The following is a 72,089-nucleotide window of genomic DNA, read 5'->3' on the forward strand; positions in this document are numbered from 1 at the left end:
AACCCTCTTATGTGTAATGGTAAAAAAAATCTTTTCCAATTGCTCCTGAGAGCTGAGACCCTAAATCACAATTCCACAGGCACATTATGGCCCCGCTCGTACATGAAGAGGAGCGTGGCTCGGATCCTCAATCCAACAAGCTCATCAACTTTCTTTGGTGAGTCCAAGAGTGACAATGGAGGTCCAGAGGACAGTGTGGGAAGCCTCTACAAGAATCAGAGGCGTCCCTCTTCTTTGGTAAGTATGATGTTTTTTGATCCAAGGTTTGCCTCAGGAACACTTTGAAGAGGCAATCTGCTGAGGATGGAAGTGCCACTATCGATACTGGGAATGTTATACAAGGACAAGTTACATTTGTGAAACACTGATGTTACCCCTTCTGAAGTCATTGTCTTTATGCCTAATAAGTTTTGGATGCACTCAATGTTTACCCAGTAGTTGTGGATTCTGATGACTCGGGCAAGAGACCTTCCACAGTTGTTTCCATAGTCTTGAATTTTTTTATTAGTTAGCAAGTGGTTTCAAACTGCTTTAAGGATAATAAGAAAAGTAATTTATCTATAAGAATTTGGATTTCTTTTCATGTTTTGCTAAGAATAGTTTCATGTAATCTTCAAACTAGTGAGCGAATAAGGGAGCTAGTTAATTAGTGGAAATAAAAAAAACAAAAAACATATGTGTGGCATCTATTGCTCTTTCCACCAGTTCTATCTGTTAGAACATTCAAAACATTTCTTTAATTTAAAATCTGTTCTTTAAGTTAATTAAACTTATAATTTAACAACTCCACAATTATGGTTTATTAAAAGAAACAGCTTTATATGCAGACGAGACCCCTTCTGAAATCAGAGAAGTAGTTCCCAGGAATTAGGTGTTTCTTTAACCTCCCTGGTGGTATGATTCCTTCTGACTTTAGAGTCTAAAAGCTGTACATTTTTTTCATGTGCTTTTAGACCTTAAAATCATGAAAAAAAAGTCATACCAGCAGAGAGTCTGCAGTAGCCCCAGCACTTACTCACTTCCCTGTACTCCAGTGCTGCAGTTTTCCCTCTGTCCTCTGGGTGGCGCTGTAACCCTAAAGTGAGATTGCCGGATGTCATTATGACGACAGACGGTGATCTCACCAGCGGGAAGCAGAGCCATGGAGGAGCGGAAGAAGAATGGTGACCGATGTTGGGATCCCCCGGGAGGTGAGTTGCAATGTCCGCTGGGCGTATAGAGCCTCCGGCGGCTACCCCGAGTGTAGGTCGGAGCTACCGCTCTGAGCTGCCATTTTCCACCCTGACCGTAGCTCATGGTTACCGCTAAGGAGGTTAATATTAAATCAATTGATAGCTTCAGTGACCTTCTTAAGTCAAGAGACCTGTCAATATGTCACGCACTTTCACTTAATTTTCACAATGACAAGTATCTTTCAAATAGACTGCTCAATCTTATAAATACTATACAAAAAAATATTGCTGCTCTCTTGCTACTTTTCCATCTGTTCAAATAACTCATAGGATTTATTTACCTTCCTAGTGCCCCAAAGTCAGAGCTCACATGTTCTGCACAGGAATGTCCACGCTTAAAAAAGGCTGTCTCCTATGTATTGCATTACCATCTCTCTAGATTAGCTACATCTTGTAATTATCATTAGCAAGCAAAGTTAACTTAATACTTTTAATAGTATGATACTGTGCTAAATATATAATGTCTTTGTCATAGGTAAAATTTTCAATTTTTTTTGCAATAATAGTCCGTTAAGTTTGAACGTCAGGAAGGTAATATTTCTCAAGAAGCAGTTTTACCTTAAGTGGAAGTCTAGGAATAAACAGGAAAGGGGTCAGGAGAATGACAGCCAACTAACATCGAAACTGCTGACGAGTCAAAGCCCTCAAACCAACTATGTATTAGAATGATGGTGTTGATACCAAATCTTCTGGCACTGAATCTGAATGTATATCTTCAGGTCTACTTTAAGATCCAAAAATTCAGACACGACTAAAAAGTGCATAAACAGAACTTTAAGATCCAGCAGTCCGCCATTGAACATTCCCAATACCTATGCAGATATGGCCAAGTAAAGCTAGAATAAAATAGTGCAGAAACTATAGTGGTTTGTTGCTACTCTTTCTTTCAGGGCCTAACTCACAAATGCTAAATACAGAACTCAGAGCAGGTAACCAATGATGACCTATTTTAACAAAACATAACTGAACATTTTGCATTGAACAAAGTGGACAGTTCAAAGGCCTCATACATGTATACATACCAGTATAATAAAAAAGTTAGGAAAGTGTATTTTTTTTTTGCTCCCAGTAAGATTATTTGGCAAGTACAGTAAACTGTCAAGTTAATCAAAAAGAAAGATGATGAGAATCTGCTCAACTGCAGCTGAAATGTAGGCCACAAAGAGTTAATCAATCAGCAGGAGAGGGAGGAGGTGGGCGAGTGAGGTGATCTATGTCCAAATTGATAAACTAGCTGGCCCTCCATCCCAGCTACTCCCTGACTACCTCACATGGGTAAAGATGGGATAGAGGGAGGAGTTTGGATGACTCACAGACTTATCTTTGTATCAGCCAAGAAGCGGCCATCTTTGGAACAGGAAGACAGCTTTGTAAACCCAACCAGCAAAGTAATAAAAAAATAAATAATAATAAAAGATTGGCCTTTATTTGTCTTTGGCAGGATTTTCATTGTTATAGTCAGTGGCGTAGCAATAGTGGGTGCAGAGGTTGCAGCCGCATCAGGGGCCTCGGGCCAAAGGGGCCATCCCTCAACCACAGTGTTAGCTCTTTATTGGTCCTGTGCTGATAATACTCATTTCTATAGATGCTTTGAATAGTGGTCATCATTAACAAACTGTTTCCCATCCCCATCTTGCACCTCTGACACTGTGGTTGTCCTTGGTGCACCATATCAAATAGAGTGCTTGGGGGGCCCCAATGTAAAAATTGCACTGGGGCCCACAGCATCTTAGCTATCCACTGGTTATAGTACCTCACTATGGTGGTGTTCAACTTAAAAAAAGGGTATTACTTTTTTGGTCCCTGTAATGTACCCCACAAAAAAACTAGGTACATATATGGGGGTAACAGTTTATTCAAAAGATGTAACCAAACCATTTGGGGGAGAATTTCTACAATACTCCATTCCATGTTTGAGAAATATACAAAAACTGACACATATGATAGGGAAAATATTTATTAGTTTATTTTGGCATACATGTCATCATATTCTACAGACACAAAAACATACATATGACCAAAATATTCAATGCATGCCTGGATGGATACCTAATAAGGTCTTGTTTACTGAACTGTCATTTTCAGAAGTGATATACTACTATTATTATTATTATTATTATTTAGTGCCACTATCTTCTGCATAGCACAAAACTATACCACCTTTTCTGCCCCATGCAATGTACCCCACACATAAATAACCTGCACATATGCACATATTTAACTTATCCGCATGAAGAAACAAAAAGAAGAATCTGTTTTTGAAGGTTTTAATGCTACAATTTAAGATATTTAGGTATTGTGTTGCGCATGTCAGAAATATGCATGTTTATCAGTTAATTTTTGTATAATCAGGGACGGATCTAGACCAAGTTGCACCTGGGGCAAGGTCAGATTTTGGCGCCTAAAGGTCAGGTTTTGGCGCCTAAACTGCCATTCATTTTGCCGCCTTTTTAAGAATTCAACAAACTGCGCCTGGGGCAAGAGACCCGCTTGCCCTCCCCCCCCCCCCCTAGATCCGTCCCTGAGTATAATGTAAGGAAGTTCATGCTTCAGTATAATCAAGTAGACCAAATACTGACAGAAACATTTAACCTCAAGCACAGGCATTGCAGAACTGTAAACATTGGTGAGTTTACTATGTTGGTGCGGAGGTGGTTAAGTTCTTTACTGCTCTTCATCCTTGGAGATCCTTAATACATCAGGCCTTTTAAGGCAATAGGAAGATTTAAAGTATTCTAATTGTTGGTGTGCCAATGATGTGAGACCCAGAAAAGACTTAAGCACCTTATCTAAATCCAACAGAAATAACGTTACTGGCTTATAAGCTTGTCAATGTTTGATTACACACATGAACTAAATAAGTATAATCCAACTAGATTACAAGCAGTTGCAGATATAGGTTTTAAACATTTACTTTTAGATGAAGATGAGATGAATTTATACATGCAACAAAGCAGGGATGTGTGGATGTAAGACGCTGGTGAAGACCAGAGTCATTTAAAGTGGTTGGATAGTGTAATGGTTAAGGACTCTGCCTCTGACATAGGAGACCTGGGTTTGAATCTCAGCTGTTCCTGTTCAGTAAGCCAGCACCTATTCAGTAACTAAGAAGTCCTCGGGTAGCCTAGCACCGCTACTGCCTACCAAGCACTCAAATGCTTTAAGCCAATCAGGAGAAAAGTGCAATATAAATGTTATTTGTCTTGTCTACAGATGTCATTACCAAAGTGACAACTACTGAAATGTAATGGGGATCTGGCAAATGTGGTGAAGCTAGCAAAATGCAAGGGTAACCAGAGGAAAGACTGAGGTCATGTGGTTTAAGAGACTTTGGAACGTGACCTTAGAGAGGGGCAAATGGACTGAAGTCCAAGAATAGCAGGTAAGGAGACAAAGCTCACATCTGTTTCTACAACCTCCAAAACCACCAATGTGCAAATGATGACTGGGTGATGGGAGTGATGACATTAAAGCATAAAAAAAACACTAGCTAGAAGTCATAATGCCAGTATTAGCCAAAGATGGGGTTAATTAATTCATGGCCTTAAATGTACCAGCGGTGCAGAAAAAGCATTTAATTAAAATATATCCCTGAAAATCAAAGCCAAATAGGCTGCTTTTCTTTTATTCGCAGCACACTCAGCTGGCAGACAATGAGCAGCTATATACAACATTAAATACATACTTCACAATTAGCTGGCAATGAAGGATTCTGAAGATCTAGCCAAAATGGAATAATATATTTCTGTGATTGGCAGCCCTTTTCAAGACACTTAAGCAGGCGCTGTGAAAGCAGACAGGAAGGAAGAAATAGGTTGATTTAAATCATTTGTGGTGCTGATTAACCTTCTCAAAGATTTGGAATACATTATAAAGCACACTAAACTGACACTCGCTGCCATCAGTGGGCAAAGCAACTGCTCTATTGCCATGGCTACAGTCCTCACATTGGCAGGCATCTTTTTTTCTCTAGACAGTGAAAAACAATGTCATATCAGGATAAGCAGCTTGATATGAAATATATCCAACTGCAGCCTTAAAGGTTTGGGAGTACACGGCTTATAGATAAATGCACACAAAGGGCTTCCAGAAGCTGATAACAACATAGGGCCAATCAATGCAGAGGACAAACCTATATACATCAGTTTGGAGGAATTATGATACATGGGCCATTCCCCTATTACAAAACGGTCATATGCACTTTGTTAGGTCTTCTCTGTGTTCATAGAGGTATCATTGAGAAATTGGCAATAGAAAGCTGTGCTTGTAAAGATTACACATTAGCCCATGATTTACTAAGGCTCTCAGGCTGTAGAACATAAGTAAACTTGGATTTATTACAACTTTTCTGTAATCAGCATTACCCTGGTGGTGCCTAACACTAAAACCCCCTGATGGTGCCTAACCCTAAGACTCCCTGCTGGTGCCTAGCCCTACCCTAAAATCCTCCTTCCAGACCCCTAACCCTAAAACCACCTTCCTGATATCTAACCCTAATCCCCCCCCCCCTCCCCCCCAAAAAAAAGTGATACATTGCTCGTTCAAAACTATATTGTATGACATTGTTATTCTCAAAATGAATTTCAAAATTATATTTATCAATACACTCATTTTGAAAATGAAAAATTTTTGTTGGCGAGCCCCGTGCCCGCTACTTAGCGGGCGCCTAAATTTCATCAATTTATTGTAGCATTTCTAAAGTGCAAACGTGCAACATCTTACAAAATAAGGTGTGGGTGGTGGTGGGTGCTGGGCACAGGATGCCTGACGCATCCTGTGCATTTGAGTGCAAAATGTCTAAAAACTGTTTGGCAGTAGATTAGGACAAATTGGCAGGCAAAAGGCTAATCAGTACATTATCCAGCGATTGCTACCAATGCAGACCTCATGAAAATTGAAGAAAAACAAGCAAGTTGATACTTACCTCCTTCATTTTTCTGTCCCGGTGCAACTCCATGTCGGCATACTCCCTGGGTTAGCTCCACCAACCTAACCCCTATAGGACCTCAAAAGTATATATTGAAAAAAAAGACCTACCTGAGGCTTTCTAGTAACTAGAACTCAAACACATAGAACTTAAAGGGTTGGTCGTATGTTGTTGTGGAGTCGCGCCAGGAAAAGGAAAATAATGTAGGTAAGTATCAATTTTCCCGTGCACTGGTGTCTCCATGTCATCATCCTTGAGCATTAAAGCTGGATAAAACTCAAAATTAATACTTAAATGAAAAAGTACCCTTAAAAATATATTATATATAATCTGTTTTACACTGTAATAAAGCATAATTCCAGCCTTACATCTCTTTGAATCTCAAACCTTTTATGAAATTAAAGTGTAAAATTCAGTAACATATTCAGATGCCTCTGTGTGTTTATTAGTGTCTGTTATAAAGTTTATATTACACAGCTGTAGCCTCTAAATGCACAAACCTTGGGAAGTGTATTGCCAAAGAATAGGTTCTGGCTCCAGCTATGATAATAATCCTGGTCTCCAATGTCAAAAGTGGTTTCTTTAACCAGTACACTATCCAGCCACTACTCCTATGTAGCACAGACGGGGTGGTGTTGGTCTATGGGTGGATGAAGGTGAGGGTGTGTGTCAGTGACATCATAAGCAATCGCCATCCAGGTCCACAGCATTGAACTAGCTTTAACCATTTCAGGACCACAGTGCTAAACCCCCCTAAAGACCAGGCTATTCCTTTCAAAATAGGACACTGCAGGTTTAAGGCCAAGCTGTATGGCTGCACAACACAGCACACTAGTGATTCCCCCTCCCCCTTTTCTCCCCACCAAGAGAGCTCTCTGTTGGTGGGGTCTGATTATATCTTCCCCCCCCCCCTGTGTTTATTTATATTTTAATAAATATTTTTAAGTAAAAATAGATATTTTTGTATTATTTTTTCCCCTCCCTCTCCGCACTCAGCCAATCATGGCGATCGGCTGTCATAGGCTTCAGTCTATGAGAGCCGATCACTTTCTGATAGCAGCATTGTACTTAGTAAAAAGAAGGTGATCGCCGCTGGGAGACTGAAGGTGGGGCGGAGCTCCGCCTCCCAAGCAGGAGATGCATGCGCAGCCTGTGCGCGATCTCCTGCAGTAGCCGGCCCCAGGACTTGACGCCTATTGGCGTTAGGTGGTCATGGAGTTCCCTCTGCGATCACGCTCATTGGCATGGCGCGGTCTTGAGGTAGTTAATTATATGTATAGGGATAGGGATGTTTAACCACATAAGGACCGCCCCCAGCCGATGGGCGGCGGCAAAGTCCGGGCCCAAACGACCGCAATACGCCCATCGGCGGGGGCGGCTGCGGGAGTGGCTATGCGGCGATCGCGTCATTCGTGACGCGATCAGCCGCCGGGGACTCGCTCCGCCCACCGCTCGTAGTAACCCGCCGGCCGTTCGGAAGCGCCGGCGGGTTACTAGCACCCGGATCGCCGCTGCACATATGTATAATAGGCTTTGTAATGTATACAAAGCCTATTATACTGGCTGCCTCCTGCCCTGGTGGTCCCAATGTCCGAGGGACCACCAGGGCAGGCTGCAGCCACCCTAGTCTGCACCCAAGCACACTGATTTCCCCCCCCCCTGCCCCCTGATCGCCCACAGCACCCTTCAGACCCCCCTGCCCACCCCCCAGACCACTGTTTGCACCCAGTCACCCCCCTAATCACCCATCAATCACTCCCTGTCACTATCTGTCAACGCTATTTTTTTTTATCCCCCCCCTGCCCACTGCCCCCTCCTGATCACCCCCCCACCCCTCAGATTCTCCCCAGACCCCCCCCCCCAGACCCCCCCCGTGTACTGTATGCATCTATCCCCCTGATCACCTGTCAATCACCCGTCAATCACCCGTCAATCACCCGTCAATCACCCCCTGTCACTGCTACCCATCAATCAGCCCCTAACCTGCCCCTTGCGGGCAATCTGATCACCCACCCACACCAATAGATCGCCCGCAGATCCGACATCAGATCACCTCCCAAGTGCAGTGTTTACATCTCTTCTCTCCTCTAAACACCCACTAATCACCCATCAATCACCCCCTATCACCACCTGTCACTGTTACCCATCAGATTAGACCCTAATCTACCCCTTGCGGGCACCCAATCACCCGCCCACATGCTCAGATTGCCCTCAGACCCCCCCTTATCAATTCGCCAGTGCAATATTTACATCTGTTATTCCCTGTAATAACCCACTGATCACCTGTCAATCACCTATCAATCACCCCCTGTCACTGCCACCCATCAATCACCCCCTGTCACTGCCACCAATCAATCAGCCCCTAACCTGCCCCTTGCGGGCAATCTGATCACCCACCCACACCAATAGATCGCCCGCAGATCCGACATCAGATCACCTCCCAAGTGCAGTGTTTACATCTCTTCTCTCCTCTAAACACCCACTAATTACCCATCAATCACCCCCTATCCCCACCTGTCACTGTTACCCATCAGATTAGACCCTAATCTGCCCCTTGCGGGCACCCAATCACCCGCCCACACGCTCAGATTGCCCTCAGACCCCCCCTTATCAATTCGCCAGTGCAATATTTACATCTGTTATTCCCTGTAATAACCCACTGATCACCTGTCAATCACCTATCAATCACCCCCTGTCACTGCCACCCATCAATCACCCCCTGTCACTGCCACCCATCAATCAGCCCCTAACCTGCCCCTTGCGGGCAATCTGATCACCCACCCACACCAATAGATCGCCCGCAGATCCGACATCAGATCACCTCCCAAGTGCAGTGTTTACATCTCTTCTCTCCTCTAAACACCCACTAATTACCCATCAATCACCCCCTATCACCACCTGTCACTGTTACCCATCAGATTAGACCCTAATCTGCCCCTTGCGGGCACCCAATCACTTGCCCACATGCTCAGATTGCCCTCAGACCCCCCCCTTATCAATTCGCCAGTGCAATATTTACATCTGTTATTCCCTGTAATAACCCACTGATCACCTGTCAATCACCTATCAATCACCCCCTGTCACTGCCACCCATCAATCACCCCCTGTCACTGCCACCCATCAATCAGCCCCTAACCTGCCCCTTGCGGGCAATCTGATCACCCACCCACACCAATAGATCGCCCGCAGATTCGACATCAGATCACCTCCCAAGTGCAGTGTTTACATCTCTTCTCTCCTCTAAACACCCACTAATTACCCATCAATCACCCCCTATCACCACCTGTCACGGTTACCCATCAGATTAGACCCTAATCTGCCCCTTGCGGGCACCCAATCACCCGCCCACACCTCAGAACATCCTCAGACCCCAGCCCTGATAACCTCGCTAGTGCATTGCTTGCATCTATTTCCCCCCTCTAATCACACCTTGAGACACCCATCAATCACCTCCTGTCACCCCCTAGCACACCTACCCATCAGATCAGGCCCTAATTTGCCCTGTGTGGGCTCCTGATCACTCGGCCAAACCCTCAGATCCCCCTCAGACCCCCTTCCGATCACCTCCCCAGTCCATTGATTGCATCTATTTTCCCCTCTAACCACCCCCTGAGACACCCATCAATCACCTCCTGTCACCCCCCTAGCACTCCTATCCATCAGATCAGGCCCAAAACATCCTGTCATCTAAGAGGCCACCCTGCTTATGACCGGTTCCACAAAATTTGCCCCCTCATAGACCACCTGTCATCAAAAGTTGCAGATGCTTATACCCCTGAACAGTCATTTTGAGAAATTTGGTTTCCAGACTACTCACAGTTTTGGGCCCGTAAAATGCCAGGGCAGTATAGGAACCCCACAAGTGACCCCATTTTAGAAAGAAGACACCCCAAGGTATTCTGTTAGGTGTATGATGAGTTCATAGAAGATTTTATTTTTTGTCAAAAGTTAGCGGAAATTGGACTTTTATTGGTTTTTTCACAAAGTGTCATTTTTCACTAACTTGTGACAAAAAATAAAATCTTCTATGAACTCACCATACCCCTAACGGAATACCTTGGGGTGTCTTCTTTCTAAAATGGGGTCACTTGTGGGGTTCCTATACTGCCCTGGCATTTTAGGGGCCCTAAACCGTGAGGAGTAGCCTAGAAAACAAATGCCTCAAAATGACCTGTGAATAGGACGTTGGGCCCCTTAGCGCACCTAGGCTGCAAAAAAGTGTCACACATGTGGTATCGCCATACTCAGGAGAAGTAGTATAATGTGTTTTGTGGTGTATTTTTACACATACCCATGCTGGGTGGGAGAAATCTCTCTGTAAATGGACAATTGTGTGTAAAAAAAAAATCAAAAATGTGTCATTTACAGAGATATTTCTCCCACCCAGCATGGTTATATGTAAAAATACACCACAAAACACATTATACTACTTCTTCTGAGTACGGCGATACCACATGTGTGACACTTTTTTGCAGCCAAACTGTGCTAAGGGGCCCAAAGTCCAATGAGTACCTTTAGGATTTCACAGGTCATTTTGAGACATTTGGGTTCAAGACTACTCCTCACGGTTTAGGGCCCCTAAAATGCCAGGGCAGTATAGGAACCCCACAAGTGACCCCATTTTAGAAAGAAGACACCCCAAGGTATTCTGTTAGGTGTATGATGAGTTCATAGAAGATTTTATTTTTTGTCACAAGTTAGCGGAAATTGATATGTATTGGTTTTTTTTTTTCACAAAGTGTCATTTTCCGCTAACTTGTGACAAAAGAAAAATTCTTCTATGAACTCACCATACTCCTAACAGAATAGCTTGGGGTGTCTTCTTTCTAAAATGGGGTCACTTGTGGGGTTCCTATACTGCCCTGGCATTTTAGGGGCCCTAAACCGTGAGCAGAAGTCTAGAATCCAAATGCCTCAAAATGACCTGTGAATAGGACGTTAGGCCCCTTAGCGCACCTAGGTTGCAAAAAAGTGTCACACATGTGGTATCGCCGTACTCAGAAGAAGTAGTATATTGTGTTTTGGGGTGTATTTTTACACATACCCATGCTGGGTGGGAGAAATCTCTCTGTAAATGGACAATTGTGTGTAAAAAAAATCAAACAATTGTCATTTACAGAGATATTTCTCCCACCCAGCATGGGTATGTGTAAAAATACACCCCAAAACACATTATACTACTTCTCCTGAGTACGGCGGTACCACATGTGTGGCACTTTTTTGCACCCTAAGTGCGCTAAGAGGCCCAAAGTCCAATGAGTACCTTTAGGATTTCACAGGTCATTTTGCGACATTTGGTTTCAAGACTACTCCTCACGGTTTAGGGCCCCTAAAATGCCAGGGCAGTATAGGAACCCCACAAATGACCCCATTTTAGAAAGAAGACACCCAAAGGTATTCCGTTAGGAGTATGGTGAGTTCATAGAAGATTTTATTTTTTGTCACAAGTTAGCGGAAAATGACACTTTGTGAAAAAAAATAATTAAAATCAATTTCCGCTAACTTGTGACAAAAAAAAAAAATCTTCTATGAACTCACCATCCTCCTTACGGAATACCTTGGGGTGTCTTCTTTCTAAAATGGGGTAATTTGTGGGGTTCCTATACTGTCCTGGCATTTTAGGGGCCCTAAACCGTGAGTAGTCTTGAAACGAAATTTCAAAATGACCTGTGAAATCCTAAAGGTACTCATTGAACTTTGGGCCCCTTAGCGCAGTTAGGGTGCAAAAAAGTGCCACACATGTGGTATCGCCATACTCAGGAGAAGTAGTATAATGTGTTTTGGGGTGTATTTTTCCACATACCCATGCTGAGTGGGAGAAATATCTCTATAAATAGACAATTGTGTGTAAAAAAAATAAAACAATTGTCATTTATGGAGATATTTCTCCCACCCAGCATGGTTATGTGTAAAAATACACCCCAAAACACATTATACTACTTCTCCTGAGTACGGCAATACCACATGTGTGGCACTTTTTTGCAGCCTAACTGCGCTAAGGGGCCAAAAGTCCAATGAGCATCTTTAGGCTTTACAGGGGTGCTTACAATTAGGCACCCCCCAAAATGCCAGGACAGTAAACACACCCCACAAATGACCCCATTTTGGAAAGTAGACACTTCAAGGTATTCAGAGAGGAGCATAGTGAGTCCGTGGCAGATTTCATTTTTTTTTGTCGCAAGTTAGAAGAAATGGAAACTTTTTTTTCTTCTTTTTTTTTGTCAGAAAGTGTCATATTCCGCTAACTTGTGACAAAAAATAAAATCTTCTATGAACTCACCATGCCTCTCACTGAATACTTTGGGATGTCTTCTTTCCAAAATGGGGTCATTTGGGGGGTATTTGTACTATCCTGGAATTTTAGCCCCTCATGAAACCTGACAGGTGCGCAGAAAAGTCAGAGATGCTTGAAAATGGGAAAATTCACTTTTGGCACCATAGTTTGTAAACGCTATAACTTTTACCCAATCCAATAAATATACACTGAATGTTTTTTTTTTTTATCAAAGACATGTAGCAGAATAACTTTCACGCTCAAATGTATAGGAAATTTTACTTTATTTGAAAAATGTCAGCACAGCAAGTTAAAAAAGTCATTTTTTTGCCAAAATTCATGTCTTTTTTGATGAATATAATAAAAACTAAAACTCGCAGCAGCAATCAAATAGCAGCAAAAGAAAGCTGTATTAGTGACAAGAAAAGGAGGTAAAATTCATTTACCGTATTTCGCGCCGTATAAGACGCTCCGGAATATAAGACGCACCTAGGTTTAGGGAGCAAAAAACAAGGGAAAAAAATATATATACTAAACCTGGTGCGTCCATGTTCCAGGAGCGTCTTGTAAATGTTCTCCCTTAATTGGTGTCCTCCTGTGTCCCCTTCTGTCCCCAGTGTGTGTACTACTGTCCCCAGTATGTCACTAGTGGGTATCCTGCTGTCCCCAGGTGTCCCCTGCTGCTACCAGTATGTCCCTAATGTGTGTCCTGCTGTCCCCAGTATGTCCCCTGCTGCTCCCAGTATGTCCCTAATGTGTGTCCTGCTGTCCCCAGTATGTCCCCTGCTGCTCCCAGTATGTCCCTAATGTGTGTCCTGTTGTTCCCAGTATGTCCCCTGCTGCTCCCAGTATGTCCCTAACGTGTGTCCTGCTGTACCCAGTATGTCCCCAGCTGCTCCCAGTATGTCCCTAATGTGTGTCCTGCTGTCCCCAGTATGTCCCCTGCTGCTCCCAATATGTCCCTAATGTGTGTCTGCTGTCCCCAGTATGTCCCCTGCTGCTCCCTGTATGTCCCTAATGTGTGTCCTGCTGTTCCCAGTATGTCCCCTGCTGCTCCCAGTATGTCCTTAATGTGTCCCGAAGGTGTGTCCTGCTGTCCCCTGTATGTGTGCCTCTGGTACGTACCCTGCTGTCCCGTGTGTCCTGTTGTCCCAAGTATATCCCCTGTATGTCCCCTGCTGTCCTCCGTACGTTCCCAAGTGTCCCTGTTCTCCCTGGGTGGTCCACAACTGCCGTTGCGTATGACCGCAAACACCCGCCGCCGCTTGTGCCTATGTCCCCCCTGTGTGGTCCGCAACTGCCTGCTTGTGCCCCCGCTTGAGTCGACGCTATCCCCCCAGTGTAAATAGCTAGACCGCGCTCATCTTACCTAAGTCAGTGCCTTCTGCGGGGATCGGAGACCTGTCTTCACACACGCGGCTCCCCCTAGTGAAGGCTTCTGCAATTACTAGAGTGGAAGTGCGGAAGTGAAGACAGGTCTCCGATCCCCGCAGAAGGCACTGACTTAGGTAAGATGAGCGCGGTCTAGCCATTTACACCGGGGGGAAAGCGTAGACTCAAGCGGGGGCACAAGCGGGCAGTTGCGGACCACACAGGAGGAACGTATGCACAAGCAGCGGCGGCGGTGTTTGCGGTCATACGCAACAGTTTGTTGGCAGAACGCGGACCACACGGGGGAGCCATGGACACACGCAGGACAGAGCAGCACATAAGGGGCAGTGCAGGGAATTCCCGACGTGGCGGCGGGTCGCGGTTCCTATCGGCGGGCGTTCGTAAGTCGGGGATTCCCTGCCTTTGCCGTATAAGACGCAGGGACTTTTTCTCCCCATTTTGGGGGGAGAAAAAGTGCGTCTTATACGGCGGAAAATACGGTAGGTGGTAGGTTGTATGACCGAGCAATAAACCGTGAAAGCTGCAGTGGTCTGAATGGAGAAAAAGGCTCTGGTCCTTAAGGGGCGAAAAGACTGTGGTCCTTAAGTGGTTAAGGATAGAGATAAACCTATTGTTTTCCAACTAAGTGGAGTTCTGAAGTGGAACTGGCCAGCTATACAAATAGCACAGAAATCATAAAAATTAATTTTCGATCAAAAAGTCTATTTTTAAGGTAACTACAATTCTTTATTTCAAGCTATAAAACATACACAAATGCCACAAAAAATCATGTCAGTTAATGGTAATAGTGTTAGCATTCCAACACTTCGGGCCATGCGTCAGCATGCTAACTGGTTGGAAAGCATAACAACCAAACACAAACATCTTGAATGGGAGCCTTTTAAACCTACCTGTATAGTACAGCCAGAGGTCTCACACATTATGTTGTACTGGAAAATAAGCTTGGGATCAAAAACAGATACTCACCTTAAGAGAGGGAAGCCTCAGAATCCTATTGAGTCTTCCCTCACAACTCAGATGCCCCCGTCACTGAGCACAGCTCCCCTGCATACGCAGTAACACGGAGCCCCATGTGTGAGCGGGCTTGTCTGGCCACAATAGAGTGAAAACAGCTGAGCATTGTCACTAATTTTTTTATTGGGGGGGGGGGGGGGGGGGGCGTCCTCAGCAACAGCAGACATTAGAATAGAGAGGGAAGCTTTACTAGGATCCTAAGGCTTCCCTCTCCTTTACATTTTAATGCAAATGTTAAATAAGATCGCCTCCATCTTTTCAGGGTTGCTAAATTGGAACTACAGTGACCACATACTGAAATGCTTATGCTGTACTCCCTGTACATAAAAATATACAGTCACGTTAAAAACGCAGTTTGTGTCTTATGATTAACCACTTGCCGACCGCACGCTTATACCGTGCGTCGGCAAAGTGGCAGCTGCAGGACCAGCGACGCAGTATTGCGTCGCCAGCTGCAGGCTGATTAATCAGGAAGCAGCCGCTCATGCGAGCGGCTGCTTCCTGTCAATTCACGGCGGTGGGCTCCGTGAATAGCCTGCGGGCCGCCGATGGCGGCTCGCAGGCTAAATGTAAACACAAGCGGAAATAATCCGCTTTGTTTACATTGTACGGCGCTGCTGCGCAGCAGCGCCGTAAGGCAGATCGGCGATCCCCGGCCAATCAGCGGCCGGGGATCGCCGCCATGTGACAGAAGACAGCCTGTCACTGGCTGCACAGGACGGATAGCGTCCTGTGCAGCCCGGATCTCCAGGGGGGGCCAGGTAGGAGAGGGAGGGGGAGGATTTCGCCGCGGAGGGGGGCATTGAGGTGCCCCCCCCGCAACACCCGGCAGGCAGGAGCGATCAGACCCCCCCCAGCACATCATCCCCCTAGTGGGGAAAAAAGGGGGGCGATCTGGTCACTCTGCCTGCACGCTGATCTGTGCTGGGGGCTGCAGAGCCCACCCAGCACAGATCAGCTGAAACAGCGCTGGTCCTTAAGGGGGGGTAAAGGGTGGGTCCTCAAGTGGTTAAAAAAAACAAAAAACTTCACTGTGTCATGGGCTGTGCCCACATTATTTTATGTACAGGAAGCTGAATTACTTAGATGCTGGACAGGGTATTCAGTATATGGGATTCTCTCCCAGCAAGCAGCAAATAAGAAGCTTCCTGTAACCTGCAGCCTGCAGACAATTAAAATAAAGCTTTTTATATTTAAATATGAAATGCTATATTTTATGCTGCAGGGAGTGCAGGGAATTCACTTCTGACATATTCATTTTAAACACTGTATACGCAAAGACTTTAGTTCAGGTTTAAAAACTACAGAAAAGGAACCAGACTGACAAAAAAATCAGAATGAAGGTTACTGGAGAGAACATTTCTAACAGTATATCAAAGGAGAATGTCATGAAGTGTTATTGAATTGGGTTTTAAAAAGGAATACATTTTGCAGTTTACGACTATTACAGGTTTTTGTCCTTCAAAAAAGTAACCAGAAGAAGCAAAAGTTCTATCATCGTAAAGCTTTGTTGGGGGATATGTTATTTATTGCATGCAGTGTTGTCTTTAAATATTGTTTCCACTATTGCACTTTAATTAGCAATTATTTATTAAGCAGCACTTTTGCTACTGAACCTGGATTCTGCTGCAGGGGCTCTTATAATTAAAGTGGATCTGACCCACAATAATAATATGGTAGCACTTTAGACTATGGTGGGAATAAATTGTGAGCTCCTTTGTGGACAGTGACTGATCTGTCAGGTTTTTACAATCTACTGTAAGTGGCAACATAGGAAATATATATTTTATTGTTAATTTTACATTGGAACAAGTGTTCATTTAATACGTATGCATACACATGCATTCTACATTTTAAAACTGTTTGCGATTTCTCTGCGTTTAATACAGAGAAAGATCGGGTGAACACTTCTTCATGCCTGGGGGTTCAGATTTTGATCATTTTGATACATAGTACAAAACACATGAGCATGAGTTACTACCTATCTTTCATGAGGAAAAATCTTTCTTTACATCACCTTGTTTGCCTAGATCAGGCACAGGATTCTCTCACTGGAAAACAATACTGAGAGTCAAACTGGGTGTTCTGCAGAAGTTGCAGAGTGCCCAGCTCTGTCTGGGTTACTGTTTCTACATGCAGCATTAACCACTTCACCAGAAGACCAGAGCAATTTTTACCTTTCAGCGTGCTGCCCTTTCATTCGCCAATAACTTTATCACTACTAATCACAACAAAATTATCTATATCTTGCAACCACTTAAGCCCTCCTGCCGCCTGCCGTTAGCCCCCCGATCAATGAATGGGAATATACTTCCCATTCATCGATCTAAGTCCCCCGCAGAAAAACGTGGTCTTTCTGAGTAAAAAAAGTTTCCCGTCCTCATTCATGTTCTTGGATGCGAGATCAGTTGCTTCCAGGACTTTTTGACTGTGGCCATCTTGTGGCCAAATAGTAAAACTACACCCACATCCATTTTTTTATTAAATAAATACATTATTTTACATTTAAAATTAGCTGTTTACCTCCCACACCAAAAATAACCCAAATAAAAATTTTAATAAAAAAAAAAATTACAATTAATAAAAAAAAGCATAAATAGTTACCTAAGGGTCTGAACTTTTTGAATATGCATGTCAAGAGAGTATATTAATATAATTTTTTAAATTATAAGCTTGTAAATCATGATGGACGCAAATTGAAAAATGCACCTTTAATTCCAAATAAAATATCGGCACCATGAATTGTGATAAGGACATAATTCAACCGGTGTAATAACCAGGACAAATTGGCAAATAAAATACATGAGTTTTAATTACGGTAGCATGTATTAATTTCAAACTACTGTATAATGGCCAAAAACTAAGAAATAATGATTTTTTTCAATTTATTTCTTAATATTCCCATTAAAATGGATTTAGAATAAAATAACTCTTAGCAAAATGTACCTCCCAAAGAAAGCCTAATTGGTGACAGAAAACAAGATATAGATCAATTCATTATGATAAGTGGTGATAAAGTTATTGGCGAATGAATGGGAGGTGAAAGTTGCTCGGATGCATAAAGTGTAGGCTGAAGTGGTTAATGGGAATAATAAAAAAAATGGAAAAAAAATCATTATTTCTTAGTTTTTGGACATTATAGTTTTAAAATAATACATGCTCCTGTAATTAAAGTCCCCCTATTTTATTTGCCCATTTGTCCCTGTTATTACTATGTTTAAAATATTTCCCTCGCACAATGTATGCCAACAATATTTTACATGGAAATAAAGGTGCGTTTTTTCCGTTTTGAGTCTATCACTAATCACAAGCCCCTATTTGCAAAACTAACAGGAATATACCCTCATGACGTTTGTGTAAAAAAAAAAAAGGCTAAAAGCAGTGGCACAGTGTCAGGCATGCCGCTAAGGAGGACAGCTGTTACTTCTCTCCCCCCCCCCTCTCCAGCCAGCTTAAGTTAGCAATCTATGGCTGCAAACACTAAAAGTATCTATCTATAGATACTATAGGATAGGTGCCCCCCAGGTCCTGACCCCCTCTCCCTCCCCCCTGCAGAAATCCCCAGCGCAATTACTCACCAAGCCTCTCACCCATGGCGATCACAGCAGCTCTGATCGCTGCATCCCTGCCACACACAGCCTTCACTGTACAGACCGTCTGACGTCATGACGTTGATGACATCATGACGTCAGCTTCCTATGCTCTATTCAGTGAAGACCGGGGCTGTGTGCGGTGGGGATGCAGTGATCGGAGTTGCTGTGATCGCTGCGGGCGAAAGGCTTGGTGAGTAATTGCGCTGGGGATTTCTGCAGGGCGGGAGGCTGGGCGGCACTTATCCTATAGTATCTATAGATAAATACTTTTAGTGTTTACAGCTATACAGTAGACTGCTAACTTAGTCTGGGGACACCTATAGCTTGCTAACCTATACCTGGCTACCTATATTGGTGGCACTTATACTTGCTATACCTGGATTCCTTTATTGGTGGCTCTGGGTCGAATCTGCCCATCATCGCTAAATGTATGGCTACCTTTACATTTGTATTAGTGCCAGGGGCGGTTCAAGTAACAATTGGGCCTGGGGGCCCCCCAACAGATACCCCCTGACCAAAAAGCATCATTAGAGGCCCTTTGTTGCAGCCAAAATTCCCTCATGGGCCCCTGAGCTGGCTGCTGACCCTCCCCCAATCACCTCCCAACTTAACTGTGCTCCCTAGGACCTCTGCAGTGTCTATGTCAGTGTAGTGTCTCACCTGACCGCCAGCACAGATGAGACGCTACTCTGCCAAAGACTCTCCAGAGGCCCTGGGGAGCAACAGTTAAAGAGAAACTCCAACCAAGAATTGAACTTTATTTTAATCAGTAGCTGATACCCCCTTTTACATGAGAAATAGAATGATTTTCACAAACAGACCATCAGGGGGCGCTGTGTGACTGATTTTGTGCTGAAACCACTCCCACTAGAGGCTCTGAATACCGCGGTACTCCTGGCAAACTGCCACACTGTAACAATGTTCACAGACAGGAAATGGCTGTTTAGAGCTGTCTAACAGCCAGAACAGTTAGAAACAGCTACATAACATGCCCACAGTAACAATGTCACCATGTAATACATGTCAGAATGTGAATCTGGGAGAGGAAAGATTTTACAATGAGCAAACACTGACTAAATCATTTATACATAATTATGGTAAAAATGAAGCACTTTTTTTATTACATTATTTTCAGTGGAGTTCATCTTTAAGATGGGGAGGGACACCTTGGGAGCACCCTACAGGCTCTGCGGCCCTGGGGCAATTTCCCATTTTTTCCTATGGTAGCTCCGGCCCTGATTATTGCAGGATTGAGCTGCAGCTCGGAAATGTACATGATAAGAGATTTTGGGGAGTAATATTGAAATTTAGTTTTGAATTGATTTTGTGTTTTCAAGCTTTTATTATACTCGAAATGTATACTAGACCCTTGCTTGACACATTTTGGTAAGTCACAGGAAAAAAAGATTATGAAAATTAATTGGATCACTTTTTGCACAGAAATCTAGCAGAAACTGAACGCCAGGAAGGTTAATGTTATATGTATGTATTTTTATTCAAAAAGTGTATGTAATTTTAACCTCTTGCCGACCGCGTCACGCCGGTAGGCGTGGCAGCGGCGGCAGCCCCAGGACCGCCTAACGCCAATTGGCGTAAAGTCCTGGGGCTCTGTTTTGAATGAGATCGCGCGCACGCTGCGCGCGCATCTCATTCTCGGAGGGCGGAGCTCCGCCCCCTCTTCAGTCTCCGAGCGGCTATTGCCGCTCGGGAGACTGACCCGTACAGCGCTGCGATCGGCAGCAGCTCTGTACTGGGGACAGCCATGTGACACGGCTGTCCCCCTGGGACACTGGAGAGCGATCGGCTCTCATAGGCAGAAGCCTATGACAGCCGATCGCCACAATTGGCTGGCTGTGGGGAAGGAGGGAGGGAGGGAGGGAATATATTTAAAAGAACACGCTTTTTTTTTTTAAAAAAGAGAAACAAAAATATTTGCAACCAAAAAAATAAACAATCTGGGGGCGATCAGACCCCACCAACAGAGAGCTCTGTTGGTGGGGAGAAAAGGGGGGGGAAATCACGTGTGTGCTGTGTTGTGCGGATCTGCAGCTTAGCCTTAAAGCTGCAGTGGCACATTTTGCTTAAAATGGCCTGGTCACTAGGGGGGTTTAGCACTGCAGTCCTCAAGAGGTTAATATTTGGCCACAACCACAAGTTATCTTCCTTCAAACAAGTTTTGGATCTCAAGGAAGCCCTACTTTAGCAGGGGGAGTTGGACATTATTTTGCAGAATACATGGTTCTTAAAGCGTGCAGTTGTTAATTGAGACAACCTTGTTGTTTAGTCCCCATTCCATGCTTCTTCCTATTATACTAGTACATGTTAGTGGTTCTTGCTATAGACCCCAAAATGAGAGAGCTCCCCTTTAACAGTACATCTTATTACACTACCCATTATTATGGTGCTACTGATTATACTGCCTCCCTATTCTATTGCTTTTTATTATTTGCGCCTTATTATTCTGACCTTCAATTTAGAGCTTCTTTACACCGACCTCAACATGGGCAGGTGTTATTGCACAGAATAAGGAGGGGAAATGTGCAACATTGCTTGCATTTTTTAAAGTGTAGCTGAAGGTAAAAAAGAGCTCTTGGGGGTGGTTACCTCAGAAGAAGGAAGCCTCTGGACCCTAAAGAGGCTTCCCGTGTCCTCCTCAGTAGAGGAGAACCAGACCTGGCCCCCCTGAAAGTCCGCTTATCGTCGGCGCTTGCAGGTGCCCTTGGGCTTTGGTGGAAATAGCCAAGCCCAATCAGGTTCATTCTGCTGCGCGGGTGCCTAGCACCTGCGTAGTACAGCAAACCCAATCGTCCTTGGCTATTTATGCCGGAGCGCAAGTGGTAGGCCGCTAGAGCACCTGCATGCAGCCAATGCGCACACTGGCCATTTGTTTTGTGTGTTTTTATTTTTTTTCAGGGGCTGCCTTGAGAGTGTGATGTTTATAGTGGAAGGAATGGCAAGGGACAGTGTTAGACCTCTTGTGATGACGGCAGAGCGGGCACATATGTGTGTAGGAGATATAAAGAGTCTAATATTAAATGGCTGGGAGCAGACTTCTGCTCCTGGTTGTAAGGGTGACGGGCACAGCGGAGATGTGATCATCATCATCCCAAGTAAGTGGCAGCGCTGTACAGAGAGACATGCTTGCTCCCAGTCTCTACTGTTCCTGTCACCATCCTGGTTATTCCAAAAGTGTCTTTTTTCTCTTTAATGATGTCTGTTAAAATAAAAATCAGTTGAAATGTCTGAGCTTCACATCTCATCTTTAACATGTTCTACTAAGTACCTAAGTACCTTCCTAAACACTGTTTTTATTGGTGCATGATATCATCTCACCTTGCTGGCCAGACCTGCAAAATCTGGGGGTTGTCATTTTTTTGTAGACTGCCTTATCTGCAGAGCTGAATTCTGGGTAATATATGATAGATCTTCTAAACACTAAATGGCTATCTTTTCCCCTAATTCCCTCCTTATAGGGCAACATTAGTGGGCACTGCATTCCCTGTCGCAGCAGGAATGCAACGGAACAACGGAGCTGCATTGAGTTGTTTGTTTGAGGGTCTCTTTACTCATATTTGGGGAGAAAACACAGGCCCACTGACTTTGGTTTGCACTTCTACTTGGATGTTTTTTTGGCACCGCCCACTCCCTATTGTGCCTACTATTGTGCCTACTGCAGATTGTGGCCACACCTACTTTCATTGTGGCGCGAGTTGTGTGCCACTAAATTCCTTTTGACAGTGTGCGTCATAGGTCTGGAAGCACAAACCCTAAAAACAGCCCTGCTGCTATGGCACTACTGTTTTCTTGCAACTGTTCAAATATTAGTTTATTTTCTAATGTTATTGCTTTATATTTTCTTGAAAAATGTTATGAATATAATTTTTACCCAGGAATCCATAGTCTCTTGAATCGGGGTCAGGTTAGAGGAAAAGTCAGTTAACTTAGCAGTATGTTTTTGGTTTGGGAGAAAAAATTCCATGAAGATAGTGTTCTGTCTGACAAGTGCTGGCCACAGTGGTGATCATGGTCATTATCCATCTACTGAGGCTCTAGACAGCACTCTTTTTGCTGTAAAGCTACAGTGTCAACCAGTAAGCAGAGAAAAAGTCTATAAAGGTAATGTATCTCAGCTGTAGTAAGGAGAAAATAACTAAAGCAGATATTTCCTACAGTGAGATTTTAATCATGCTTTAAGCCGTTTTGTTTAAACAAAAGCCATCCGGCGTGTAGCATGTGTATAATCATGCCATTAATCATGGGGGATATGTGTATATGTACAATAGGAATGCCTGGCAGTTGTGTATTATGAATTGCCGACAGAGTAATACTGTATCCATGGAAATGTGTACAGAAGGAAGAGTGTTGTAATGACAAGAAATAGTTCCATGAATGAGGATTTGGGTGTGTGCGCAGGGCTAAAGTCTATGCAAGGAGCTCCCCCTAGTGTTATATAATAGTAACTGAAAACAAAAAAATATTCATCCTGCAAAATACAATTTTGTGTGCTAAAGTTATTGTATAGGTCTAGGATGATACAGATGCCCAGATCTTACAAACATTGAGGCTGCTGCTGATGATGTTTCAGATCTTTGCCAGCAACAGAGATGGTGATTTGCTTATTCACTGCTCAGAATTCTAGGGTTAGATATCTCATGTATGACAAAAAAAATAACAAAAAGCAACAAATAATCATGAGAGCAACAATATAATAATAATAATAATAATCAGGCCTGGATTTACCATAAGACACTGTAGGCACGTGCCTACAGGCGCATGATGATGGAAAGGCGGCTCACTCCTCTCTCTTAAAAGCCTCCTTCCCTATGTAGAGTCCCAAGTGGAGCATAAATAAGAGGTTACTCATCCTTCTCTCAGCACTCTACTGATAAGATCTCCCTACAGTTGGGGGGCCCCTGTAGCTTCCTAATACCTGTAGCTACTTAGTATTACCGGTAGGTACACTCAATATTAAGAGGCACCAGTGGCTACTTACATGGGGCAGGGAAAGTAAGGAAGAATTGACAGCGGGCCAGCCAGCACATTTGCGGTGCAATTTGGTGGGGGATTGTAGGTTCGTGGAGGGTGAATTCTAGGTTGCCAGGATATCTGTGCCTATAGGCTCCTATTACGTAAATCCGGGCCTGATAATAATAATCATAATCATAATAATGAAGCTGAGCTATACTGTATGTGCATAGACTTCTAGGTACCGCTCTCAAAAAGGAAACCTGACCTAAAAGGTTATACAAAAGGCTATGTGTGTCTAATGCCAGACCATTTCCTATAAGTGTGAAAAAAAAGTCTAACAAGGGTGCCATGGTAAGGTGGGTGCTGGGGAAAGCTGCTAGTAGAATATCGGTATAATAACTGATCTATTGCTTTTGGGCAATGGCAATACGATAGTAGAATATCAGAAATGTGTACCAATATTTTACTATTGCTAAACCTAACATTATTCTCACTTAGAACATTCTCTATCAATGCCCCACTCTGAGGGTCCATTTTCACTTGGAAGCGCAAGGTGATTTTACCGCGATTAACGCAGTAAACTCACTGTACACTCTTGCAATTTTTAAACAATCACAAATAGCGCTTTTTAGCAGCAGCCGGTGCTCCAGTGAGGACAAGCGCACCGGGCAGAGCCAGCTGTGGTCACCTGAACAGGGGAGAGCCTGTATAATAGCTCTTTGTTTTAAAGGCAATTCAGGTGAGTGCAAAAGCTTTTTATATTGATTAAAAGTATATGGATTTACTCTATGAGGAGTGTTTTATTGTGTTTGAAATACATGAAACGTATCTGTAATGGTACATAGCAAAGAAATGAACAGCGCTACTTAAAAACAGATGAGTGCTTACCTGCAAAAAAGTGCACACCCCACTCATGGGATTCAAATACACAATGAGCATACACATGACCTGTCTACCACTTGGAGGATGTTAGTTTCACTAACAATTTGCAATTTGTTAGGTACTTGTCCCTCCCACTGTCGAAGAAGTCTTTCCTCCATGGGAGGGGACCTAACACTAACTAAATTCTACCTATGCATATGCATAGCCTGGGCGCGCTACCAGTAAAATTGAGAATTGCGCAAAAAAAGTGGGATCAGCGCATCACCATCTGTAATGGTGTTGAAGTGACACACTGGATATCTGCTAGAGTATTGGTGTGAGACACAGTGGCAGCACATGGTATGCTGATCTAAGATCAAAGAGCCTGGGTTGGAGTGGTACTGGTCACTTCTATCGGAGGTGACCTGAGAATATACCCAAGGTGCTTTTGGACCCTGGTTCTATCTGGTGAGTGTCTTGTGATCGGGTGAGTGGAGGCTTTCCTGTCGGGAACCCTAGAGGGAATGGTTAGGACATCTGTGAAGGCTGGCATGTTCCTTTTGAAATATTACCTGCCTAGATACTGTGTTGAACCTCTGTTATTAATATGATAATACTTCAGTAACCCAGAGATAGTATGCAGTCCAGATTACTTCATTTGCTACATATTAATTTTTGTTCTAGGTCTGTGTGTCAAAATGATTGAATAGTTGCGTACAAGGCAGCTTGGTAATATTCAGTGCTTATTGTGAGGCATGTCAGTGAAAGGAACTAACAGTGATACCAGACATGGAATTGCAGCAGCAAACAGTAGGGTTCAAATATTCCCCCTTTTCTCAAGGTAGGGTAGACTGGGCATAGGTATGGAATAGTTACAAATGGTTGTTGGGGGATTTGCGCACATTATATTTTATTTTGTTGGGCGCTACCAGAATCTAATACCCCTGGCATCCACCCCTTTGAGGGGCCCTAGGATCTCGTTTGGTTTTACCGCTGGAATTCTCACTTGTATTCACAATTGATTTATTGGAAAGCTACTGCCACCTCAACCTGGGACATTGCCAAGGTGGAGTTTGGCCAATCTTCCCACCAGTGTACATGGTGGTTGCCTCAGCATTGACATGCTTCTTGTAAATACATTTCACATGCATATCCCATTTTATTCAAGTGTGTCACACTACACTGGCTCCTGGTCCCACTACACCTCTACTTTATAAGTGGACAGACTGTGACTAGAAGTATACTGACTAACTGGAGTAAGTGGAATCTTTGGTAGATTTTTTTGAGGGGGTTGTGTGTTTGTGTGTTGAGCTGAAAACAAAGTACAAGAAGCAGGCAGCACAAAGGATTGATGATGGACAATTAAAATGTGTGTGAGTGTGTGTGAGGGATAGCTGTAAAACGGGCAGAGACCACCAGCAGTGTTGTGCTCAATGTCTGGTGTAATATATATGACCCTTGCCATTAAGGTATAACAATCCCTAGCACTGACAGAGGAAAGCAAGACAGTTAAAGTGTTCAGCTAGTCTGAGATTTATGAAGAGGGCATTACAAATATTGGCACCCTATTAACATGCAATGAAGCAGCACATTGCTAGTGATACATGACATCTCTGTATAAAAGCCTATGCCCGTACCCACTATGCGATTTCTACAATGATTTATCCAATGATTTTTAACATGGGTACAGTCACGCGCTTATGCAAATGACATATGGCGATAGCGTGGCAATAACGACTAGCATGGCGGATTGGATCTTTAAGATCCCTGACAACTCCTGCGCAAAGTACTGCGATCACTTGAACTCTCACTTGCACCCATTGTGTGCCATCGCGTTTACCTGCCTGCAGAAAGATGGATCGGGGAACTCTCGTCATTGGGGGACTTTGCTGGAATGGATCTTCCTGGACCACTTCCAGAGTAAAATGAGCCATAAATTACTTTTCTCCTATGTTGCTGTCGCTTACAGTAAGTAGTAGAAATCTGACAGGTTTTGGACGAGTTCATCTTTTCATGGGGGATTCTCAGCATGGCCTTTATTCTTTATAAAGATACTCCCTGAAAAGGATTTATACAGTACAAAGATGCTGGCCAGCCTCTCTGCTTGCTGCACACTCTTTTCACAGTTGGACAGAGCAACTGCCATTCACTAAATGCTTTTGAAAATAAAGAAAACTATGAGAATCCTCCATGAGGAGATGGCCTAGTCCAAAACCTATAAGTTCTGTCAGATTTTTACTACCTACTGTAAGTGACAGCTACATAGAAGAAAAGTAATTTATGACCCATTTTACTCTGGAAGAAATGTACTTTTTATTTGTACATGTCTATACTGTACGTCTCTAGGCCCTAGAGATGTACAGTATATAGACATGTACAAATAAAAAGTACATTTTTTCCAGAGTAAAATGGGTCATAAATTACTTTTCTGTGGCCCACAGGAGAGCTTCAGACTGGCAGCCCTTGTCACCTTTAATCAACTCCCTGTGGCCAAATTACAGCAGTTTCTCTAAAAATGATTGAGCAGTAACTTCTGTAATGCTCTAATTCTAAGGTGTAGGAGGTGCCAACAGATAACAAGGGAAGTACTTACCCTCGTAAAATGAAACAAGTAAAAGGTCAGTAACCTTTTATTAAGCAACAACTTATTTTGTGTCCCCCCCTACTTTCCAGGTATTAGTGTCATTAGATGGTTTTCTATCTGGAGGGTATGCTAAAGATTCTAACTGAAGCTCTAAAAAGTGCTCACACATGCTCTAAGAAGAACATCTATATTGGTAGTGATACCTGAGGAAACGGATGAGACCCACCAAGTACGCAGTTTGGTGCTTTAGTAAAAGGTTACTGCCAATTACGACCCTTTTCTTGTTTCATATTACAGGGGTAAGTAAGCACTTCCTTCTTGAAGTCCCCAAACTAAATGTGTTCACTGCCTATCTGTTGGCACATTCTACACCCTAGAATTACATAGTTTCAGTGTTACTGAACCAAATGTTTCTTAGGTAAAGGCTGATTCCTGGTGGTTGTGATCCAACCGCCGAGGTTCTGTAATGAAAGGGACCAGGAGCCCGATAGTGCAGTATCGTTAGGAAAAGTGGGCAAGAGTAGAGTAATAAATTATACTCACAAAGGTAGGTTGTACTTCTGCAACCACCGACAAAGCCTACGGGAAATTCACAGTTACTGTTCTATATCCCAGAGCTGCTAGGCAGGTGCTGGTAGGTCCCTGCCCTTTGGCAGTTGGACACATGGGGCTTGATTCACTAAAGCGTGAGAAGTGTTAGCACGCCAGTGAAAAGCCACTTTGCACGTGCTAACATGCTTTGCATGTGCTTACATGCGTGTCAGAGTTTGCGTGCGGAAAGTCAGTGCAGATCACGTGAGCGCAATGTAAAACATTGATTATTACTGTATATTCTTCATTATGCGGCGCGCGTAAAACTTTGCGTGCGCTGCTTTACAGTACCGCACATTTTAATGTAACCACCATTCATAATTACATGAACATACTCTATTTTACTGTGCGAGCGAAGCTCCATTGATTTCAAGGCTTTGCACGTGCAATCTAAGGTGCTAAGTTGTTTGCACATGCAAAGTTGTTGCTGTTCGCGTGCTAAGTTTTAGCGCTCGAATGGTGTTACGCGCTACGCCCGCTAAAACTTGGCACACGAACAGCAACAACTTTGCACGTGCAAACTACTAAGCACCCTAGTGTGCACGTGCAAAGCATTTAGGCGTGATAACTGAGTTATCACGCTTTTGTGAATCAAGCCCATGGTGTACAATAACTCTCCCCGAAGGGTAAAGGACTAACTAACAAGACTTGTAGGAGGTGCCCAAAAGTATTGAGTCATAAAATTTAGGAGTAATTCAGTCTTACCTCCACTAATGAACAAACCACATAGGTAGAAATACTTTTAATGATGCACAAAAAGACAATGCGTTTCACGGGTACTGGCCCGCTTCCTCAGGTCAATAACAAGTGCCTAAGTTGGAAACTGTCATGCGTGTGGGCGCATTAGGTAGCAGATTGTGAGTTAGATCAATAACTGGAGCAGAAGATCAGGAGTAGTAATTCAAGCTGGACCATATACAAATGCCGTAATTCACGAGGTGCAGAGATACTCCAGTGTTGTGCCCAACGGACTGCCCCACACTGCTTCCAGCTTTGTAGAATAATCAGAGTCCTTGCTGTCTGAGAAATCTTACAATCCAGAAAATAGTCCAGTCAGGGAAAAATAACGGATAAATCCACCCAGCTGTCCGCTCAGGAGGCAACACACATCCACCTTACAGCACAGCTGCTGCACACCTAATCATTGTTGCCTCCTAAGCTGTGATTACAGAGTGGACAGCTGGGTGGATGTATCCATTATTTTTCCCTGATTGAACTATTGGTGGAGGTAAGATTGAATCACTCCTAAATTTTATGACGCAAGATAAGATATTTTTGGGCGCCTCCTACAAGTCTTGTCAAATGTTTCTTAGCAATTTTAGTACCTTTTTTTACAAAAGTATTTTGGAGAGAAAAGCAACTTTAGAGAAAACACCCTATCCAAGTAGAGACAAGAACAAAATGTCCTCAGGCCTTGCAGTGGTTGCCTAGGGTAACCACAATCCTCTTACAGAAATGATTCCAGTATTTGAAATGCTACCATTAGCAATTTATGGTGTTTGGTGTCTCTGTGTTGTCAATCAGGTCACATGGGATTTTAAATGTCATGTGACCTATTTAAGCCAATGGGGTGCTGCTAGGTAGGAGAGAAACGTAGCTGCTTATTGTTGCAGTGTTAACCATCACGTGTAAAAACGTAATTATTTATACAGACTAATGTTTTGTTTTGTGATGAGCAGATAGTTGATGGGTGGCAAATAATGGAACAATAAATTGAGGCTTTATAAATAGACCCTGACATTTGCAGAATAACCGTGGCAAGTTCTTCAGGGTGCTTGGAACAACCTGCAGTGTAAATACCTTCAGAAACTTCATGCAAGTTTACCTAAGGGAATTGTTGCTGTCAAGGCTGGATTTATACTTTTTCTGATCCTAGGCCAGTGATGGCTAACCTTGGCACTCCAGCTGTGGTGGAACTACAAGTCCCATGAGGCATTGCAACACTGTGACAGCTCTAAGCATAACTCGGGGAATCTGAGGCATGATGGGATTTGTATTTTTGTCACAGCTGGAGTGCCAAGGTTAGCCATCACTGTCCTAGGCAAACTTTCTTGCCACTTCCCTTTCATGTGCAGCAACCACCTCCTATTCTTTGTGCTGCCCCCTCTTCCATGTCTAGCATTCATGTACAGCAGCCTCCTTCAATTCTATACAGGTCCCTTGGGCAGCAGCTCCTTTTTTCCATATGTTGCTCCTTATTTGCAACCTCTGTGTTCCATTTGCAACTTCTTCTTTTTCCTTATGCAGCAATCCTTCTTCCATGTCCAGCCGCCCCTTGGCCAGTTGCTGCCCAAGGCCCGGGCCTTGGACAGCCTTTCCATAAATCCGGCACTGGTAGCTGTGCTAATGCCTTAGGGTTAGTCCACATGGATGGATGACAGGGACATACAGTGAGTATTCCTTTCACTCATGGAAAACCCCCATTGAAACAGCACAGTGCAAAATAAGGAGATTATTTTTAATTTGAATGCAAACTGTAAAACAGGCAGAGAAGAGGTGAAGTTAGTGTTAGACGTAGGTAGGGAGTAGGTTAGCTTTAGGCAGAGAAGAGGTGAAGTTAGTGTTAGACATATATAGGGAGATTAGTGTTAGGCCTAGGTAGGGAGTAGGTTAGCGTTAGGCAGAGAAGAGGTGAGTTTAGTGTTAGGCATAGATAGAAGGGTTATTGTTAGGTGTAGCTAGGGAGTAGGTTAGCGGTAGTCAGAGAAGAGGTGAGGTTTGTGTTAGGTATAGATGGGGAAGTCAGTGTTAGGTGTAGGTAGGGAGTAGGTTAGCATTAGGCAGAGAAGAGGTGAGTTTAGTGTTAGACTGAGATAGGGAGTTTAGTGTTAGGAGTAGGTAGGGAGTAGGATTGCTTTAGGCAGAGAAGAGGTGAAGTTAGTGTTAGACATATATAGGGAGATTAGTGTTAGGCCTAGGTAGGGAGTAGGTTAGCGTTAGGCAGAGAAGAGGTGAGTTTAGTGTTAGGCATAGATAGAAGGGTTATTGTTAGGTGTAGCTAGGGAGTAGGTTAGCGGTAGTCAGAGAAGAGGTGAGGTTTGTGTTAGGTATAGATGGGGAAGTCAGTGTTAGGTGTAGGTAGGGAGTAGGTTAGCATTAGGCAGAGAAGAGGTGAGTTTAGTGTTAGACTGAGATAGGGAGTTTAGTGTTAGGAGTAGGTAGGGAGTAGGATTGCTTTAGGCAGAGAAGAGGTGAAGTTTGTGTTAGACATATATAGGGAGATTAGTGTTAGGCCTAGATAGGGAGTAGGTTAGCGTTAGGCAGAGAAGAGGTGAGGTTAGTGTTAGGCATAGATAGAAGGGTTATTGTTAGGTGTAGCTAGGGAGTAGGTTAGCGGTAGTCAGAGAAGAGGTGAGGTTTGTGTTAGGCATAGATGGGGAAGTCAGTGTTAGGTGTAGGTAGGGAGTAGGTTAGCATTAGGAAGAGAAGAGGTGAGTTTAGTGTTAGACTGAGATAGGGAGTTTAGTGTTAGGCGTAGGTAGGGAGTAGGATTGCTTTAGGCAGAGAAGAGGTGAAGTTTGTGTTAGGCATAGATAGAGAGGTTAGTATTAGGTGCAGGAAGGGGATAGGTTATTGGCAGGCAAAGGAGAGGTGAGGTTAGGCATAATGGGGGGAGGTTAGTGGGGGAGAGGTTAGTGAATATCTGTAAAACTACAGTTTTTGCGCTATCCAGAATAGCTAACAGTAGAATATTGGTAATAATACTGATATAATATCGCCAATATTTACGCACACATTTTCTTGCAGTTTTATTAAGTATGGTCTAAAAATGTGTATAAAGGGAACAGTACAGATACATTTACAACAGTTAATCTGCCGCAAACAAGCTACATGACATCACTGCTCTTTGCATTACAATACTGAATGAATGTTTCTTTTTCTGCACACTTCATATACTGACCTATAATGCACAAATGTAAGAACTCAGATATTTGGCAGTATGTAAATCTTCCGTCTGTAATACGCAGCAGATAAGGATGCACAGGAAATTAATCGGACAAGGAAGCAGCTGTGTACGAAGAATGTAATTACTGCTGGATCTGGTATTACAAGCTCACAGGATTCTGTAGCCTATCTCAGCAACAGAAATTCAGCAAAGTAGAAATTGGTGGAAAAGTGTTGTTTGCAGGAATTTTCATCTTTCTCCGCCTTTTCACTAACTTTTTGTTACCACACATAGGACCTCATTCACTAAACTTTACAGTGTGCAGACAGCACACATAAAGTTCAGTGAGCGTCATGCATAACACGTTATACCAACATACTCATTATGTGTATAGCGTACGTTATGCTACTTCCAAAAGGCACTCTAAACTTCATGGTCAATGTTTGTGTGCTGTCAAATTTAGTGCATAAGGCAAATAGTGACAGCCTCCATCAACTGCAGTCAGATCCAGGCATTTCTATGAGGTGTGCTGAAATCATCCAAATGTTTAACTGATGGATTTCAACAGCACATTTTGGTAAAGACTACAGACTTGTAAAATGTTTATGGCATCAAATGTTACAAAATCAAAGTGTGGTATCAACACATACTTTTGAGAGAGATTGCAGTTCCTTTCTTTTTGGGGATTTGAGGGAAGAGACCCCGGGGCTAGATAAAGTAAAGATGGTGCAGGAGAAGGAGAGAGAGGAGAGGAGACCGGCACTGCAATCAGCTATTTATTCCATACTGTGACAGATGCATACAAAAAAAACACATATTCAGTGTAAAACATGTGACATACCAGTCAGTGGAGCAATGTGGGTGGCGGTGGGTGCTGGGCACTGTTGGCCTTGAGGCCGTTTTGCGCAAATATGCGCTTCTACGGAGGCTCTGGTAAAGATGGTGACTAGATTGGAGTCAGTTAAAGGTCGCCGGGGAAAACACTGGCATTGTGTCTGGATCCGGTTCTGGCTAGGACCTCTGTTGACAGCAAGGAGGGCACCTAGTTCAAGGGACGCCTAAGGGTAGCTACACATCTAGCAATTTGGCTGTACAATTCACTATTCGATTCGACCATTTTATAGAATCGAGAGAGAATCGAGTGTGTTACAGAATTCCCAATCGACGAAATGTGGCTGATTTCATTTCGAATAGACCAGCTTACTCGATCGAGCAAGATGCAAGATATCGGTCGATCGCACAAGAGTCGGCTACTGTTCACATGTTATTCGATCAACTCTGAATCAATTTTTGCATTCAGAGCATGGAGACACAACATTGGTCAAATCGAATGTGAAGGTGAATCGCATATGATATCATTTGTAGTGTGTGGGTTACTAGTCGATCGACTTTTGATCAACCATACTGAAGTCGATTCCTTAATAAAGTTGATCACTTTGTCGATTGAAACAGAATCGCTAGATGTATGGCTACCTTTAGTCAGGACACTGGTCGATGGATAGATGGGACAGAATAGGCAGCTTTTTACTAACATTTACTAACTCGGACGAGTTGACAAAAAGCCATAAGAGGATCTATAAAGAAATACATAGGGAAGACTAAACGTAGTCACACACATTACAGTTTGTTTTATGATGATTCAGTTTGACCTATCCAATTCAATTTTCCGGTTGAGTGGAAGTTTTGAAGAAATCGTTTACAATTTAAGATTGTAAACGTCGAAAAAGTTTTGTTGGTTAGAACACCCTCCTGCTTGGCACAATAAGGAAGAAGAGGCGCCCAATAATGTGTAAAACTATGTTAAAAACACTTAAATTGAAAAGGGGGAGGTGGCTTAACCTCAATAACGACAGTCACAAATGTCAATAATATTTATTAAGCACAGGTAAAGCGTTTTGAGGGTATGACCCCATTTACTCAGGCCAAATACAGGCCAAATGTACGTACAGTATGTGTGCGTCACCGGTGAATTGGGCTCTCTCTGCTGCCACAAAACTCCTCAGGCGGCGTTAAAGGAGTCATCAGGCAACGTAAAGTAAAATGAGTGGTACTTACCGGGGGCTTCCTCCAGCTCTAAGCTCCCAGGATGTCCCTTGCCGCAGTTCTCCCCGCAGCCGTTCGCCGCAGGTCAGTCCCGGTCCTCGGCGATGACGTCAGTGCGACCTCCAGGGAGCGGACTGCGCAGTGGCGTATCTAGGGAAGATGGCGCCCATGGCAAGAACTTAATTTGCGCCCCTTTCAAAAATGGGGGGTGGAGTGATGCAATTTTTCCTGGGCAAATTGCTAAAAAATGTAGACACCCAATCTTCCTACAGATAGAGTAGAGTAAATAACTTGCCCTGTATGTGAATTCTGGGGGGTCTAAATTGTTGGCATGGCCACATGTTCTTATTGATACATGTAGATACATGCAGCTAGCGTGAGGCCCTTCAAGTTATAAATGCTGCTCCCCCAAGTGACAACTGCAGCTAGTGTGAGCCCCCCCCCCCCCCCCCCCCCCAGTGACAAATGCAAACCACACACAGCACTTCAAGAACCAGGCACACACACACACACACACACACACACACACACACACACACATACAGAGCACTACAAGTCCCAGGCACACCACACACACAGAGCACTACAAGTCCCAGGCACACCACACACACAGAGCACTACAACTCCCAGGCACACCACACACACAGAGCACTACAAGTCCCAGGCACACCACACACACAGAGCACTACAAGTCCCAGGCACACCACACACACAGAACACTACAAGTCCCAGGCACACCACACACACAGAACAAAACAAGTGCCAGGCACACCACACACACAGCACTACAAGTCCCAGGCACACCACACACACAGCACTACAAGTCCCAGGCACAGCACTACAAGTCCCAGGCACACCACACACACAGCACTACAAGTCCCAGGCACACCACACACACAGCACTACAAGCCCCAGGCACACCACACACACAGCACTACAAGTCCCAGGCACACCACACACACAGCACTACAAGCCCCAGGCACACCACACACACAGCACTACAAGCCCCAGGCACACCACACACACAGAACTACAAGCCCCAGGCACACCACACACACAGCACTACAAGTCCCAGGCACACCACTACAAGTCCCAGGCACACCACACACACAGCACTACAAGTCCCAGGCACACCACACACACAGCACTACAAGCCCCAGGCACACCACACACACAGCACTACAAGCCCCAGGCACACCACACACACAGAACTACAAGCCCCAGGCACACCACACACACACACACAGCACTACATGTCCCAGGCACACCACACACACAAAGCACTACAAGTCCCAGGCACACACCACACACACACACACACACACACACACACACACACACACACACACACACACACACACACACACACACACACACACACACACAGCACTACAAGTCCCAGGCACACCACACACACAGCACTACAAGCCCCAGGCACACCACACACACAGCACTACAAGTGCCAGACGCACACACACCCACAAGTGTACAAGAGAGAAGTAAAGCTTGCAATAGAGCTGCCAGCAGGGTGATGGTTAATCAAAGACAGAGCAGAGGGTGTCATAAATAATTTTCAGTAAACACAGCATACAGAAAGCTTGAGGAATGTGAGAGCTGCAATGAAGAGAAAGAGTGGGACATCGTGTCAGACCAGCAGCATCAGCTCGGAGCACCAGCGCTGCAGCTATCTCCTGGGACAGAGACACAATCTGTGGTGGGGGAACACAGAAGGGGGCTGCAAAAACAGTAAGAGAGAAAAGAGTTCGGAATCCTTCTCCCCATAGCTTTACCATACAACGCTGCCCTTTCCTCCTGGCTGGCTCACATGCTGCTGGTTCCGCCTCCTTCCCTCCCGGCAGTTCCTGGGCTAGCTGATGATGTAAATATATGAGGGAGACTGAGCCGTCCAGGCTGCAGGGTGATTTTCATGACTCTGCGCCCCCCATGTTGTTCGAAGGGGAGGCGCCCAGGGCACTTGCCATATGTGCATCCCAGTAGATACGCGTCTGGGACTGCGAGTCTGCTCCGGCCCACATGGCGGTGATTGACAGCACCGCTCACGCAGGCGCAGTACAGAGTGACCTGGAGGTCACTCTGACGTCATCTCCGGGGACCGGGTTGGAGCTGCGGTGAACGGCTGCGGGGAGAGCTGCGGCGAGGGACATCCTGGGAGCTTGGAGCTGGAGGAAGCCCCCGGTAAGTACCACTCATTTTACTTTACGTTGCCTGATGACTCCTTTAACCACTTTACAACTGATGGGTTTTACCCCTGAAACACGAGAGCAATTTTTACCTTTCAGCGCTCCTTCCATTCATTCGTCTATAACTTTATTATTACTTCTCGCAATGAACTGAACTACAGTGGGTTGCAAAAGTATTCAGCCCCCTTGAAGTTTTCCACATTTTGTCACATTACTGCCCCAAACATGCATCAATTTCATTGGAATTCCACGTGAAAGACCAATACAAAGTGGTGTACATGTGAGAAGTGGATCGAAAATCATACATCATTCCAAAAAATGTTTACAAATAAATAACTGCAAAGTGGGGTGTGCGTAATTATTCGGCCCCCTGAGTCAATACTTTGTAGAACCACCTTTTGTTGCAATTACAGCTGCCAGTCTTTTAGGGTATGTCTCTATCAGCTTTGCACATCTAAAGACTGAAATCCTTGCCCATTCTTCTTTGCAAAACAGCTCCAGCTCCGTCAGATTAGATGGACAGCATTTGTGAACAGCAGTTTTCAGATCTTGCCACAGATTCTTGATTGGATTTAGATCTGGACTTTGACTGGGCCATTCTAACACATAGATATGTTTTGTTTTAAACCATTCCATTGTTGCCCTGGCTTTATCAAACCTCCCAACTTTTGAGATGAGAAAGAGGGACACTTAAGCCACACCCCTGCCACACCCCTGAACACGCCCCTTTCAAAACCATAGTCTCGCATACCATAAAGATGTCATAAGAAAAATATGTTGTTTTATAATTCAAACCACACTGGTCCTTTCTATCCTGGTTCATTTTCGTTCATATTAACATTTTAAAATTAGTAATATATCCATTTAAAGGATGGGAATAATGTTTAGAGTCAAACACATTTTTTAGTAGAGAAATATATATATTTACATAGAAAGAGGGACAAAGTCTTGAAAGAGGGACAAATGAAGAGGAAAAAGCACAGGGGGACAGGGCTCCCAAAGAGGGACTGTCCCTCCGAAAGAGGGACAGTTGGGAGCTATGCTTTATGTTTAGGGTCATTGTCCTGCTGGAAGGTGAACCTCCTCCCCAGTCTCAAGTCTTTTGAAGTCTCCAAGAGGTTTTCTTCCAAGTTTGCCCTGTATTTGGCTCCATCCATCTTCCCATCAACTCTTACCAGCTTCCCTGTCCCTGCTGAAGAGATGCACCCCCGAGCATGATGCTGCCACCACCATATTTGACAGTGGGGATGGTGTTTTCAGAGTGATGTGCAGTGTTAGTTTTCCGCCACATATAGCGATTTGCATTTTGGCCAAAAAGTTCCATTTTGGTCTCATCTGACCAGAGCACCTTTTTCCACATGGTTGCTGTGTCCCCCACATGGGTTGTGGCAAACTGCAAACGGGACTTCTTATGCTTTCTGTTAACAATGCCTTTCTTCTTGCCACTCTTCCATAAAGGCCAACTTTGTACAGTGCATGACTAATAGTTGTCCTATGGACAGATTCCCCCACCTGAGCTGTAGATCTCTGAGTCACCATGGGCCTATTGACTGCATTTCTGATCAGCGCTCTCCTTGCTGGGCCTGTGAGTTTAGGTGGATGGCCTTGTCTTGGTAGGTTTACAGTTGTGCCATGCTCCTTCCATTTCTGAATGATCGCTTGAACAGTGCTCCGTGGGATGTTCAAGGCTTTGGAAATCTTTATGTAGCCTAAGACTGCTTTAAATTTCTCAATAATTTGATCCCCGACCTGTCTTGTGTGTTCTTTTGACTTCATGGTGTTGTTGCTCCCAATATTCTCTTAGACAACCTCTGAGGCCATCACAGAGCAGCTGTATTTGTACTGACATTAGATTACACACAGGTGCACTCTATTTAGTCATTAGCACTCATCAGGCAATGTCTATAGGCAACTGACTGCACTCAGATCAAAGCGGGCCGAATAATTATGCACACACCACTTTGCAGTTATTTATTCGTAAAAAAAATGTTTGGAATCATGTATGATTTTCGTTCCACTTCTCACGTGTACACCACTTTGTATTGGTCTTTCATGTGCAATTCCAATAAAATTGATTCATGTTTGTGGCAGTAATGTGACAAAATGTGGAAAACTTCAAGGGGGCCGAATACTTTTGCAACCCACTGTATATCTTTTTTTTTCGCCACCAATTAGGCTTTCTTTAGGTGGGCTAAAAGTATTAGAGGCAGAGGATCAGCAGGACAGCCAGGCAGCTGGTATTGCTTAATAGGAAATAAATATGTCAGCCTCCATATACCCCTCGCTTCAGGTTCTCTCTAAAGAGACTCTGTAACAAAATGTTCAGCCTTATTTATTCTATCCTATAAGTTCCTATACCTGTTCTAATGTGGTCTGGCTTACTGAAGCCTTTTCTAGTTGCACTGACTCTGTAATATATGTAATATTCTTTTCTTTGTCAAGTTTTGTAGGCTCAGAGGAATGCGCTGCCTCTGCTGTGATAGGGAGAAGTTATGCACGCCTCCTCCACGCCCCCTGCAGGCTCTGTGTGTGTGCTTTGTTTATCCCTCACAGACAGGTCTCCGCTCTCAGTTTTCTGAGTTTGTGAGGCTGAGGGGGGAAGGAGCTGTTTTGCAAAGAAGAATGGGCAAGGATTTCAGTCTCTAGATGTGCAAAGCTGGTAGAGACATACCATAAAAGACTGGAAGCTGTAATTGCAGCAAAAGTTGGTTCTACAAAGTATTGACTCAGGGGGCTGAATAATTATGTACACCCCACTTTGCAGTTATTTATTTGTAAAAAATGTTTGGAATCATGTATGATGTTCGTTCCACTTCTCACGTGTACACCACTTTGTATTGGTCTTTCACGTGGAATTCCAATAAAACTGATTCATGTTTGTGGCAGTAATGTGACAAAATGTGGAAAACTTTAAGGGGGCAGAATACTTTTGCAAACCACTGTATATATATATATATATATATATATATATATATATATATATATATATATATATATATATATATATATACAAGCATCACTTCCTGGTTAGCGGCCATGTTTTTTGTTTGTAAACACTGCCTAAAACTGGCGATTAAAAGCCAGGATTGCGGTGGGGAGTGGCAGAAATGGCAAAGAGGGACCTAGGAGATCACAGTGACTCGATTGGTATGTTTTTTATTGTACATATTGGACAGTACAGATTCTATTTAAGCTATATATTCATAAGTACTCACCAGTGGAAGATGGATCCAGCGACGTCCCCCCCACATGAGTGTTCAGCAATCCATCTTCTGGCGGCGGGTATGCGTGATGTTACACATCCGGTGTGAACGGGAAGCCAAGCGATCGCGGTACTTTGCCCGGAGTCGTCGGGGATCTTAAAGGTCTGATCCAATGTGGCAGTCGTTATGTGTACAATGTATGACCAATCCTGATATACAGTAGTAAACTCAGTCCTCAGTCAGTATTTTTACAAAAGCGCATCGCTGATCCCATTCACTGCAGTAAATGGGTTCAGCAGCGCAATACATGGCACCGCTTATGGCTTGTGATCCGGTGCCCTTGCATCCCGAAGGCACAGCCATACGCATTGCCTAATGTGAACGAGGCCTTAGGGAGGTTTACACATTTATGTAAGCTTGTTGTCAAGGTGATGTGTGCTGTGGAAGGGACAGCAGGGAGGGGAAAATAAAACACTGGGCTAAGTTGAAAAAGAAAAAAAGGAAAGGGCAGAAGTGATGTCACTTTTGGCATAACAGAGAAGCATTCAAGATGTAAACCAGCATAAAAATGTTTATTTTTTCATATTACTTTTTTTTTTACTAAATTCTGCCAGTGAACATTAAAATCAATGGGAAAGGTAGGCCGAAACAAGTAATTTCCTATTGAATGATATTTTACTATTTTTTTTTCACTTAATATGGACTTCTAACCCACTTTAAAGAGAACTTGAGGAGGGTTCTAAGAATCATATTAGTACACAGAGGCTGGGTCTGCATATACTGCGCAGCCTTTGTTGCTATACTGTTTCCCCCCAGGCCCCCCCTGCGCTCTGCTGTCCCCCATAAATCAAACGCCTTGCTAGCAACATCGCTAGCCAGCTGTTTACATCTGCACTGTCACTCTTGCCACTCCCCCACCTCCTCTGTTGCAGCTCCCCGCCTGCGTTCTTTCCCTCCCCGCTGATTGGAGGGAAGGGACGCAGGCGGAAAGCGGCAATATAGAGGAGGCGGGGGAGCGGCGAGTGACAGTGCAGAGGTAAACAGCCGTCTATCGAAACGCTACGTGTCCCTAGCATGGCGTTTGATTTATGGGGGACAGCATAGCGCAGGGGGGGCCTATGGGGAAACAGTATAGCTACAGAGGCTGGGCATTATATGCATCGCCAGATTTGTCAGGTTTAACTTGGTTTGATGCACACATAAAATTCTCTGTGCAGCATTATATGCAGACCCAGCCTCTGTGTGCTAATAGGATTCTTAGAACCCACCTCGGGTTCTCTTTAATGTAGTTTTGATAGTCCTTTTCCACCTACTTTTTGGTATTTTTTCAATTTCAGAGTACTGAAAAGTTATTCTAAATTGAAAATGAAAAATTATCTCCCAGGCGAAAACTCAGGAGAAAAAGTTAACTGCATATGGGCCAAAGTGTCATATCTTCAGTGTTGTCCCATGAAAAGTTATAATATAAAGTTAAAATGAAATATTTACAAATGTGAAAGGTGTACTCACTTTTTTTAGATATTGCTATACACAATAATACAAATTAAAAATGCCATTGTGACAAAGAGAACTACGGATAGTGTACTGACTACCCCTCAAGTCAATCAAACAGTTGCTTATGTGATAGGTGTTTTGACAATTATATCAATGTTTACACATCATAAGCAAGAATTATGTCCTGTAGTCAACAATATAGTGAATGATGTCAAAAGCCATCTATGTGTTCTAAATGTTATAATGAGCACTCCTTCTTATAACATATATGCCATAGTGACTAAGTGCCAGGTCAGGCAATTTTACATTAGGCTATTTTGTATTGGAACCATTTGCATGCAATATAAAATGAGGTAGCTGCAAACATTATCCAAGTTGAGATTTGCATTTAAGAATGCAAAGTAATAGGCAACATCTGTTGATAGCGACTAACTGAAAATGAATGCAGGAGAATGTCAGTTGCTAGCTATCCAACAGAGAATCAGTACGTGAGAGACGACATTCAAAAGGAAAGTGTAATTTTTTAGCATACTTAACCCATTCAGGTTCCGTGGTTTTCACGTGAGAAATGTTCACCTCCCATTCATTAGCCTATAACTTTATCACTACTTATCACAATGAACTGATCTATATCTTGTTTTTTCCGCCACCAATTAGGCTTTCTTTGGAGGGTACATTTTGCTAAGAGCCACTTTACTGTAAACGCATTTTAACAGGAAGAATAAGAAAAAAATGGAAAAATTCATTATTTCTCAGTTTTCAGCCATTATAGTTTTAAAATAATACATGCCTCCATAATTAAAACTCACGTATTGTATTTGCCCATATGTCCCGGTTATTACACCGTTAAAATTATGTCCCTATCACAATGTATGGCGACAATATTTTATTTGGAAATAAAGGTGCATTTTTTCCATTTTGCATCTATCACTATTAACAAGTTTAAAATAAAAAAAAATATAGAAATATTTCATCTTTACATTGATATTTAAAAAGTTTAGACCCTTAGGTAAATATTTACATTTTTTTTTATTGTAATGTTTTTTTTTTATTTATAGTAAACATTTTATTTGGGTAGTTTTGGGAGGGTGGGAGGTAAACAATAGATTTTTAATGTAAATGTGTGTTCATTTTAATTTATTTTTAATTTCAGTTGTAGCATTACTTTTTGGCCACAAGATGGCGGCCATGAGTTTGTTTACATGACGTCACTCTAAGCGTAACACACGCTTAGAGTGACGCATCGGGGAGGGAACGGCCAGAAAAGGCGCAGCTTCCGAGAGAAGCTGTCGCTTTTTCAGCGGGGGAGAGGAATCAGTGGTCAGGCACCATAGCCCGATACATTGATTCCCTGGCTACCGAATCCGTGGCCGGGAGTGCGCGTGCACGCGCGCGATCGGCCGCGGGAGCGCACAGTAGCGCGCATGGTTCCTGGACGTAGTTTCTACGTCCAGGAACCAAAATAGGTTAAGTTAGCGTACTACGGTATGTACAAAGAACACATTCAAAATATTTGAATATACATTTTCATTAGAAACATATGAAATATTACAAATAAGCATTTTATATTACTCTCTTCCATGCACTCATCATTCTGTCATTGATATACTGTTAGTGAGCATGTCTGTTTCATTCCTAATACTAACTGAAACATTCTAAACATTTATTTGCTGGAGGTAGATTGTGATGTCATTCAGTGTCACCTTAAAGGAGTCACAGAGCAACTCCTGCTACCCATAGTACTACTTACCAGGGGCTTCCTCCAACCCCTGGCAGCCGCTATATCCCTTGCCACAGCTCCGCTATCCCCCGTTCCCACGACAGTGCACAGGATGATCTCCAGGTCATTCTCTACTGTGTCTGCGCAAGCGCTGCTGTCAATCACCTGCACATGGTTCGGAATGTACTCCACAGGCGCAGAACTACTGCGCCTGCACAGCATGTTCCAGACCAATTGTACATTCCAGACAAATTGTACATTGCGATTAATTGGAAACAATTGTTTGGGCACATTAAAAGAGGGGAAAATGATAAGCAATCCGAGCAGACTAAAATAAACGATTGATAGAGTGATCATTCATCATCAGTTGGAACCATTAACTGTACCCGATCCGATTGTTTGAATGATACCGTCAATGTGTGTACCAAAAAAAAAAAAAGGATCTGCTATTATGTTGTAAAATATTGCAGAACTATCAAGGGTGGAAAAGTTAATAAATGAACAGCTGTGTGATTGCTGTCACTTACGCAATAATCAATAATCAATACGCAATATCAGAAACACCTGCACCACTCAACTCTGTATAGTCCCCCTAATAACTGCAAGTGATCTTGCAGGAGTCACAACGCTAGCAACAATATGGGTTCAAAAATCAAAAAGCATCATGACTCAACAGGTTATGGAAAAGTGATATGCAAAACTTTATTCATAATGCAAGTACCAATGGAAAACCTAAAACCATCTAAAAAGTATGTAGCACCTCATAACGCTCAACACACCCTCTCTCAAGTCACAGTCACACCTATGGGTACTTGCATTTCTGGATTATGAATAAAGTTTGGCATACACTTTTCCATAATCTATTGAGTCACGATGCTTTTTGATTTTTTAAACTTAAAGAGAAACTCTGACCAAAAATTGAACTTTATCCCAATCAGTAGCTGATACCCCCTTTTACATGAGAAATCTATTCCTTTTCACAAACAGACCATCAGGGGGTGCTGTATGACTGATGTTGTGGTGAAACCCCTCCCACAAGAAACTCTGAGGACCGTGGTATTCCTGGCAGTTTCCTGTCTGTGAACCTTGTTGCATTGTGCCAAAAAAAGCATGCAGCAGCTACATCACCTGCCAACAGAGCCGGGCCGAGGCATAGGCTGGAGAGGCTCCAGCCTCAGGGCGCAGTGTAGGAGGGGGCGCACAATTCATTCAGCTGTCATTCCTAATTGTGTTTGAAGCAGAAAGAAATAAGAAAAGGGGATACATGGCAGTGACTGCAAGCCAGATAACTAGATATTAAGGTGTTGGGGAGGTTGTGGGCCCTGTGGCCCTCTTAGTCTAATAGCAATCAGTGTGTGATGGCTGGGGTGGGAGGGATGGAGGGGCGCACTTTGGTGTCTCAGCCTTGGGTGCTGGAGGACCTTGTCCCTGCTCTGCCTGCCAACAGTAAAAATGTCACCATGTAATAAATGTCAGAATGTAAATCAGGGATTTAAAATTTTTTACAATGGGCAAACACTGACTAATCATTTATACATAATTATTGTAAAAATGAAGCACTTTTTTATTACATTATTTTCACTGGAGTTCCTCTTTAAAGAATCAATAACAAATAATAATACTAGTCAGGCCTATGGCATTCTGCAGTCACACAAAAAACTGTTGTTATGGATGGTGTATGCAACTGCCGCCACGCAGTCACAAACTCCTCGGGAACCCTGTCTATTTCAGATTTCATTATCACTGCAATGGAGATGTTTGGTGATCTCTGGAGATGTTTTTGTAATTCAGGTTCAGTGTATTAGCTGAGCAGTTTTGCTTTTGTACATGGAGTCAGTGGTGCTCAGCAGAGCTCGAATATTCGAGTAGCTCGAATATTCGAGCTCTTTTCCAGCTATTCGAGCTCGGTATTCGAGCTCCGAATAGCTGTAGCTATTCGAATGGGCTATTCGAGTACACTCGAATAGCCCATTCACTATTCGAGCTATTCGAGCAAACGGCGCTATTCGAGCTCGGTACCGAGCTCGAATAGCGTCATAGCCCAGATTGATGTCCTTAGAGCCAATCAGAGGGCTCCCAGGCCCAGAGGGGGACCCTGGCCAGCCCCTACCCTATAAATAGCGGCCGCCATGTTCCGTTTCTCCGTGCTTGCCTGAGACTTGTACAGAGAGAGAGTTGCTCCTTTGTGCTTTGGCTTAGCAAGAGCTCTATTGTGGTCATTTACCTAGCGTTTTTGCTCACATACACCTCCTATACACACCTATATTGTTGTTAGTTAGTTAGACATTGTATTTTAGTTAGTAGCTTTTGTGTTACATAGAGACAGGCCAGCTGCTGCAGGCTTACAGCTTTAGGCCTCAGGGCCTTGCCTGTGTGGGCAGCTGTCCTCCTGTCCTCTGTTTATTTCTCTCTATTCTATACCAGTATTTCTGCTGTCCTTTACTACTGATTGTATTAGTATTGTAGTTATATACTGTAACTGTACTAGGACACTCACTGTCACTGTTCATAGGCTACTAGCTGCTCCTGCGTGTGTGCACTCACTTTCTGTGTACACACTACACACACTCTATTTCCTTCTGATAACTGATTGATTATTGTAATTGATTATTGTAATTAGTTAGTTGTACTTACTGTAACTACTTACTGTACTAGGAGTCTAGGACACTCAGTCACTGTTCATAGGCTACTAGCTCCTGCGTGTGTGCACTCACTGTCTGTGTACACACTACACACACTCTATTTCCTTCTGATAACTGATTGATTATTGTAATTAGTTAGTTGTACTTACTGTTACTACTTACTGTACTAGGAGTCTAGGACACTCAGTCACTGTTCATAGGCTACTAGCTCCTGCGTGTGTGCACTCACTGTCTGTGTACACACTACACACACTCTATTTCCTTCTGATAACTGATTGATTATTGTAATTAGTTAGTTGTTTGTACTTACTGTTACTACTTACTCTTACTGTACTAGGAGTCTAGGACACTCAGTCACTGTTCATAGGCTACTAGCTCCTGCGTGTGTGCACTCACTGTCTGTGTACACACACTACACACACTCTATTTCCTTCTGATAACTGATTGCTTATTGTAATTAGTTAGTTGTACTTACTGTTACTACTTACTCTTACTGTACTAGGAGTCTAGGACACTCAGTCACTGTTCATAGTCTACTAGCTCCTGCGTGTGTGCACTCACTGTCTGTGTACACACACTACACACACTCTATTTCCTTCTGATAACTGATTGATTATTGTAATTAGTTAGTTGTTTGTACTTACTGTTACTACTTACTCTTACTGTACTAGGAGTCTAGGACACTCAGTCACTGTTCATAGGCTACTAGCTCCTGCGTGTGTGCACTCACTTTCTGTGTACACACTACACACACTCTATTTCCTTCTGATAACTGATTGATTATTGTAATTGATTATTGTAATTAGTTAGTTGTACTTACTGTTACTACTTACTGTACTAGGAGTCTAGGACACTCAGTCACTGTTCATAGGCTACTAGCTCCTGCGTGTGTGCACTCACTGTCTGTGTACACACACTACACACACTCTATTTCCTTCTGATAACTGATTGCTTATTGTAATTAGTTAGTTGTACTTACTGTTACTACTTACTCTTACTGTACTAGGAGTCTAGGACACTCAGTCACTGTTCATAGGCTACTAGCTCCTGCGTGTGTGCACTCACTGTCTGTGTACACACACTACACACACTCTATTTCCTTCTGATAACTGATTGATTATTGTAATTAGTTAGTTGTACTTACTGACTGTTACTACTTTCTTACTTACTGTACTAGGGACACTCACTCAGTCACTGTTCATAGGCTAGCTCCTGCGCGTGTTTGCGCGTGCGTGCACTCACTGTCTGTAGTGTACACACACTAAATTTACTTGTGATTACTACTGATTATTGTAACTGCTAGTTGTACTTCCTGACTGTTACTACTTACTTACTGTACTAGGGACACTCACTCAGTCACCTCACCCACCAACCCACTCCATTAAAGTACCCCACTTTTCACCCGCCCTTTTAAAAAACTTTTGTCTATACACCCAAAACATCGAAGATGTCTGGAAGTGGCAGCCAGCGCGGTTTGGGCAAGGGGAAGGGCAGCAAGGGAATCAGGAGGAGAGGGAGCAGCATTGTGGCAGGCCGCGGCCGCGCCACCATGCACAGTTCCGCAGCAGCAGCAGCAGCGTCAGTGGCTAACATTCCTCCCATAGCCACTGGCCGTGGACGCCTTGGGCGCCGCCCAGCAGGAGCATCTGCAACTCACGCTGCAGAGACACAGCAGCAGCAGCGTGTAGCACCTGCTCCGATTTTCCTCCAGCCGGGTCGGAAACGTCCCATTGAGGAAAAGCATGCAGACACTGTGGTGCAACTCATGACGGAGGATGAGCAGCCCGCCATCAGCTCTGCATCCGAGGCCTCCACCCTCACCACCACCACCACCCCTGTTCGCAGCAGCCGCCCAGCAGGGTCTGGGGAGGAGGCCAGTTCACCGTCACAAGTTGGCGACCTGTCACTCAGCAGTATTTTTACCCCAGGCACCATCAGGGTATTGTCTGCTGTTGTTGGCGATTTTGAGGAGGAGATGCTGATGGGCACTTTGGGGGATGAGGGATTGGACAGCAAGACTGTGGCGACAGTCAAGCAGCCCATCCATGCATCAGGAGAGGAGTTTGGGGGGTCATCATCCCAGCAGGACATGTTTCAGGAGGGGGAGGATGATGATGACCCGGTGACAGACAGAGACTGGGTGCCACCACCTCCAGGGGATGTCGTCCTCAGCAGCTCTGAGGAGGAGGAGGAGGATGCTCTTGTGGGCCTTGCAAGGAGGCGCATCATTGCAAGCATTGGCAGCAGCAGTAGGCAGGTCCCACAGCCTGCTGGTGTCTCAGGCTCAGCAGCAGCAGCAGCAGCAGCATCTGCCAGTACCACCACCAGCCGCACCCAAGCCCCCCAAGCCCCCCCCCCAACCACCACAGGGAGACAGGCAGCAGCGCTTCCATGCCGTAGGGGGATGTTTCTGTCACCAATCTGGCGATATTTCACCATGCCCACTGTGTACAGCAAGTACGCCACTTGCAACCACTGTCAGCGGAAGTTGAGCAGAGGTGCAGACCCCTTAAAGTTCAGCACCAGCTCGCTCATCAACCACCTTGCTGCGAAACATTTCCACCAGCATGAGGAGTTCCAGAGGCTGAAGGCATCTGGTGCTGGCAGTGGCACCACACCCATCACTGCACAGCCTTCAGCAGCAGCAGCAACAGCAGCCACCCGCCCTCCTGCTCCTCCAGCAGCACCAGCAGGAGTGCGGAAACGCACTGCTCCTCCCCCCTCTGCAACTCCTGCTGCCGACACTGAGGCCTGTTCTGGCAGCCAGTCCTCAGTGGCCTCCTCCGCTGTGTCTGCTGATTCCCGTGCCAGCAAAAGGCCACGCCAGAGCCTTTTGAGCGAGTCCTTCCAGGGGGTGGTTAGGGCTCTGCCTCCCAGCAGCCGTCGCGTGCGGCAGCTGAACGGCTTGCTGGCACGGGCCATGTGCTCCCAACTCCTGCCGTACACGCTCGTGCAGGAGGGGAGCGACATTCGTGCGCTGCTTGCTTGCGCAGCCCCAGACTGGCAGCTCCCCAGCAGACACTTTTTCTCCCGCAAGGCCATTCCTGCACTGCACCGCTTTGTGATGGCCAATGTGGAGCGAGGGCTGGAGCACGCGGTTGGTGAAAGGGTCCACGTCACCATGGACTCCTGGAGCAGCCGCTTCGGGACAGGCCGCTACCTGTCCTTCACTGTCCACTGGGTCAGCTTGGTGGAAGGGGGTGAGGATGGGAGAGCAGCAGCGGGCACAGCAGCAGCAGCAACACAGTGGGTGGTGCCACCCCGCAGGGTCAGGGGAACTGCAGCAGGTTCCTCCGATCCTCTGCCATCCTCCGGCACACCTGGCCAAACCCCCCGCCTCAGCAGCAGCGTGAAGGCCCGCCACTGCCAAGCGCTGCTGCACTTGGTCAGCCTTGGGAAGACCAAGCTGACGGCAACCCATGTGTTGGCCAAACTCCAGGAGCAGGAGAGGATTTGGCTGACCCCCAGAGGCCTCAGAGTCGGAGAGGTGGTGGCCGACAATGGGGCCAATCTGGTTGCCGCAATAGACAGGGGAAACCTGACCCACATCCCCTGTCTTGCCCACGTGCTGAACCTGGTGGTGCAGAAGTTCTTGCGCACCTACCAGGGGATGGGCGAACTGCTGGAAACGGCAAGGAACGTTGTGCGTCACTTCCGGCGCTCGGCTGCAGCCTGTGCGAGCCTGGAAGACGTGCAAAAGGAGCTGGATCTGCCACGCCATCGGCTGATCCTTGACGTTCCGACTCGCTGGAACTCCACCCTGGCGATGTTGGAGCGTCTGGTTGAACAGAAGCACGCTGTCAACCAGTACCTTGCCCTGGCCACTGTTTCCGCCGCTCAGAGAAGGGACAAGACCAGCAACATCCCGTCCATCGTCCCCGATGATGACTGGAGGCACATGCAGCAGGTGTGCTTAGTGCTGGCTCCCTTTCTGCAGGCCACTAACATGGTGAGCAGGGACCATGCTATGGTCTGCGAGTGGGTGCCCCTGGTTTGTCTGCTGAACAGGGCCCTCGATGCTATGCTGGAACAGGGAGCGGCAGCCTTGGACCAGCAGGAGCGGCAAGCAGCTGCACAGTCCACCTCTGAGGGGGAGGAGGAGGAGGACTTGGTGGAGGTCCCTGACCTTTCTGGTGATGAGGGGGAGCAGCACAGTGCAGCTGAGTTGGTGCGGGGGTGGAGAGAGGATGAGGCTGACGAGGCAGAGGAGGAGGATGAGGACAGCAGCACTGCCGTCGATGTGCCAGCAGACGTGGCCCGCCTCTTCCCAATGGCAGCGCACATGCTGACGTGCCTGCGCAGAGACCCCAGGGTGATCCAGATGAAGCAGAGGGAGGACATCTGGATCAGCATGATGTTGGACCCACGCCTCAAGGGGAAGTTGAGCCAGTTCCTGCCGCCTGCAGGAGGAGACCCAGCGCAACAAATAAGGAGCTTGCAGCAGGCCCTTGTTGAGCGCTTGGAGGAAGCCTTCCCCCAGCCTTCCACCCCCACTGTCCAGCAGCCAGCACAGAGGCAGCAGCAGGTGCCTGCATCCAGCAGCAAGCGCCCCACAGACCTGCTGTCTCTCAGCCATTAGCTCTACAGGACTGTAGAGGCTCCGGCAGCAGTGACTAGAGAGGAGGTGCATGCAGCAGCATCCTCCACCGGTCACAGCCAGCGCCTGACCCGCATGGTGGCTGACTACATGGGGTCCTACAGCGGGCTTGACAGCGATGCCCCTGTTGATCCCATGGAGTATTGGGTCAAGCGCCTGGAGATCTGGAGCGAGCTGGCGCAGTACGCCCTGGAAGTGCTGTCCTGCCCCCCTTCCAGCGTGCTGTCCGAGCGCTGCTTCAGTGCAGCTGGTGGTGTGGTCACCGAGAAACGCTCACGTCTGTCTCACAAGTCTGTGGACAGACTGACGTTTCTCAAGATGAACCAGGCGTGGGTGGAAGGCGAGTTCCTGGCCCCTGTTGTCGGCGAGAGGGGGACATGAACTGGCTAAGAACCATCGTTAATGTGCCTTACCACCCTTTACCACCTCCTGGCTCCTGCTCACTAAGCCAGCCTGGTTCACTTTGACTATTACGTCGCCTGCAGCCACACATTTTACACCTACAGTGGGCTGCTGTGTACTGCCCTTCTGCTGTCTGTCTGTGTTTCCCACTGCCAGGGTACACAGATTTACCTTCTGCTGCCACTCTGCCACCAGCTATTACGTCAAACAATAGCTATATATCTGTGTAATTTGTTTTACAAACAAAACCAAAAAACCATTAAAAAAAAAAAAAGGTTTAATTTTTCTGAGGTGCCCGGGTTGAAAACTGTGTTGTCCCAGTTGTGTATTGGACACGATGTGGGCTGCACGACCGCTGTCTGGGACCTCCTGTTGTGTTCATTTACGGCCTGGTATCACCGCTAGGTACCAGGGCTATTATGTCACGCTGCCTACCTGCTGCCACACTCACACTACTCCTCCATTCCTCCTGCTGCTGCTGCTGTCTGTCTGTCTGTGTTTCCCACTGCCAGGGTACACAGATTTACCTTCTGCTGCCACTCTGCCACCAGCTATTACGTCAAAAAATAGCTATATCTTTGTAATTGGTTGTAAAAACAAAACAAAAAAAACCAAAAAAAAGAAAAAGGTTTAATTTTTCTGAGGTGCCCGGGTTGAAAACTGTGTTGTCCCAGTTGTGTATTGGACACGATGTGGGCTGCACGATCGCTGTCTGGGACCTCCTGTTGTGTTCATTTACGGCCTGGTATCACCGCTAGGTACCAGGGCTATTATGTCACGCTGCCTACCTGCTGCCACACTCACACTACTCCTCCATTCCTCCTGCTGATGCTGCTGTCTGTCTGTGTTTCCCACTGCCAGGGTACACAGAATTAGCTTCTGCTGCCACTCTGCCACCAGCTATTACTTCAAACAATAGCTGCTCACATTACTCCTCCATTCCTCCTGCTGCTGCTGCTGTCTGTCTGTGTTTCCCACTGCCAGGGTACACAGATTTACCTTCTGCTGCCACTCTGCCACCAGCTATTACGTCAAACAATAGCTGCACACATAATTACTCCTCCATTCCTCCTGCTGCTGCTGCTGTCTGTCTGTCTGTGTTTCCCACTGCCAGGGTACACAGATTTACCTTCTGCTGCCACTCTGCCACCAGCTATTACGTCAAAAAATAGCTATATCTGTGTAATTGGTTGTAAAAACAAAACAAAAAAACCAAAAAAAAAAAAGGTTTAATTTTTCTGAGGTGCCCGGGTTGAAAACTGTGTTGTCCCAGTTGTGTATTGGACACGATGTGGGCTGCACGACCGCTGTCTGGGACCTCCTGTTGTGTTCATTTACGGCCTGGTATCACCGCTAGGTACCAGGGCTATTATGTCACGCTGCCTACCTGCTGCCACACTCACACTACTCCTCCATTCCTCCTGCTGATGCTGCTGTCTGTCTGTGTTTCCCACTGCCAGGGTACACAGAATTAGCTTCTGCTGCCACTCTGCCACCAGCTATTACGTCAAACAATAGCTGCTCACATTACTCCTCCATTCCTCCTGCTGCTGCTGCTGCTGTCTGTCTGTGTTTCCCACTGCCAGGGTACACAGATTTACCTTCTGCTGCCACTCTGCTACCAGCTATTACGTCAAGCAATAGCTGCACACATAATTACCGTATATACTCGCAAGCAAGCCGAATTTTTGACCCCCCAAAAGTGGGCCAAAAGTTGGGGGGTCGGCTTGCTTGCGAGTCATGTGTGGGTGGGTGGGTGGATAGGTGCTGTCCCTCCCCGCTCCCCCCGCGGCCACCGCTGCTATTACCTTAGGCGGCGCCGCTGCCTCTATCCCCGTCCTCCTCCGGTAACTCATTCACAGCAGCGCGCCCCCCGCTGCTGTGATGACGCAGGAAACCATAGAGAGCGGTTCCCATAGTAACGGCATCACGCTACAGGAAGCCGCTCTCTATGGTTTCCTCGTCATCACAGCAGCGAGAGGCGCGCTGCTGTGAATGAGTTACTACCGGAGGAGGACGGGGATAGAGGAAGCGGCGCCGCCTGAGGTAATAGCAGCAGCGGCGGCCGCAGGGGGAGCGGGGAGGGACAGCACCTACCCACCCATACTGGGGCATTATGCTAGCTATATGGGGCACTATACTAGCTATAATGGGGCACTATACTAGCTATACTGGGGGCACTATACTAGCTATACTGGGGGCACTATACTAGCTATACTGGGGGCACTATACTAGCTATAATGGGGCACTATACTAGCTATAATGGGGCACTATACTAGCTATAATGGGGCACTATACTAGCTATAATGGGGCACTATACTAGCTATACTGGGGGCACTATACTAGCTATACTGGGGGCACTATACTAGCTATACTGGGGGCACTATACTAGCTATACTGGGGGCACTATACTAGCTATACTGGGGGCACTATACTAGCTATACTGGGGGCACTATACTAGCTATACTGGGGGCACTATACTAGCTATACTGGGGGCACTATACTAGCTATACTGGGGGCACTATACTAACTATACTGAGCACTATACTAGCTAAACTGGGGCACTTCACTAGCTATACTGAGCACTATACTAGCTATACTGAGCACTATACTAGCTATACTGAGCACTATACTAGCTATACTGGGGCATTTTACTAGCTATACTGAGTACTACCTACCTATACTGAGCACTATACTAGCTAAACTGGGGCACTTCACTAGCTATAATGAGCACTATACTAGCTATACTGAGCACTATACTAGCTATAATGAGCACTATACTAGCTATACTGGGGCATTTTACTTGCTATACTGAGCACTACCTACCTATACTGGGCACTATACTAGCTATACTGGGACATACTGGGGGGATCACGCGGCCAGCGTTTCCTACCCCGGCTTACATGAGGGTCAATCATTTTTTACTGTTTTTTGGGGTAAAAGTGGGGGGGTCGGCTTACATGCGGGTCGGCTTGCTTGCGAGTATATACGGTACTCCTCCATTCCTCCTGCTGCTGCTGCTGTCTGTCTGTCTGTGTTTCCCACTGCCAGGGTACACAGATTTACCTTCTGCTGCCACTCTGCCACCAGCTATTACGTCAAAAAATAGCTATATCTGTGTAATTGGTTGTAAAAACAAAACAAAAAAAACCAAAAAAAAAAAAGGTTTAATTTTTCTGAGGTGCCCGGGTTGAAAACTGTGTTGTCCCAGTTGTGTATTGGACACGATGTGGGCTGCACGACCGCTGTCTGGGACCTCCTGTTGTGTTCATTTACGGCCTGGTATCACCGCTAGGTACCAGGGCTATTATGTCACGCTGCCTACCTGCTGCCACACTCACACTACTCCTCCATTCCTCCTGCTGATGCTGCTGTCTGTCTGTGTTTCCCACTGCCAGGGTACACAGAATTAGCTTCTGCTGCCACTCTGCCACCAGCTATTACGTCAAACAATAGCTGCTCACATTACTCCTCCATTCCTCCTGCTGCTGCTGCTGTCTGTCTGTGTTTCCCACTGCCAGGGTACACAGATTTACCTTCTGCTGCCACTCTGCCACCAGCTATTACGTCAAACAATAGCTGCACACATAATTACTCCTCCATTCCTCCTGCTGCTGCTGCTGTCTGTCTGTCTGTGTTTCCCACTGCCAGGGTACACAGATTTACCTTCTGCTGCCACTCTGCCACCAGCTATTACGTCAAAAAATAGCTATATCTGTGTAATTGGTTGTAAAAACAAAACAAAAAAAAACAAAAAAAAAAAAAGGTTTAATTTTTCTGAGGTGCCCGGGTTGAAAACTGTGTTGTCCCAGTTGTGTATTGGACACAATGTGGGCTGCACGACCGCTGTCTGGGACCTCCTGCCTGCTGTGTTTATTTACAGCCCTGGTATCACCGCTAGGTACCAGGGCTATTATGTCACGCTGCCTGCCTCATTGACTGCCTGCTGCCACACACTCATCCTCCTCCTCCTGCTGCTGAATTTACCTCCTGCTGTCTGTGTGTTTCCACTGCCAGGGAGCACATACAATGGCGCTTCCAACATGTGTGCGCCACCAGCTATTTGTTACGCTCAAAAATAGCTGCATTTCTTTAAAAAAAAAATTTTGAAAAGAGAAATAAGTGAAGAAGAAGACGATATTGAAGAAGAAGAAGAAGAAGAAGAAGAAGAAGAAGAAGAAGAAGAAGAAGAAGAAGAAGAAGAAGAAGAAGGAGAAGAAGATGAAGAAGAAGAAGATGAAGAAGATGAAGAAGATGAAGATGAAGATGAAGAAGATGAAGAAGAAGATGAAGAAGATGAAGAAGAAGAAGATGAAGAAGAAGAAGATGAAGAAGAAGAAGATGAAGATGATGAAGAAGAAGAAGATGAAGAAGATGAAGAAGAAAAAGATGATGAAGAAGAAGATGAAGAAGAAGAAGATGAAGATGAAGAAGAAGATGAAGAAGATGAAGAAGATGAAGAAGAAGATGAAGAAGATGAAGAAGAAGATGAAGAAGATGAAGAAGAAGAAGAAGAAGAAGAAGATGAAGAAGATGAAGAAGATGAAGATGAAGAAGATGAAGAAGAAGAAGATGAAGAAGATGAAGAAGAAGATGAAGAAGATGAAGAAGAAGATGAAGAAGATGAAGAAGATGAAGAAAAAGAAGATGAAGAAGAAGAAGATGATGATGAAGAAGATGAAGAAGATGAAGAAGAAGAAGAAGACAATATAAAAGAAGAAGAAGATATAGAAGAAGATATAGAAGAAGAAGATATAGAAGAAGAAGATATAGAAGAAGAAGAAGAAGAAGATATAGAAGATAAAGAAGAAGAAGAAGAAGTATATACAGTACTGAACAAATTTCTGGACACAACTTCTCTTTTCAACTTTTTTTTTTTAAAGGAACATCCCCACATAATCACTTGCTGTTGTTACTTGGAAAAAAAGAGGTTTCTTGCATCATTCACCCTCAAAACAAGTGTTGGAAGCTATTTAAGGCCATTTCGAATAGTCAGCTCGAATAATGAGCTCGAATACCGACTCGAATAGTGAGCTCGAATTCCGAGGTCGAATCGAATAGTAAAAATTATTCGACTCGAATATTCGACTGACCTCGAATAATTTACTATTCGAATTCGACCTAACTCGAATTTTGAAAAGGGGTATTTGAGCACCACTGCATGGAGTTTCCATTAACTATAATGTAAATGCATTTTGCAGTTGTCCCACCAGCAAACGTTTTGCCAGCAAAGGATTTGCCCATGTATCACAGGCTTAACACTGTGTTACAATTTTCTGACTTTCTGCAAGAAATTTCTAAATATATTGTAACATACAGCATTCCCTATACTTGAAGAATTAAACTGATCTTTGAAAAAGTAGCATCTCACCTGTCAGCGGCCCCACATCAGGAAGGCACCACAGAGGAGCATGCCTGCCAAGACAGGCGAGTTGCTACTCTGTCAAAGATATTGCAGGGGTTCATTTTGCCCCAGGGCCCAACTATTACTAGAACCGACGCTGCACGTTATCTGCATATTATTTGATGCAGATCTCAAGGAAACATAAAGATTATATTACCTTTACGGTAAACTGTAACTGTTGGATGTCGCATAAAAATGTCAGCGAATAATGAGTAATCTTTAAACTATCATGAAGACCACACGGTTTCCATGTCTTACCCCCATTCAGTGTTCATTCTCTTCTTTCCACTTTGCTTTACCTTCCTACAGTAGTAGCCCTAATTTGTTTACTATCCTCTTCCTTCATTCTATATTCTCTTGAGTTCTTCCTCTAATTCCTTGTAACCAATCAGAGAGATGCTACCTTGTGCAATAAAATCAACTTTATTAACCACCATGCTTCCTACTTACAACAGGTTCTTCTTGCTTAATAGCATATAACAATGAACCATGTGTCCTGAAGACCGTCCGTTTAGCCCACACACATCCGATTGCACAGCCATTTCTGAATCAGAGACCAGAGGCCTGATTCCGAGACTATAACAAACTGAAAGATTTTTTTCCCCATAGACTTCAAGGATGTTGAGGTTTGAGACATCCCAAAGCAAAATTTTAGAACTAGTTTGTCTAAAGAGCTCTTTAACCATTTAAGGACCGCAGTGATTGAAATCTACACCCTGTTTTGGTGGGCTTTTGGCTGTCAGGGCGTAGATTTCAATCACTGTCCGCAGTGCGCATCCACGGTCTCCGCCGCTACCCGCCGATCGCGCTGCTCAAACCTGACGATTCTCGCCGCATCTCACAGGCTCTGCCTGTCTCTATGACGGCAGAGTCATGTGAGCCGGTCAGGAGCCGATTTCATTGGCTCCTGGCCCTGTCTTTCAATGTAAGCTGTTCCCATTGGCTTACATTGAAAAACAGGGTCAGGAGCCAATGAAAGCGGCTCCTGACCGGCTCACATGACTCTGCCGTCATAGAGACAGGCAGAGTCTATGTCCTGGGGGTCCCGGCGAGCGGCGATGACGGCGGTTGCGACGGGTATGTGCTGCGATTCGTCGGGATTCTGTCGGGATTGGACCAGCGGTCTCTGGTCCTTAAGTGCTCAGAGACCGCTGGTCCTTAAGTGGTTAACTGAACTGAAGCAAATGCGAATGCCATGCCATACTGTGTCTGACCTACAAATCTGTCCACAAAACCTGTCCAACCTACATTTCCGATCTTACTCAGAGGTACACACCTAGCCGCTCACTCCGCTCTTCCAATGAACTTCGCCTAACCGCCCCCCTCCCCGCATCACCCAGTCCCATGCACGCCTCCAGGACTTCTCAAGAGCTGCTCCAACACTATGGAACTCCCTACCTCCACCCATTAGGGCAGCCCCCTCCTTCAACATCTGCAAGAAAGCCCTCAAAAATCACCTTTTCACTCTGGCCTACTACCCTTCACATTTGCTCTAAACCTACAGTTGAACTCTGGTCCCCTACTGTTCGTGTCCTTACCTCTCCCTCTAGATTGTAAGCCTTTGGGCAGGGTCCTCCTCCTTTTGTGTCCTACCTGATCATGCACCTCTATTACTGTGCACCCATGCTATGAATCTGAGTGAACCTAACGTGCCTAATCTCCATGCTCCATCCAGTGACTGACTAAGCATTACCTGGTACTCATACTGTGCTGTGTGATCTGGTTTTCTTGTATTACTGTATTGTCATATTGCTGTATGTCACCACTAAATATTGTCTGTAACCTAAATTAATGTTCAGCGCTGCGTAATATGTTGGCGCTTTATAAATACAATAAATAAATAAATAAAATGCCTGGATACGGGAGCTGGTATAGTGAAGTTTACAAAAAAATTGAGAAGATCAGTTTTTCTGTTATAGCTAAAGCAGTGCTTTTCAGTTCCAGGCCTTCTGATATGAAGTAAAAGAGCTCTGAGAGCCACATCAGATAGCAGGTATTGTGGGGTTTGCACTGCATTACCACTCACTAATTATTACGCATGGCATTGCATTGTTTTCAAATGTTAATGAATCAGTTTCATTGGAGCATAGGTAAATCGTATAATGACACTGGGATCCAGAACAAGTGGATTATAAATTGGTTCTTCAGTGTTGTTGCCCTTACAGTAACTGAGGCCTAGTTCACAGTGTTCAGTAGCGTTGCAGTATAATTCTGCGTGTCAACTCACTGCCCATCCAATTCTATGGCCCTGTTCACAGTACTGCATTGTAACTGATCACATTATTCTAACTCACTGCATGCATTTGTATTAACGCCTATGTCCAGTCTCCATTGCAGTTCACACACATTATAACATGGGCATTATGCAACTGACCACTGTGAACCTAACCTGAGTTACATCAGCTAAAATGTTTCTAAATTCTAAATTATTTTGCATCTGACCTGTTTTTCTTCAATTTCCCATTTGTTTCCATACAAAAGAATACAAATTGTATAGCCTTTCTATTTTAGGGATGATCAATGAGATGCAAATAATTTCTCCTTGCATTCAAATTTAATGTATATGTTATGCAGCTTGAACTTGGACCAATAAACATTGACAAGAAGGTGCAGGTCAGTCTTGTCTTACAAGTCTGTGCGTGAGCCAGATTTTTTGTCCAATGAATCTCTGGCATCCCTTTAGATGTGCATCTATGCTAAATAGAGAGAGCACTTCTGTGTATCAGTATACAGATATGCACATCTAAAGGGATACAGAAAAGCCTTTTTTAAAGGCATCCTTCTCCTGCTCTGTCATTCTGAAGTCCTGCCCGCCAGAGTATCAGATCAAATGGGGTGAGAAGCAGGGCTGGTGGCTCTCCCTTTTGGCTGTCTGCTACATCTGTCAACTTTTAGCGCATAGAGATTGTGAGTAACCGACTGGTTAGAGCTGGAGATAAATACTAAATACTTTTACTTGATTTATCAAATGCTTTAACCTTTGTGAATTGCAGTTTCTCGACATTTCCTGAGGTATTTACCACACAAGAAGGCAATTTACCTCACTAGTCGGTCATTTTACATTTAAGTGATGTAATATCTTTAGTGAATTGGCATTTGGCAAAGTGATGAAAATCAGCTGTTTTCTGCATTAGCGAATGTCGTAATGCTTGCTTAGTGAATTAAGGACAATATCTTCTGCTGGCAGCATTGCACTGGTACACTATACATTAGAAAAGTTATCATTATCCATATACAACAAGAAACCTATCTTTTACACAACTCCTTCTGGATCAGCCATGTCAGTGAGTCAGACCTAGACTTGAAACTGTAATGATAGTAGACTTGACACTGTAATGATAGTATGAGTGTTTCCCTGCAATGGCAGTACTGAGTCATATTGGCCAGGAGCTACATGGTTAAAATGGTTCCAATTAAATATTCATATCCGATTTCTCAAAGCTTTTTAAAAAACATGTAGATTCATTTTCATTTTTAACTTCTAGATCATAATGAGGTAAAGGTAAATGTCTTTTATGGATGGCAGTCACAATTGTTACTCTACAGCAGGGGTGCCCACATTTTTTCGGCTCGCGAACTACTTTAAAATTTGCCGAGGCCAGGAGATCTACCAACGTCTCAAATGCTAAGCACGCATATCCCCCCCCCCCCGGCGTAGGTTAGCCAGGTATATGTGCCTGCAGCGTAGGTTAGCCAGGTATATGTGGCTGCAGCATAGGTTAGCTAGGTATGTGTCAGTATAGGTTAGCTAGGTATATGTGCCTGCAGCATAGGTTAGCCAGGTATGTGTCAGTATAGGTTAGCTAGGTATATGTGCCTGCAGCGTAGGTTAGCCAGGTATATGTGCCTGCAGCGTAGGTTAGCCAGGTATATGTGCCTGCAGCGTAGGTTAGCCAGGTATATGTGCCTGCAGCGTAGGTTAGCCAGGTATATGTGCCTGCAGCGTAGGTTAGCCAGGTATATGTGGCTGCAGTATAGGTTAGCTAGGTATATGTGCAGTATAGGTTAGCCAGGTATATGTGGCTGCAGCGTAGGTTAGCCAGGTATGTGTCAGTATAGGTTAGCTAGGTATATGTGCAGTATAGGTTAGCCAGGTATATGTGGCTGCAGCGTAGGTTAGCCAGGTATGTGTCAGTATAGGTTAGCTAGGTATATGTGCAGTATAGGTTAGCCAGGTATATGTGCCTGCAGTGTAGGTTAGCCAGGTATGTGTCTACCTCAATCCGGCGCTGAGGGTCCTGGACTCCTGGAACAATCTGGCGGGCTAAGGCCACTGGCCAATAAGGATGCAGGGGAGGAGAGGCAGGGAGGAGAGAGGGAGCAGTACTAATTAGAAGAAAGGAAATATAACAAAGAAGAAGTAAAAAAAAAAAGGTGTTAAAGTAAATTGCAAACCTCTAAATAAATTGGCCGCTAAAGGGTTAATACAACTTGCTCATATGCATTTATAAAGGAAGGCTGGACTTAAAGGGAACCTAAAGTGAGAGGGATATAGAGGCTGCCATATTTATTTTCCTCTAGGTCATTCTGTTTCTGCCTGTATTTTTAGAAACCTCCTTCCTCTGCATTCTATATTTTCTCCTCTGCACTATTCTTTCTTAAATTTTAGCTTTCTTTGATTCTTTTTGCCCCCAATATTGCACCTGACCTCAAGCAAAAGTCCCAGTACCTTAGACAACCATTAAAGTTTGCAACCTACCTACTAATACTCTAAATAACACATCTAACTTGTTCATTCTAGAACTAAAAAGATAAAAAATATGTTGCATATGTATTAACGCAGAAGTTTCAATAGTAATATTTGAAAATTCATGTTTTTTGAAACTTTCATAGATTTTGGATGATGACAAAGAAAATAGAGATATGTGAACAGAATACTTTGGGCCTGATTTTTTTAATCAAAATTATCTTTTGCAATAAGAAAAATAATCAATTCAATTATTTGTATAACAGTCTCTGATGTCACAGTAAGGTAGTACAATACAATTGTACATTATAAATGAACACAACAAAGTAAACATGTAATTAGGGCCTTCTTAAAAGACAAGAAAAAAAAGAAATGACCATTAAAATGCATGATTTAATTAGATACCTGGAGGACATAGTAACATAGTCCCACAAAATTGAGAGTCTAATGAACATCATAAGCATAATATTGTTTGTTTCTTCAAAGCACAATTTAAAGCTCCAGTCTATCTCTTACCATGTCAAAATCAGCAAGACCTGGGGTGTTTATCCAAGTTTACCAGATCTTGTCATATTTACCTAGGGCATTTCTTTGTGCACAGACGGTCATTAATGGCACACGACCAATATTTACTGTACATACGAGAGAAGTCTTTCCAAGAATGCATTATTAGTTTCCTAGCATGGAAGAGCGCTCTAGCAATTGCAACTTAGGAATTTTCATCAATTATCACTGGCACCATGTAGCTTAACAAACAAGTTCACTTCTCCCTTTGTGTGACTGTTTGCAAAAATTCTTTATAGTATGTCTACTCCCCCCCAATATCTACAGTGAGATGGGGAAGTTTGGGCAACCTAGTTAATCGTCATAATTTTCCTGTATAAATCTTTGGTTGTTACAATAAAAAATGTCAGTTAAATATATAATATAGTAGACATACACAGTGATATTTGAGAAGTGCTGCGTAATATGTTGGCGCTTTATAAATGCAATAAATAAAATAATAATAAATAAAAGTGAAATGAGGTTTATTGGATTTACAGAAAGAGCGCAATAATTGTTTTAAATAAAATTAGGCAGGCGGCATAAATTTGGGCACTGTTGTCATTTTATTGATTCCAAAACCTTTACACTAATTATTGGAACTCAAATTGGATTGGTAAGCTCAGTGACCCTTGACCTACATACCCAGGTGAAACCAATTATGAGAAAGAGTATTTAAGGGGTCAATTGTAAGTTTCCCTCCTCTTTTAATTTTCTCTGAAGAGTAGCAACATGGGGGTCTCAAAACAACTCTCAAAAGACCTGAAGACAAAAATTGTTGACCATCATAGTTTAGGGGAAGGTTACTCTGTCTCAGAGATTTCAGCTGTCTGTTTCCACAGTTAGGAACATATTGGGGAAATGGAAGACCACAGTCTAAGTTCAAGTTAAGGCTCGAAGTGGCAGACCAAGAACAATCTCGGATAGACAGAAGCGACTAATGGTGAGAACAGTCAGAATCAACCCATAGACCAGCACAAAAGATCTACAACATCATCTTGCTGCAGATGGAGTGGCTGTGCATCGCTCAACCATTCGGCGCACTTTACACAAAGAGATACTGGGCTTCCTTTGCATCACTCTCGCATACAGTGGGCTTGATTCACAAAGCGCGCAAACTGTTTAGCACGGGTGTGCTAAACAGTTAGCACGTAAAGTGCCGTTCGCGGACTTTTGCGCGCGCAAAGTGCCACGATTCGCACGATCACAGACTTTTGCGCACGCAATTTGCCGCAAATTGCGCGCGCAAAAGTCCACGATAGCGCGAATCGCAGCACTTTGCACGCGCAAAAGTCAGCGAACGGCACTTTACGTGCTAACTGTTTAGCACACCCGTGCTAAACAGTTTGCGCGCTTTGTGAATCAAGCCCACTGTATGCGAGAGTGATGCAAAGGAAGCCCAGTATCTCTTTGTGTAAAGTGCGCCGAATGGTTGAGTGATGCACAGCCACTCCATCTGCAGCAAGATGATGTTGTAAATCTTTTGTGCTGGTCTATGAGTTGATTCTGACTGTTCTCACCATTAGTCGCTTCTGTCTATCCGAGATTTTTCTTGGTCTGCCAAGCAGAGGAACAAGTACAACATTCTAGAATGGCCATCTCAGTCCCCAGACCTGAATATAATTGAAAATCTGTGGTGTAAGTTAAAGAGATCTGTCCATGCTCAGAAGCCATCAAACCTGAATGCACTAGAGATGATTTGTGAAGAGGAAAGATCCAAAATACCTTTAACCAGAATCCATTGGAACCTACAGGAAGCGTTTAGATTTCATTTATTTTTGTGGTGCCCAAATTTATGCAGCATGCATGTAAAGCCAATAAATTTCATTTCACTTTTCAAATATGTGTGTGTCTCCTATATGATATATCTAACTGACATTTTTTATCGTAACAACCAACGATTTATACAGGATAATCATGACAATTAGCAAGGTTGCCCAAACTTTCGCATCTCACTGTATGTGATGGTTTTACCAATGTGTGTATTGTTGCCTATGTGGACTCCTTTCTGGACTTGTTTGATCGCTATGTACTCAGTGACCATTATTTTGGGACTCGTGGACCTTCATTCACTTTGTGGATGCCTTTCCTGAAATGGAATTTATTTTGGGGATTGCCCCCTCTCTTTCCCTTGGCCTGGACTCTGCCTGGACTTCTTGTTTGTTGTGTCTCTAAATAATTATTTCACCTGGATCTGTGATGGATGCATGGAACTTATGCGAACTCATAAATATGCCATTTTTAGTGGATCTAATATGGCTATACTGCCTGATTATGGAGGTTTATTATGTAATAGACCTTTAATATGTATTTCCTCCCTTATATTGGTGATAGTGAGTCTGTTGCATTAATTTACTATTTCCACTCTGTAGCGCTGTCCTATATAATGGGCCGGCACTGTATTGTGAGATACTTACTTTCTATTTGCGTTCCAGCGTGGTCCTTCCAGGCGCTCCGGATCCCCTCCTCTTGGCCGATGTATGCGCCATTGGACGGGTGGGTCACGTGGCGTGTGCGCGTCATGCGGTCACGTGATGTCCACCCTTTTCACTATAAAATCTGACGTTCTTCGCCAGAATGCTTCAGGAGATCCCCCTGCTCTTGATAAAGCGTCTTGATTGCTGCGGAACCGGTGGAGACATCAGCCCGGGACCTCCCTCCTCCTCTAATGCCAGCAATCTGGCCTATCTGGATAAGTATATTGCCCTCTTCACTTGTGTTTTGTCACATTGCAGTACACAGTATCATGGTCACATGTCTTTTGTTATGAATGTTACAGTCTCACTTTTTGCACCTTGGAGATAGGAACTGTATTGATCATATTGCATCTTGGGATTTCTTTCTTTTATTGCATCATATTAATGACACTATGTGCGTATTCACTCATTATATGACTCATGTCACTTTGGTACCTTAATCACTACTATTTGGGAATATACTGAACCTGGGTTCAACCCCTGGAGGTACTGTAGCTCTTTACAGAGAACCCCAGGGTTATTTATCTATTATATTATGCATATACTACATTGATATTGGGCGCTCATTATATAGGTTATTACTGACTAAACATATTATTGATTATTGCTGGTGGTATGACTATTTTAATTGTTTTTATTGCATATAGTGATATTTGATTATTGTTAATAAAATTGTGATTACTTTTGAATACTATACATGTGTGGTGCTCTTTCAAAGGACCTAGTCCTCTGTTCTTGTTGCTATTCGCCTTATGATCCTAGAACACACAATAGATAGTTGTTGCTTAGATATCTGCTAATGTGCACAAATAACATTTGAAAAGTACCTGCGGTAAAGCTGGCAGAGCCTGTCAAGACAGGCACGGTCAAAATGATGGAGGATTGTGGGGGTCGCGGGGTTAAATACACACTTGTCCTGGTGCCTTTACTCCAGGTAAGTGATCACTCCACTCCCCCTTAGCAAATGTTTTTCAAACTGGCCAGTGAGGCTCTGGCCATGCCCACCTGCTTGGCTGTGGCTGTCTTGGCAACCGTAGCCTGATCACTGGCTGCCGAGCTGGGGGCGTGCCGAGGCCATACAGGCAGAAGTTTCCGAAGAGCTTCAGAAACATGGCCAGAGCTACAGTATACCCATATATAGTTATATTTCAAAAACTTTATATTCCGTATCAAGTGGTTACAGTGATTGTTCATGAATAAACACTTTTGTCTTTAATGTCTGTTGTTCTATGACATTCTGTTTGAGGCCAACTGCCTGATGCTGCATTTATGTTTATGTTTAATTTTCAATAAAATTGGTTTGATTAACAAAAAAAACATGGCCACCCCCGCACAGCCGGGGAGGGGTCACCGGAGACAGACTCAGGCCAGAAACCCACTAGGAGCGATTTTTCTGAGTGATTTGCGATTTAAAAACTCTTGCTAATGTAATGCTATGGGTGTGATCCCACTTGAGCGATTTGATTTTATAAAAATCCTCCCTAGCATTCCATTAGCAAGAGCTTTTTCAAATCACTAGCGATTAGAAATCGCTCCTGGTAGGTTTCTGGCCTCAGTCAGTTTTCCCTAAAGTACTCTTTAAGTTTGAGTCAGATTAAGATCATACAAGAGTCGTCCCCCACCCCCCCCCCCACCCCCCTACCACCACCACCACCACCACCACCACCACCACCTTCCCCATCCTCCCAAAATAGTGCTCAGGCAAGTTTGAAGATCTCAGTCAATGGGAGAACACAATTCATTATACTGCTGCAGAGGCAGTCTGGATTTTATCTGCAGGCTAAACTACTATTATCAGACAACTGTGTCCCCAGATACCAGAATAAAGCAGCTGGGTTTCCCAGGTACCAGAATTTACAGCAGTTACCCCTATATACATAAATTAAGTAGCCATGCACCCCTAGATACAATAATTAAGTATCTTTGTGCCCCAGTTAAAAAATATAACAAGCCATAAGCCTCCAGATAAAATAAATAAGTAATGACATGTTCTGTGGTGTAGGAATACAACAGTAGCAGTTGAAGGGAACAGTGGTGAGGTATGTTAACAAATACTGCACCAGCAGTTGTTAAAGAGAAACTCCAACCAAGAATTGAACTTTATCCCAATCAGTAGCTGATACCCCCTTTTACATGAGAAATAGAATGATTTTCACAAACAGACCATCAGGGGGCGCTGTGTGACTAATTTTGTGCTGAAACCCCTCCCACAAGAGGCTCTCAATACCGCGGTACTCTGGGCAAACTGCCACAATGTAACAATGTTCACAGACAGGAAATGGCTGTTTAAAGCTGTCTGTAACAGCCAGAGCAGCTAGAAACAGCTACATAACTTGCCCACAGTAACAATGTCACCATGTAATACATGTCAGAATGTGAATCTGGGAGAGGAAAGATTTTACAATGAGCAAACACTGACTAAATCATTTATACATAATTATTTTAAAAATGAAGCACTTTTTTTTATTAAATTATTTTCACTGGAGTTCCTCTTTAACACTAGGCCTCTGCATGTAAGGACAGGAGGAGGCAGAAACTGCTGGCCTTTGGTGTGTTGATGAAAGCTTTGCTCAGGTAACAAGGTTATGGAGGTTGTCCTACATTTCACCCATACATACATCCTGAGCATTATATCCATGATGTTCAGGTTGGGTATCTGTAGGGATAATACAATAGTGATCACATTTGTATCCCACTCTCCATCATTCTCAGACAGACCCACATCCAACTGCCTAATTGTTCTTAAAGCAGTAAGCTGCCAATTTGCGTACTGTGCCTTTTCTCACATCAAAATCAATGAAAGTGCCACCACCAACATGTTGCCTCTGATAGGGCATGACCATTGTAATCCCACTGAAGCTATCCACCCTGAGCAAAGCTGCCAGACCTCACATATGACGCTCAAGGTGAATATTTGCTTGGAGTATACAATCACCATAGTTGTACTTCCTCCTACATCACACCGTATTATCGCTGTCACTTGTGGCATTCTGACAAGGCAAGATTCAGAATGAATGTCAGAGCAATCTGCCCTCTCAACCTTGCCACTTACGCAGCTATTCATGCTGACATGCTTCTGTGTAAACAATCTCTCCTTCTGCAAATATCCCCATCACTCTCAAAATATCTTTCAAAATATACTATTAACCTGAAAAAAAACCTTGTAAAAATACTTTCACTCTGGATTTTATCGAGCATCTGACTTGAGGCTGACTGCAGGCAGGAAGCTGGAACTCTATCACCCTCTGGGATATCTTCACAAGCTTGCTCTAGGCTTGCTATTGGGCCAAATTATGTTACATACAACAGACCAAGTATTTAACCCCAATTTTGGACAGTGAGGAGAACCTCAAGAATCCTCTTGGCAGTGGCATCGAAAGAGGCTTTTTGCATCCCAAAATGTAAACAATTTTTACATGAGGCGCATTTTACACAACTGCAGCAGAACTCTATGACCAAAGCTACCCTGAGCAGACGTCCCGTTTTACCTGGGACATGTCCCAGGTTCAGGGTCCCCTGTCCCAGGCTGCAATGTGTCCCAGGTTATGTCCCACTTTTGGCCGCTGGGTCTTCTAGCCGTGGGACTCTGTGGCTGCATGAGGTAATGTTTGCCTCATTTACCGTTTGCGGAGTAATGGTTTTCTGCTGCATTTCATGTGTCATAGGTAATGGTAGTTGCATTTCATGTGTTGGAGGTAACGTGTATTGCAATTCATGTGTCAGATGTAACAGTTGCTGAAGTTATTATTTGATGGTCCTAGAGACTGGATTTGCTACTTTGGGGTTATTGTTGCAGCATTTGGCATTTTGGGGGCTCATGGTTATTAAATGGTATGCTAATACTGTAGCATCAGCAGCTTCTGCAGATTTTGCACACAATCTAATCCTACCATAGTCATCGTTTAATGTCCTACGATATTATTATGTATTTATATAGCACTGGCATCTAAGGCAGTCCTTTACAGAGAATATAGTCATGTCCTTGGCGGAGCTCACAATCTAATCCATAGTCAAAGTCTAATGTCCCACCATATCATTATGTATTTATGTAGCACTTGCATCTTCTGGAGCACTTTACAGAGTACATAGTCATGTCATGGACTGACATCCATGATGCAAATCTCCCATTTCACCACATCATTGTGGGAACACAGCTTTCCTATGTGTTTGGGGAAAATTGCCTAATTACCTTTAGGTTCACTTTGCCTATCTGTGTTTTGGGAGGAAACGCTGGCCCACTGCCTCTGAGTTACATTACAGTTTGCTCTGCCCACACCATTGTCATGGACATGCCAATTTTTCCCACCGTGGTCATGGATACGCCCATTTTTTCACGCCGCACTAGCAACCCCCTCTGTCCCAGGTTGAGCCAAGAAAAATCTGGTCACTGTACCAAAGCACTGAACAAAATTTAAGTTTGGATTAGTTTTCAAAAGCTCAGAAAACATTTGTTACATCAAAAACAATACAGCATTTTTATTTAAAGGCAGATGGACACACATTTTACAGTGTGAGTGCAGAAATCTTACAAATTCAGCCAATTAATAATGTAAAATAAGTATTGCAGGGAAATTAATTTATTTACCCCTGTTCTTAGTAGCTTTGTGATCTATACGGTGGGGGTGCCAGGCGGATAAAGCAGCATATGCATGACGTCACGGAGCGGTGGAGCAGCATCTTCAAAGCAGTGGAGCAGTGTCATCAAAGTAGTCGAATGTCGCACAGTTGAGTTGGTCCGGCAAGCGGATCACTTGTGGGTCAGCAGTTTGGGGCCGCTGTACACACTCCTGATTATCGGCTTAGGTGATCGTGATCAGCCACCTCAGCTGACTTTAATCAAGCGTGTGTACCAGGCTTCATAGGGGTTGGGACCCAATATGGCGCGACAGTTCTGGGCATGAGGAGTATACAGCAATGAAGTTCGGTCACATGCATTTGTTTCTATGGGTGGGTGCGAAGGGACAATGGTGGCGTGCACAATGCAGCACTTTCTGTCAGTCAGAATAAAGAAGAGAACAAGGTAATCATTCATCACTGTTAGGGTGGCCATACATCCAGCAGTTTTGGGGCCTGAATGACCATCCAATTCGATAATATTATAAAGAAAATCAGTGCTGCAACAAGCTTGCCCGATCGACAATTGGACCGATTTTGGGCCGAAATCTGATCAAATGTATCTACTGAACAAGCTGGAAAATCTTGGGCTGGCGTGGTCAATTGGGTGGGCAGCATAAGTGGTGTGCTATATCGGGACGAGCAACGAACATGAGGGAACCCCTGGCCGCTGTCCCCCAAAATGTTAATGTGCCACTCGGTGCCCATGCATTAAAATGTCACCTGTCCAGCCACCGCAAGTGTCCAGAAGCTCCTTCTTCCTTATATTCGCATCTCCCCTAGTTGCCAAATGGCGCGTGTGCACTGGCGCATTTGACGTCACACATGTGCTATGTTCAAAGGATTGTCAGCACACCGATCTTAATAGCACATACTTTATTGTGCCAGTCTCCACAAAGTGGTCCAACAATTGTTTCGGGGCCACGCAGGGTCCCCCTTTATCAAGGCATGTGGTTACAAGGCATTTCAGCATCATTCACTTAATATACCAAAAACCCCAAAATACCCCACCCCACACAAGTGACCTCACAACCAACATCATATTGATTGACAGCGGTAAACAATGAACACTTCCTATACATTGCTTGTAATCAAAAAGGATTTTCAGGTTTCCAATATAACTAGTGTACTCAGTACTACTGGAGCCATGGATCTTACCATCCAGATCTGCCCACACTGTCCCAGGTGCCATCAGCTATCCATTGTACCCCTGAGGTTTGAATCCAGCACTGCCCACCCGGCCGTTATGTCCACAGGCTTACGCTCTCCTCGTTGGCTGAGGGTGACAAGTTCCTCCTCCGTTCGTTGCCGAGGTGCAGGGATGTGGGCGGGGCCGAATGCCCCCGTTCACTCCCAGCTAACGTCTCAGCGTCCAACCGCCGCTAGCTGCCATGCCCCACCTCCGTGCACGTGTCCTAACACGTGCACAGAGTAGCCAACCACAGTGTCGGCGTCATGCGTGCCAAAGGACGCAACCCATGTGTTCCACCCGGTCGTTGCCAGCCATGAGGACGCATGCGCAATGCGTACAATCTGACGCAAGCGCTACGTCACCACATGTCCGTCCACTAAGGGGGTAGCTCCACCAAGCATTCAGTTGCCATGGTGACCCCCACAGGAAACGGCGCCTTCAAATGCTCTATGCGATCACCTGGGCTATTGCCATGGCGACCACAAACCAATGGTATATGGCATACATATTGTTCCCTTATGGACAACCTGGCACCGCGCGGCAATACTGTACTCAGACAATGTTAAACCGATGTAAGCAAACAAGACTCACCACCTGCGGCCAGCTGGGCAGACACTGATGGGGATCTCTGTAGGCTGGGGAGCACATGAAGGGGGGTCCCAGGGAAGGAAGAGTAGACACGAGATGGAAAACCAATTACTCGGGGAAGACACATAAGGAAGGTAGGGCAATCCGGGAAGGAAGGAAAGGGAATCAAACTCCCACATAAATGCAGCTCCCATAAATTCAAACCTGTAACAAATAATAAGAAACAAACATCACTACCTCCGCCATTTCAAAATGATGAAACAAAAAATTGCGATTAAAAAAAGTGCAATTAAAAAACATTTCTACATCCTGTAAAAAGAATTATTGGTTAATCAATCTGACATATATCATCTCTCTTTCAGAAAACAGGATAGTGGGTTATTGCTGTTAAGTCCTTTAGGGCCTAGGTTCTCAACATGCGGTACGCGTACCCCAGGGGGTACTTCTGATGGGTCCAGGGGGTACTCGAGCTTGATATACTTAACCAAGAATAACAAATTTAGAGATATAGAAAATTATAATTCTTATTTAAACAACACCAAATTAGTATTTTAGCTGATTAAAAGCAATAATAAATGCTTGCACGTTGTTTAGAACCAATTATCATGTACTACGATTAAATATATATTTGTCAAGGGGTACTTGTGATCATGTTTACTATGCTAGGGGGTACTCGGTGAGTACAGGGTTTTAAAAGGGGTACACACTTATAAAATGTTGAGAAACACTGCTTTAGGGGACAGGGTACCCATTTCATAAATCCAGAAGGCCTCTCGTTGCAAGTCTCTTTTCCCAGTCCCCACCACGTTTCGGCTTTTTGACCTGTTCAATAACAACCCCTCTAATTTGATGGGCCCTATGATTTTTCTCTACACAATGTATGGCTACAGGTTTGGTGTAATCTAAATTTTCATTCTTTCCCTCGCTGCCCATGCCACCCTAATGTCACTGCGATGGCGTTGAAATCTTTTTTTTAAAAGGGTTTATGGTTTGGCCTATATATGCCAATCCGCATGGGCATTTCAGCATATATATACAGTGGTCGGTATTGCAATTATAATACCCGTTCATCACATATTTCTTACCGCTGTTGGGATTCAAAAACTCCATACCTGTCATGATAGAATCACACACATTACAGTTATGGCATTTATAACAACCCTTTTTCTGTGAAAAAACAAATTCCTTTTTGTATTTAGGTTCTGGATCTGCCTGGACTAGTAACCTTTTCAAGTTGGCACCAGATCTATATGCAAACATGGGCTTTTCCCTTATTTCAGCTGCCAATGTCTGATCCGCCTGTAGGATGTCCATGTTCTTCATGGTTGCCTGTTTAACGAGGCCAGATCCCTCACTAAATGTCTGGACAAATGGTATTCCCTTTTTGTTGTTGTTCACCCTTGGTGCACTCCCCTCAAATATTTCCAGTGCTCTCGCTTTTGCTTTTACAAGCACCTTCTCGGGGTACCCTCTTTCCCGAAACCTCGCTTCCATTTCTGCAAGATTCAATTTACGCATTTCAATATCCTTACAAAGCCTCAGAACCCTGAGGAATTGGGATATGGGTAAACCCTCCCTGAGATGCCTTGGGTGTGCACTTTCAAAGTGCAGGAGGGTGTTCCTGTCCGTTGGTTTTCGGTATAGTGTTGTGGTCAATGTTCCTCCAGTTTTAATGACCATCACGTCCAAAAAAGGTATCTGTATACTGGAAACTTCAGGATTGAAAACTATTCCAGAAAATATGCCATTAAGAAAAACAACAAAGTCCTTAAATTCTTGCTCACTGCCTCTCCACAGAATGAATATGTCGTCTATAAAACGGGCCCACCATTTCACATGGAGTTTGTATGGTTCTGATGTATACACAAATTTCTCCTCTATCCATCCCATGAACAGATTTGCGAGGGCCGGCGCAGCCGAACTGCCCATAGCTGTGCCCTTGTGTTGCCTATACCACTGTGTTTCAAACCTAAAACAATTTGATGTAAGAATGAGCTCTAGACCGTTCAATATGAACTCAGTGGGAATTTTTGAGTTTTGAGACCCAACGAGAAAATGCTGGACTGCCTCGATTCCAAAGGAATTTGGTATCGAGGTATATAAGGCTCCTATATCCATAGTGCACAGGAGAGTAGACTCCGGTATATCAATGTGATTTCCCAATTTGTTCAAAAAGTCGTTTGTATCTCTAAGATAAGCTGGTAATTTTTGTACCAAGGGTTGCAGGGTGAAATCTATGAACTGTGCCAGCGGTTGCGTAACCGACTCAGTTCCTGACACAATTGGCCGGAATTTCAAAGGATCTACGCCCTTGTGTATTTTTGGGAGGCCATATATCACTGGCTTCTGTGGGAATGTGATACTTATGTAACCAAACTCGTGTTCTGTAATCCAATCGTTCTTAAGGCCTATATCCAAAAGGACATTCAATTCCCCCCTGATGTTGTTTGTAGGGTCATTACTCAGACATTCATATGTGTCAGTGTCTCTCAACATATTTAGCATGCCCATTCTGTATTCACAGTAGTCCATTACCACTATTGCTCCCCCCTTATCAGCTGGCTTGATGATGATGCTAGCATCATCCCTCAAGCTTTTGATCGCATCCCTATCCGCTCTCGTCAGATTGGGATGCGACCTCACACTTTTCCTTTTGCTATCATATTTAACCATAGCGCTGAAACTCTCAATGATGGGTAAGTCACCTGGTGGAATGAATTTACCTTTTAATTTAAATGGACTCACCTCCTGTGGTTGCCTCACAGGTTTTGGAGGTTGTTTGTAGAAAAATTGTTTAATCTTTAAAGTACGTTCAAACATGAACATATCAACCTCTGTTTGAAAGTCACTTTTGGGGGTTGTTGGGCAAAAACTTAGTCCTTTAGATAATAGGCTAATTTCATGTTGTTCGAGGGATCGCTGTGATAGATTAACTACCAGGCACGATTTGTCACATTCCT

The sequence above is a fragment of the Hyperolius riggenbachi genome, chromosome 5, assembly GCF_040937935.1.
Source record: "Hyperolius riggenbachi isolate aHypRig1 chromosome 5, aHypRig1.pri, whole genome shotgun sequence".
In the NCBI taxonomy this organism is placed as follows: domain Eukaryota; kingdom Metazoa; phylum Chordata; class Amphibia; order Anura; family Hyperoliidae; genus Hyperolius; species Hyperolius riggenbachi.